General features: G+C 36.4%; 1 protein-coding gene, 1 non-coding gene and 1 pseudogene across 4 annotated transcripts; 1 reads left to right on the top strand and 2 right to left on the bottom strand.

Annotated features, from left to right (window-relative positions):
- Positions 1-41,103: 41,103 nt before the first annotated feature.
- LOC142841906 (small nucleolar RNA U13) lies at positions 41,104-41,200 on the top strand (annotated as a pseudogene).
- Positions 41,201-44,525: 3,325 nt separating this feature from the next.
- LOC142841908 (U1 spliceosomal RNA) lies at positions 44,526-44,689 on the bottom strand. Its single transcript, XR_012909145.1, has one exon. It is a non-coding gene; the product is annotated as a U1 spliceosomal RNA (small nuclear RNA).
- Positions 44,690-48,340: 3,651 nt separating this feature from the next.
- On the bottom strand, positions 48,341-60,480 carry Slitrk2 (SLIT and NTRK like family member 2). 3 transcript variants are annotated; one of them, XM_075957470.1, is made up of 4 exons: positions 60,136-60,480; positions 56,258-56,308; positions 55,988-56,156; positions 48,341-55,764 (listed from the first exon to the last, which is right to left on the bottom strand). In XM_075957470.1, the coding sequence occupies exon 4, from the start codon at positions 55,719-55,721 to the stop codon at positions 53,181-53,183; it is 2,541 nt and encodes an 846-aa protein (XP_075813585.1). In that variant the 5' UTR covers positions 55,722-55,764; positions 55,988-56,156; positions 56,258-56,308; positions 60,136-60,480; the 3' UTR covers positions 48,341-53,180. The 3 variants fall into 3 exon arrangements, with proteins under 3 accessions (XP_075813585.1, XP_075813583.1, XP_075813584.1); XM_075957468.1 differs by having other exon boundaries at positions 55,998-56,156; XM_075957469.1 differs by lacking the exon at positions 60,136-60,480 and having other exon boundaries at positions 55,998-56,156; positions 56,258-56,592.
- Between the last annotated feature and the right edge of the window lie 11,609 nt (positions 60,481-72,089).

Raw genomic sequence — 72,089 nt, 5'->3', positions numbered from 1 at the left:
AATTCAGAGCCCACTGATGTCATGATCCATAATCACATTCATGTAATGTGTATTACTTTGTAAAGACTGAAATTCTGCAGGGTAAAGACTCTGTAATGGAAGGGAGCTTGACAAATCTGAAGACTACAAAGATTAATGAGCAAGTAAATGTCAGTGAAGGCAACAGTGTGAAGGGTAAGGTGAATGCAGGAAAAAATTGGAGAACTTACTGAACTATGGATTGGAGGGCTTATTCTAGATATGCTAATCTGAAGTTGAAAACTTTTGCCAGACCAGGGGATAACCATAGCATGAATAAGCACCAAATGTAGCATGAATAATAAAAACCCAGAAACAGATATTGGGGTCCAACCTGAAGATCTGAAAAGCAAAGCTGCCAGGCCACGAGAGAGCTCTTACCTCTAAGAAATCCTCAAACTGAAAGCGCATTAGTTCCTGTCTCATCCTGCCATATATTCCTCTCTTGTTCCTGGATTAAAAGGCAAGTAACTCCATAGTAGTTGATTAAAGGTGTGGGCCACCATGCCTAAATCTGTTTTTGCAATGATCTTGTGTAGCTCAGGGTGGTCTTGAACTTACAGAGATTCATCAGCCTGTCTCCCAAATCTTTGGATTAAAGCTTTATGATAAAACTGCCTGTCCCTCTAGTGGCTTAGTATTACCTTCTCATCTTCAGAAAAACTTTATTTATAAAACATAAATAAAATATCACTATAGGTGACTCTGGAGTTTATTTCAAAATATTTTTTTGAAAATGTATCAATCTATTATCACTCCAAAATAAGTGTTACTGCCCATTTCACTGTATCTCTTGTAGCCTAGAAAATAGTTATTTGAAAATTGCTGATTATTGACTAAGCAAATAAATAATGATCTCATTCCATTCATGCTACTACAATAGAATACCTGATATTAGGCAATTTTTAAGGAACAGAAATGTATCTATTCTGCATAATGATATACTCTTGCTTTGTCTTCATGTGGCAGAAAGGATAGAAATCTCTGAAGTGTTCCTCAAACTCATTTTATCAGGCCGTAATAATTTACAAGAGACTAATCCTCATGATTTTTTTTTAATTTTCATCAAAAAATATTTATTTGTGTGTGTGAGAGAGTGTGTGTGTTATTGTGTTTGTATGTACAGACAAACCACAGTGCACATGGTGATAGGACAGTGTGTGTGAATAGGTTCCCATATTTCACTCTCATTTGGGTCCTAGGGATCTAACTGAGGCCCTCAAGTTTATATAGTGAGCATCTTTTCCTGAAGGCCATTTTGCCAGACCCTTTAAGACCTTTAAAAGACCTTAAGTTTTAAAACTAGCATATCAGTAACATTTCAACAAATTCAAACTATATCATAAAGGTATCCTGCTTTGATTGCATGTCCTTACATATTGTGGTGTCAGCACTTGTTTGTTTTCATTTTTCTTTGTCATAGAAAATTAGTTTTGAAAAATTGGTCTTTTTACACTCATTTGATTTTTTCATTAAATTATGTAATGGATATTGGCATATGTCAATCACTTTGTCCTTCTGGGTAGAGGCACCCCTACCTACAACGTTCAGTTGTGTCAGGTAATTCTTAAGCCTCTCCTGAAGGGCATGCCTCTCCACTAGTTCAGATTTATTCCAAAAAGGGTCAATGTAGGGTTAAATTCCTGGGCCCAGATTTGAAGGAAAATACTTTGTGAAAATGCATTCCAGCTCTAATGTATTCCTGGGAAGTAAACCTTCTGTTTTCATCATACACCACAGCTATTAATCACCAAAGCACTTGCCAATTATCCTGCCACATGAAAGTTCTCAAGTTTGACTCTATTTCACAGGGACAGGATGTGGGTACAGCATTTACTCAGTGATACATTTATACATTTAACTGTATATTCAACATGTTTAAAAATTATTTCTATTGCCTGCTATTTGAAATTTTCTTCAAAATACTTTAACGTTTTTCTTTTTATTTAAATTAATAAAGGTATATATTTTATATTTGAGACTTTCATAAACATTTTGATCATACTTCTTCCCCTCCTACAATTCCTTCCAGATTCACCCCTTTGCATATCCACAAAACTGTGTCTTTGTGTTTTTTTTAAAAACTCGGTGTCTTAGTTACTGTTCTGTTACTGTGAAGAGATACATGACCAAGTATAAAAGAAAGCATTTATTTGGAGGTTTGCTTACAGTTCCAGAAGGTTAGTCCATATGGCACAGAGTATGCTAGCTGGCAAGCAGGCATGATTTTAGAACAGTAACTGAAAGTTTACATCTTGATCCAAGTGCTGCAGGAAGGGACAAGTTGGGTGGGATAGGAACTGCGTCTGACAAGGCTTTTGAAGCCTCAAAGCACAGTCCCAGTGACATAACTTTTCCAGTAAGGTCATACCTCCTCCAACAAGGCTACAACTCCTACTTTTTCCCCAAAGAATTCCACTAACTGGGCACCAGACATTAAAACATATGAGCCTATATGGGTCATCCTCATTCAGTCCACCACCCATTTGTGCTGTCCATACACTCTTGAGTATGTGGTTATGCATTAGAGTGTGATTGACCTACCAGGGGCCACATCATTATAGAAAATTGACTCTCCCTCTCCCAATAGTTATGAATTACTAATAGCTCCTCAGCTAGGCATAGGAATTCATGACCACCTTCTTATTCCACTCTTTAATTTTATCTGTTGTGAGCTTGTGGAGATCTTCTACATGTTGCTACAACTGCTATGAGTTCACATGTAAAACTGTCCAGGCGTGAGTAGAAAACAGTGTTTACTTGTAGTCATTCACTGCCTCTTTTGTCTTTCTGAAACCTTCTCCATAATGAACAATAAGCCTTGTACATCCCAATAAGGGCAATCACTCCAGTTTCTTATTTTCTTCACTCTAACCAGTTGTGGGTCTTTCCCTCCATCACCATCTATTGCAAAAAGGAGCATCTTTGATGAGGTTTCAGAGATGCACTAACCTGTGAATATAAGAAGCCATTAGGACTAGGTTTAATACTACATCCATTTAGCAAAGTGGCAGCATAGTAGAAGAAGGAAATTAGAACCATACCTATCACCATGCACAAAAAACTAAATCCAAGCAAAACAAAGACATAAACATAAAACCTGAAACTTCTAGAAGAAAACATAGGAAATAGACTATGGTATATAGGTGTAGGAAAGGGCTTCTTGATTGGAATTTCATTTGCTTTAGAATTAAGGCTAACACTTAACAAACATGACTTAATAAACTCTATACAGCTAAAGCCAAAAACTTCTATACAGCTAAAGAAAACAATCAACTTGAAGAGGAAGCCCACAGAATGTAAGAAAATATTTGATAGTTATACATCTGACAGAACTAACATCTAAATTATACAAGAAAAAAAAACTCAAAAATGCTGTCAAATGTCAAATGATCCGTTCAAAAAAATGGGCCTTAGAACTGAATAGAGAGTTATCAAAAAAGAAAAGAAATGACTAAAATATTTCATAAATGTTCATCATTCTTAGTAATTAGGAAAATATAAATCATGTAACTTTGAGGTTTCATCTCACTCAAGTCAGAATGACAAAGATAAACAACTTATGACAAATGCTGGAGGGGAGGAAGGGAAAAGGAAACCTTCATTCACTGTTGGTGTACTACAAACTGGTGCAGGCACTATGGAAATTCCTTGTCTTCCACCTTGACTTCTCTTCACAGTTGGTTTTCCACACAAATAAGGCAGTGTTAAGTTGACTTGAGCAAACATTCCTTCAGGATTATTGCAGTTTCAGTATCTATATACCATGGGATTTACTCCAATCCAGTGAACTGGAACAAGACAATGTGTACCTTAACATATTGTGACACTTACATGGAAAAACATATATTTAGGTACCAGAATTAGCATAAATTCTAGATCTGGCAATGCTGTACTGTTTATTCATGAAAAGGGTTTGAAACTAAGAACAAAGAATGTGATTTTAGTGAGCTACATTTACATTGATTCAAATAGCTCTTGTAGATTGTGGTAAACCAGGCTCGTGGTCAGACTTTACAGCCTTGAATTAAGTAATAGATTATTCAGGACAAATCTCTTTGTTCATTCATTTGAGAGTATGGGAGATCTAGATAATAATTTATCTAACATTTCTTTTCAAGCAGTCCAGCTGCTTACAAATGTCATTTGCAGCAAGGTAAAGATGAAGAAAGGAGTAGACTTTCAGACAGATTACACAGAATGCCAAAACTGAAATCTTCAATCTGAATTCAAATCTCATTTTCACAAAAGCAGTAGCTTCTTTGTAAAGCAGCCATTCCCACTTATGTACAATAATTTCCACATAGCCCATAATGAGAAAAAATGATTCACAACTAACAGTACTGTGAGTAAACTAGAAATCATGGGTAAAACAAGAGATATTATTCAGTGAATGATTTCTGTTCCTTTACTAGTGGTGATTTAGTGAATAAGATGCTGAATTTCACTATGTAAAAATCAGAGAACTTTTTTCAGGGGCAAATAAATAAAAAGTCTCCAGGTCTTCATCTCTAATGAAAAGAACATTGAAGGCTTCCACTGAGTACAGTTTGGAAGCTATTCATTTAAATACTTCAAATCGTGTTAACAAAATGTGTTTGTAATTAAAAGTTTAAAAAAAACTCAAAGCATTTCCTGAAAGTATGGACTAACTCCTTTTCTCTTATGAGGTTCTGTTTTAATTTGCACAGTTTGGAGCTCTACTTCAGTTATTTAACTCATTTAGATAAACTCCTATCTTCACTGCCGCAGCCTTATGTCAAATTGGAAAATAAATTTAGCTGATAACTTATTCCCACATACTAAAATGTAAGTTTTAGGTAGCATTCTTCAACTTCAGGCAAACAACATCTGAACTTGGGTAAAAATTTCTGATTCTTTGTGGGAGAACTTTTAGAATAGAAAGTACCCCTACTGGGCAGCTTGTTCGGTATTCAAAGCAAAACTTGTTCATCCACTGTATTTATAAAACTTTTGGATGAATCTCAATGAGGCTACAGTTTTGCATCTTTGTGGTTTGTAATGCCTAGCAGATCCATTTGAAAATTAACCTCAACAGGAATAATTTAAGTTGGATAATAGTGTTCACCCAGAAATTACTGCTTATGTGTGTTTATACCATAGAGAACTTACGACAGATCTGTGTTCTATTTTTTCCATTGATTTATATTTGAGATTATAATATAATGGCTCCATTTCTTTCTGACCTTTCTTCCTTATATATCATCCCATTTGCCCATCCTTACTCTTTCAAATTCATTTTCTAGGGGATATGTAGTATATTAGCCTAAATAACAGGCTGACAATTTGGTGTGGAGTGCTGTTCCATGGAGAAGACTCTTTATCCCACACTCAGAATCTCAGAATTCATTCATGGTCTGTAGTGCTTTGTGTAGAGTGGAAGGCATTCCTCCATCCATTCTTGGCATGTCTTTTGTTGTCCTTATTCAACTCATGCTAGGCAGTCTTGTTGGTGAGATTTTAAGTGTGTAAGCTTCTGACATTACTAAGAGACAGAGTCTCACAGAAAACTCTTAGATATTTTGACTCTTGAAATCTTAAAAATCTTCTGACTGGGCTCCACCACTCTGCATTTTGATTGAAACTGTGGAGTTTTTTGCTTTTTTTTTTTTTGTAATTTTCTCTCTGTCTTTGTCTCTCTCTCTGTTCTCTCTCTCTCTCTCTCTCTCTCTCTCTCTCTCTCTCTCTCTCTCTCTCTCTCTCGCTTGCTCGCTATGACAAGTTTCCTTGATGAGGGTGAGGGTTACACATATCTATGAATGTAAGAACAAATACCTAGAATGGAGTTATGAATTATGATAGTTTAATTAGGTGGTAGTTGAAGGTTCTCTTCCAAGATCCAGGACTTACCTAGCACTGAGTTTTCTTTTTGTTGATCAGATCTTAAGGTCAATTAGAGAACTGTTTGTTATCACCAAGATATGTGAGTCACTACTGCACCCTTCAGATTATGATATTATGCAGGTTGTTGTGGTTCCTAGGTATCATTACAGGGGAAGACTGTTGGTTGTTTTCCTCCATTGGAAGCTTGCATAGCACCTTCTGTTCTAGGCTATATATTTAAAATTTCGGGCTGGAGAGATGGCTCAGCAGTTAAGAGGACTGTCTGCTCTCCCAAAGGTCCTGAGTTCAATTTCCAGCAACCACATCTGTTGGCTCACAACCATCTGTAATGAGATCTGGTGCCCTCTTCTGGCCTGCAGGCATACATGCAGACAGAATACTGAGAATACTGTACACATAATAAATAAATAAATTTTAAATAAATAAATAAATAAAATTTTAAAATGGTGGTGATTATTTGACAGTGGAATGGCACTTTTGCTAGAGAACTGTGAGAGGTGCTGTATTTTTTTCATGTTTCAATTAAAAATAGATAATCTTCATACAGTATATTCTGATTATGGCTTCCCTTTCCTATCTCCTTCCAGATCCTTCCAATCTCCACACCTACCCACATGCATACCTTTTCTCATTCTTGCTCATTAAAAAGCAAACAGGCATATGAAAATAATAATAGTAAAACAAAATAGAATAAAATAACATAAAAATGAACAAATCTAAATAGGATAAAATAAACAATAGAGCCAAAGGAAAACATAAGAAACACATGTAGATACAGAGACACATACATTCACACATACAGAAATCTCATAAAAACAGATAGCTTCAAGCTATGGCATTTTTGAAGGTAAAAAAAAACTTCAAAAATGCCATTGAGTTTGTTTTGTGTTGACCATCTGCAGCTAGGCATTGGTCCTGTGTAGGGGGAGGCTTCTGTCCCTCTCAGTACCACTATAAATATACAGAAACTGTTTTATTTGTAATACTTTCTGACCAATAGCTTAAGCATATTTTTGACTAGCTCTTCTATCCTAAACTAACCCCTCTCCATTAATCTGTGTGTTACCGTGAGGTTGTGGCCTACCTGCAAAATTTTGGCGGGCTCTACCAGAAGCATCTGCCTCCTGCTGGTGGACATGGAAGACATGGCTTCTCTCTGACTCCGCCTCTTTCAGCCTGGTTTTACTGTGGTAAGCCATTGGCCAAAAGCAGCTTCTTTATTAACAAATGGCAATAAAACATATTCACAGCATACATCATCTCCCACATCAGGCCTGCCTTTAAAAGTATACCCAGTGTGATGCCAAAACTTAATTGGGAAAAACCTATTTTTTTCTTTATGAGTGGTTAGCAATTGGAGATATCTTCAGGGTTAGAGATGGGACCTTATATTATCTTTTCCTCTCAGTTCTGTGACCCTATCTGCCTTAGACCTGTGCAAGTTCTGTAATGTCACAGCCTCAGTGAGTTCATATGTCCATCAATCCTGTTGTGTCTAGAAGGCATTGTTTACTTTGTGCCTTTGTCCTTACTGGCTCATGCAATCTTTCTTCCTCTTCTTCCACAATGTTCTCTGAGTCCTAAAGGGAGGTATTTGATAGAGACATCCAGTTTAGGATTGAGTGTTCCAAGGTCTCCTACTCTCTACACATTGCCCAGGTGTAAGTCTCTATATTTCTGACTACTACAGAAGGAATTCTGATGATTGCTGAGCAAGACACTGATCTATGAGTAAAAAAGAATGTCATTGAGAGCCATTTAATTGCTATGTTTCCTTAGCAGACTGGCTGAATAATAATATTTTGTTTTCTAGTCTCAGATTCTTGGCCACCTGAGCAATATTAGGCATAGATTCCACCTCATGGAAGGAACCTGAAGTTCACTAAGACAATGGCTGATTACCTCCACACTTTTATTCCACTTTTGTACCAGTATGTCTTTCATAAAGGTCGGCACTGTAGATCGAAGCATTTGTATCTGGGTTGCTGTTTACTTTCCTCCTTTGGTAGTATACAGTGTACCTCCCAGTACTCTGAACACTAGTCAGTAGGGGGTTCTAGGTAGGTATCATCTGTCTTGACTTTTTCTATGTTTAATGGTTTATATAGCTATTGTCTTCAGCAATAGGGTCTTACCTTTATTTTGTGGAAATAGGGCATTACCATCCATTAGTGAAAAGCAACTGGTGGCATTGTGAATAGCCTGGTTTGCTTAGAGGTTTCCATAGGGCCCCTCTGGGCAACAACTTGATTAGATGTAATAGAAGTTTAATTTGGTGTTGAGAGATATCCAGTTAAGGTATTGTCTCTTCAGTTATTTGGTGACTCCACTTAGATTTCTTTCATGCATGTATATCTTTTAAAAAGCTTTTACTATATAAGGTTTTCATTTGTCCCCTAAAATGGCCATTATTTTTAGCTGTTCCTCCTCATATTTCCTTCTTTATCACCTTCTTCCCTCCCCTTTCCTCTCCCCCATTTGATCCTCTCATTCCAGTAACATCTCATCCCATCTTAACCATTCATAACTGTCTATTTCTTATTTCCCAGGGAGATCTTTCCTTTGCTCAGGTGATGTGTAACTAGTTAGTATGCCAGAGTCTCATTTGGTATAGGAATTAACCAGAAAAATGAAAATACACATGATCTGGCATAGTTGAAGATAGAAAGATGTACAGTTTTTAGTTTGATCTATAAATATATTTAAGAGACTAATATATTAAATAAGACTGTATGTGTACACATAAGTGTACATGACCTCCTACCAGAAGACTAATAGTTTGCAAAAATCAAATCATTTGATGGTAATTCATCTTTTAGTCAATACTCGTGAATCAATAAAAGTTATGGTTTATTTAATGAAAATAAGACATTTGTAAATGCTAGAGTTGTATATTATTGTCTACCATTGATTAATTATATAACTAACTGTACAATTATACTTGCATAGAGTTAAATATGTTTGTGTTTATACAGTTCACATACAGAAAGTTAGTTCTCTAAATATAATAGTTTGCTGACAACTGATAGATAGGTGTGTACCTAATAATAAATGCATGTGTATAAATTATGGCCAACAAATTAAAATAGCTATAATCATATGATACAGATAACAGTTAAGACAAAAGCAATTTTATTAACTTGTAGATGTAATTAATGTAACATAAGTTTCTGCTCATAAAGTGTTAAGCTACGTCTCCTTTATTTGACCTAGACTTATTAAGTTTTCTTATTATGGCCAAGGTAGGACTCCTGTAAATAATGTCTCTTTTTGAATCTCTGGAGCATTAACTTATAGAAGTAACCAAATTGAGTGTGTTGATTTCTCATGTGTTTTATACAGTAAAAGAATTGGGTATTTGAGGTTGGCAAATTGAGAAAACCACAGGTGAATTGAAAGAGATGCAATATAAAACAGAGTACTTAGATTTTTGCAGCTATTAAAGGAAAAGGTAGTATAATAAATAAAAATTAAATTTAAAAAAATTACCCTTGGGACTGATGTATTCAGGAGTTTCCACTTTTCTGTGAAGAGCTATTGGCAATTGATAGCTTCTAGATGAAAGAGATTAAGTTCTATTAGGGGACGTAGTGTTTTATAGGCATTCCATGTTCCAGTGGATGGTCTTACACTCATGTACATATTAGTAGCACTAACTGAACTCAGTGGGTTTACAAAAACAGCAATAGTATCAGGCATAGTGCTGCATGCCTTTAATTCAAGAACCCAAGAGGCAGAGGAGGGTGAATCTCTGTGATTTTGAAGTCAGCCTGCTCTACATAGTAAGTTCCAGGACAGCCAGACCTACATAGTGAAACCCTATTTTGAAAGAAAACAAATCAAAACAGAAAAAAAGACATTAAGTTTGGAGAGAAATGGATGTTAAAAATAGTGGAGGGTGGTGATGGCACACGTCTTTTAATCCCAGCACTTGGGAAGCAGAGGTAGGCTGATTTCTGTGAGTTCAAGGCCAGCCTGGTCTACAGAGCAAGTTCCAGAACAGGCTCCAAAGCTACAAAGAAACCCTGTCCAAAACACCACGCAAAAAAAGAAAAAAATAAGAATAAGAATAATTCAGTAATGAAGGGAAAAGATTGGAGGGTGGACTTTCATCAAAACAAATTGTATTTGTCTAAGAAATACTAAAACATATATGAAAAAAGTCAATTAAGCTGGAACTGTTAAGCACATGGACAAGAGACATTCATTCTAGAAGGTGATTTGCCTTAAGCTATGCTAAATACATGGGGGAATAATTATCCCTCAAATGAGATATTGTACCCTTCACAGAAGCCCTACCTGTAGACAGATGTTTCTGTCCCTCCTGGTCCATCCAGCACTGGTTTAGTCCCAAAGAAATACACAGAGGCTTATATTAATTATAATCGGTTTGGCCTATTAGCTCCAGCTTTTATTAACTAATTCTTACAACTTAAATTAACACATTATTCTTGTCTATATTTAGCCACTTGGTGTAGTACATTTTCATAGTGAGGCCTTCTTGATATGGAAGTCTCCACTGTGGGCTGTGATAACCATTAATGAGTAAAGAAACTGCCTTAGCCTGATAGGGTATAACTTAGATAGGTGGGGGAAGACTAAGCTGAATGCTGGGAGGAAGAAGGCAGAGTCAGAGAGAGGCCATGGATCCACTGCCAGAGATAGACATGCTGAAAATTTGCTGGTAGGCCTCGACTTTGTGGTGATACATAGATTAATGGAGATGGGTTAAATTAAGTTGTAAGAGTTAGCCAATAAGAAGCTAGAGCTAATGGGCTAAGCAGTAATTTAATTAGTACAGTTTCTGTGTGATTACTTTGGAGCTGAGCAGCTGTAAATGACCAAGTGGTCTCCTTCCAACACCTATTTACCTTGCTTCCTCTGCATCTGACATTCTCTTAGTCTGGTTGCCCTACTGATACTTCCTGCCTGGCTACTGGCCAGTCAGCATTTTATTAAATCAATACAACAAATCTTTTACAGTATACAAAAGCATTATCCCACAGCACCCACCCTTTGTGCAGTAGCTTAAGGAGCTATATCCGTATACCTGTGCTAAGATGATTTACTAACTCAGAAAAGCCTAATTGTTCCTTTTCTGTTTTGCCTCCTTTTATTTTTGATACTTACCATAGCCCAGCTATGCTTTCACAGGCATTTCATCCTTTTCACTCCTCTTTCTCCTGCATATGACTGTTTACAAATCATAGTTTTCTCTGTTCTGTTTTTTTAACCCTTATAAAATTGTTCTCAAGCTTTTAACATTGGATGAGCTTTAACCTTAGCGTATAGGAATTTGGAATAAATTACAACAGTGACTTGTTCAATAATAACTTCCTAAATCACATTTAGGTTTTTTTTTTACTTTCACCATATTGCCAAAGAATATATACAAATAATTGGAAACTTTCTTAATTATTGGATAATTTCTACTAATATTGCTTCTTATTAACCATATCAGGTGATTCAGAATAGAGTTCTTATAAACTAATTCCTGAAAATTCCCAAATTTTCTTGATATTTCCATGGTCCTAGGGACAAACAAGCTAGCTAAAACTAAGATACAGAAATAACTAAAGGATTTTTTTTTAATATTAAAGCTGGCTTAACTGGCTATGCAATAGAATTTTCAGTTTGAGGAAATTAAATATATTGTCAAAAATGTTTTCAGTTAGTCATGAAGGTGTCACCTCCATTGTACTATGAAGGTTTTGCTAATTACATGTTTTACAAAATCATTTCCACCCATTTTGTGAAGATTGTGTTTCAACATATAATCTTCATTCTTATACTGTTGTTCATTATTTAAACTTTATTCTTCATGCTGAAACTGAAGCACCATGTTTTTTATCCTAATTATAAACATTCAAATTCGTTGTAAATTTTCCAAAAACAGCATTTAATGAAAAATCATACCTAAGATTTGTGGAATATTATATATTTGCTACCTCAATAAATGATTTATACCATGTAATAAAAGTACTATTATCCACTTTCACAAAACATTGAACTGCTAAAGATGTGACTCATCCAAATTTGCACATCAATTATGTGATGGGACTACTGCTCAGACATTCTGTTATGCATGGTTAGAGAGACAGTAGCCAAGGATTTCAGCAGTGAACTTAATGAGAGGCATGAGTGTAAGAAAGTTTTATCATTTCCTAGGAAAATTCAAACATATATCTGTTAAGTACATCAAAGACCAAAAAAAAAAAATCACCATTCCAAGTCTAGTTTGGTGAACCAGTGAGTTTCATTGGAGTTACTTACAAGTGCCTAGGTATCTAAGTGAAGGATTGCCTACAAGTATATGGGTAATTAATGGACATCAATAGCATAAAATTTTCCATGATCTTGGAGAAATTCATTTTCCAATTTTACATAAAACTATCACCAAATGTTGAGGTTATTTTATGACATAATCCTTATTAAAATATGGACTCAGAATTCTGGTTAAGACACAGGTCTGACAATTTTATGTTGATGAAGAAGCTCCAAAATCCAGGCTTTAAACTCTTTAGTGTTGTTTAAAAAAGCAGATTCATGAAATACACAGGAGAATTCCTGAGTGTCCTGGAGGCCTTCATACCTATAGCTTCAAAGCTGATTGGTAGTTTTATGGGTTCATATTTAGCCTCAAGACAAATTAGTAGAGCTGGGGCTACTTTCATGTACTTAGTAGATGTGTTTGAATGATAAAACTCTATCTACAATGAGGAAACAAACCTTTATCTGGAATTGATATACAAACCAAATCAATTTGATTCAGCAAGTGGAGTGAGGGAAAGGCTATGTTTTAATACATGCTTTGCAGACAGCAGTTGTTGCCAGATTAGAACACTGCAAACAGGTGACTACCTGACTGTTCCAAAAACACTGAGCTGTGACTAAGATTGACTCAGGTGTATTCTGACCTGCACAGCATCTATCAGCTAAACAGAGAGAAATGGAAATAAATAGATAGCTAGTTTCTATCAGCTGGGTGCATTGCACAGCAGGAATATTTGTCTCAATATTAATTAAATGTTGTCAGTACATATCTAATACCTAGTCATGTAAGTGAAAGAAGTTCCACATCTTGGGAGGAAGGAAGATGTGAAGTAATTTTGAGGGCCTAAGGGAACCATTTAAAATTATAAGTAAATAAAAGAAAGCAACATCTGTGCTCAGTACCTACAACATTTGTTGGCTCAGGTAAAATTAAAAGATGTTTTTCAGGAAATTTAAAAACTTAAAATCTCAGTTACTTGGAAACACTCATCCATTGTTGATGGTAATGCAAACTTGTGCAACCACTTAGGAAATCAATGTGGTGGTTTCTCAGGAAACTGAGAGTCAACCTACCTCAGAGTCCAGCAATACCACTCTTGAGAATATACGCAAGAGATGCCCTATCATACTACAAAAGCATTTGTTCAACTATGTTCAGATCAGCACTATTTGTAATAGCTGGAATCTGGAAACAACCTAGATGCCCCTCAATAGAAGAATGGATAAAGAAGGTGTGGCACATATACACTTTAGAGTTCTACTCGGCAGTAAAAAACAATGACATCTTGAATTTTGCATGCAAATGTATGGAAATAGAAAAAAAAACTTTACTGAGTGAGATAACCCAGACCCCAAAAGATGAATATGGTATGTACTCACTCATAAGTGGATTCTAGCCATAAACAAACGACATTGAGCCTATAATTTGTGATCCTAGAGAAGCTAAATAAGAAGGTGAACCCAAAGAAAAACATATATTTATCCTCCTGGACATTGGAAGTAGACAAGATTGCCAGGCAAAAGTTGGGAGCATAGGAGTAGGGGTGGGGCCCGGGGAAGGGGAGATGGGGAGAGAGAAGGGAGAAGGGGAGGATTGGGGAGAGCTTGGGGGAATAGAATGGTTGAGATGGAGGAAGGGTGGATATGGAAACAGGGAAGAAGATATCTTAATTAAGGGAGCCATTTTAGGGTTGGCAAGAGACTTGGCTCTAGAGGGGTTCCCAGGTGTCCAAGGGGATTTCCCCAGCTAGGTCCTTGGGCAGCAGAGGAGAGGGTGCCTGAACTGGCCTTATCCCACAACCACACTGATGAATATCTTGCATATCACCATGGAACCTTCATCTGGCGATGGATGGAGATAGAGACAGAGACCCACATTGGAGCACTGGACTGAGCTCCCAGGGCCCAGATGGGGAGCAGAAGGAGGAAGAATATGAGCAGGGAAGTCAGAACTGCAAGGGATGCATCTACTCACAGACGGTGGGGCTGATGTAATGGGAGCTCACCAAGGCCAGGTGGACTGGGACTGAATGAGCATGTGATCAAACCGGACTCTCTGAATGTGACTAACAATGAGGGCTGACTGAGAAGCCAATGATAATAACACTGGGTTTTGATTCTACCTGTTTAGATGCACATCTTCCCAGACCTGGATGGAGGAGGGAAGGCCTTGGACTTCAAACAGGGAAGGGCACCCTGACTTCTCTTAGGACTGGAAAGGGAGGAGGAGGGGAAGTGAGGGGAAGGGGGGAATGGGAGGAGGTGGAAATTTTTAATAAATAAATAAATTTTAAAAAACCTCAGTTACTTACCATAGGGACAAGGTCTACATAAGGGTGAACGGAAATCTCTTAGATCTTCAAATGTCATTGTCACAAGTATTAGGTTCCTCTTAAATTAATCAGTTTTTTATTTTTCTGTAAAGTAAACCCAGATTCTTGCTGGCTGTAAAAAGGAAATCCACTTTTGCTTTCCTGAGCACCAGGAATTAAGTTGATCAAAGACCCTCAGCTTTCCTTCTCCCTCTAATCTTGTTTGTACCTCTTCCATAAGGACTCTTTTCATTATTTCTGCAGAATACACTTGCCAAAACCCTTTTTCTTGGAAGAGCTGTATTATAGCAGACTTTGTATGACTTTTTTCCTTTATTTTTCTTTTTCGAGAGAAGAAGCTAAATAACCACACATATGTTTTTTGTTATATATGAGCATGGATTGTGTCCCTAGGAGACTAGAGCAATCCATCATTTGAACAAATGCAGAATGGGAAAGGAACCTTTAGTTACCATGCAAATATGAGATACTTCCATTATCTACAATCTAACACTATGCTTTGAAAATATAAAATTAATGGTAAAATCTTGTCCAGGGTGCAAAATGGAGTTCTAAGCCAATCTTATCTATTTAAATAGAAATAGGGCTTTATCTGATATCACAGTTTATACCTTTTATCTAAAAATTATTCTTTCATATTTTAGATGCTGTTTCATCATTTTCAGGTGATAGGTTCATAACTATCCAAATCTCTTTCATAGGAAGAAGAAATAATGTGTGATAATTAAAATAAGATTTGATTTCCAGTTTATCACCCTGTCAATATTGAAAATAAGTATGACATGCAGAATTAATGCACATATTTAGCATATATTAACCATACTGCACCTCTGTTAAATTTAATTTGAAAAGAACATTGTCACCTAACAGATAATACATAACTCAGAAAGGCAAGAAACATGATAGAAAGTCTGTATTTCTATAGGAGACTATATTTAATTAATTATTGTTTAAATTATTTAACATGTCATCAACACACATATATGTGTATGCGTGTGTGTGTGTGCAATCAGAAATTTTGGCAGCTGTTGTTATTTTGATATTAGTATAGCTTAACAAAAAACAGCTGTTGTATTATTTCTACAATTTAAATAGCTTACCTGATTCTTAACACATATGCTTTTGATAGGAAACTACTAACCTTACATTTAGGCTTTTGCTGTCCTTTCAGAATTTTTCTTAGCGTCCTTCTTATACACTCTTCAAACAGTCACAGTAATTTTCTATCCAAGTGCCAGCTGATATTTTTTATCTCCTTATCTCTTTGTCCAAGGAAAAAAATGCGGATTTCCTCTTTAATATTTGGAAAATGTCAAAAGAAATAGACTGGTTGAAGTATGTATTTCTCTTAGAAGCATGAACAAACATTATTGTTCCCAGTTAAGGAGATTACCTAAAACTTAATTAGCCTAAGCTCACAGAGTGTTTTCTTATTATTTATCCATTGTTTCTTCTTCATTAATCCTTTTAGTCTTCAAAGAATTCTGATTTCTCTGAATAATTCCACTTTATATCTTTGTGTACGATGCTTATCCCTAACCATTTATTATACATTCTTGGAGAATTTTCTCAAGTCTTTCTATGTTTGTTTTTCCTGAATACTATTTGTTACCATAATATTTACATTCTAAAATTGTATTTTGATACAAAATGTATTATTTTATATTACATTATTTTGTTTTTATGCCTGTTCTTTTCTATTTAAAATACCTAGAAAAAAGCAACTTCACAGAGAAAGTGTTTGATGTGGCTCATAGTTCAGGGGTACCATCCATCACAGTAGGTAAGTGAAGGTGGCAGGAACTTAAAACATCTGGTCACACTACACAACAGTCAAAAAATAGAGATTGATGAATGCAAGTTAGTGCTCAGCTTGACTTCTATATCCTAAATAGTTCAGAATCCTCTGAAAATAAGATCATTTCATCTACATTTAAGGTGGTACTTCTCATAACAATTAACATATCAATTACTTTCCATATCAATTATTAGGTTCTATTAAGGTGACAGTGTAACATTAACCACATAATTGGAGAAGGACTCTACTTTGTCCAATGACTAGTTCATTTCCTTTATATTTCAAATTATTTAAATTGTCTGCTAAGAGTTTCTGTTTTCATATCCTGAAAGAAAAATATCTACTATTTCACTAATTGGGATGAGTTTTGTTAAAATTATTTTGTTTCTATTATCTTTAGTATTTGCAATGGATTTCATTATGCCATGTTCATGTATGTGTAATCATATATTACTCATATTCACTCCCCATTACCCATTATTTTTACTTTTCTTCTGTGGATCCCTTTCCTTTTTGCAAATATCTCTTCTTTCCAACACATGCATGCACACACACACACACATAATGGCCTCTGTAGTTCTTTTCCATCTTTTTTTTGCAAATGACATAATTTTGAATTACTTTATGGCTCCTAGAGTTTTAGATTTTTACAGTTTCATTTTGTTAGATTGATAACTATACTGGGCCCACTGTTTTCTCTGTGTTTAGTGGTAGTATGCAGTTATCCTGAGGACATCCCACTTCCTACTTTGTCATTAAATGCTGCACTTTATATAACTGTAGTCTCCTTACGTAATGTATCATCCTTGTTAGGGGACTGAGTAGAAAAGTAAGTACTCTTATTTCCCACTCCCCAATAACTTGTCTCAGAAGTAGTTCACTTTTTATAGAGGCGCATGTCTGCATTCTCTTACACTCCAGAGATGGAGACTTGAAGAACATGTGCTCAGTGGTGCCATCTATTCACTGAAACTATTTTCGATGAGTATGCCATTCATGTCTATAAGAATAGTAGATAATTTTTGCCCTGACAAGCTATTTGCATCACACCTTCCAAAATATCCTCAGATTTGTGTATAACAATCTCTGTTTTCCAATTCTGGCAGCTATAACTAAACTTTTAACATTGACACAGTTCATACTTTAGAAATATAGAATCCAGATGGAAAAAAACAAGAATCTCATAACTTTCAGTAATTTCACAGTTTTTTATTTGGCTACATCACAGTGTTACTCGGCAGTATGCAGCTACATGCAGTCCATGGGTTGCAAGTTTGAACTATACAAACCTTTTCTATTTTATAAGTATATGGTTGTTTTTTAATCAAGAACATTAAGGATGGGACTATTGTTCAGTTTTAGCCACTTGCCCCAGTATATGGGAGGTCATAGGTTTTATGTCCAATACTACCAAAATAAAAGGATAAATATATACATTTAATGCAAAACTACTTTTTCTTTCTTTTTTTGAAGAGGAAATGATTTACTTCACTCATACTTCCATATAACAGTTCATCATCAAAAACTGTGAGGACAGAACTCTCAAAAGGCAGGAACCTGGAAACAGGAGAGGAAATAAAAACTGGAGGAGGAGGAGTGCTGCTTACTGATTTGCTCCCCATGGCTTACTCAGGCTGCTTTTCTTTTTAAAACTTTTATTTTATTTGATTAACTTTTTTCATTTAACATACTGACCACAGTTTTTCCTCCCTTCTCTCCTTCAGTTCTCTTCCCATCCACTCTTCCTTCTCCATTCAGAAAAAGGCAGGTCTCCCACGGGCTTGAACAAAGCATAGCATACCAAGTTGAGGTAGGACCAAACTCCTCCCCCTGCATCAAGGCTAGGGAGGTAATCCAGCTTGGGGAACAGGTTCCCAAAAGCCAGCTGATCACCAGAGAAAGTCCTGATCTCACTGCTAGGAACCTTACAAAAAACCAAGCTGGTGTGGGAAGTCCTTTTATCTATGTGTTGCTTTTATTGGTTAATGAATTAAAAAGTGGTTTAGGCCAATTACTTAGCAAAATAAAGCTGGGGGGCACACTAAACTGAATGCTGGGAGAAAGGTGGAGTCAGAGAGATGTCATGGAGCTGCCAGAGAAGAAAGATGCAAACTGCCAGTTTGTACCTTGCTGGCAGGCCACAAACCTCATAATAAAATATAAAATATTAAAATTCTGTTAATTTAAGAGATAAGCGTGAGCTAGAAATATACATAAGCTAATAGGCCAAGCAGTGTTGTAATTAATACAGTTTCTATGTGATTATTTTGCTGTTGCGCAGGTGAGAACAAATGAACAGTCACCTACTGCACCAAGCTACACAACTGTCACACACATACAGAGAGCCTATTTTAGTCTGTGCACTTGTGAGTGAGTGCAATTCATGTTTGTCTTTCTTGGTCTGGGTTGCCTCACTCAGAATGATATTTTCTAGTTTCATCCATTTGCCTGAAAATATCATGAAGTCACTATTTTTGTTAATAGCTGAGTAATTCTCCATTGTGTAAATGTTCCACATTTTCCTTATACATTCTTTGTTTGAAAGGCATCTAGGTTGTTTTCAGGTTCTGACTATTACAAATAAAGCTGCTATGAACCCAGTTGAACAAGGATCCTTGGAATATGATTGCGCATCCTTTGGGTATATGGCCAAGGGTACAGTCTTGAGGTAGATTGATTCCAAACTATCTGAGAAACTGCCATATTAATTTCCAAAGTGGCTGTACAAGTTTGCACTCCTACCAGCAGTGGAGGAGTGTTTCCCTCACTCCACATCATCTCCAACAAAAGTTGTCATTATTGTTTTCACTCTTAACCATAAAATTGCCTTTTTGTAGCAAACTACTGCAAACAAGCAAAGGGTTAGCTGTATCCTAAATACTAAACCACTGAAATGAATGTAAATGCATATGTATTCAAGTGAACAGCATATTGTAAACACACATGCATGCAATATGAAGTTGAAAAATGAGGCCAAAAGAGAGTGTACAATGTTCAATATATTTGATGATGAGAAAGGAAAAAAGGATAGATAGGAATATAAAGCTTTGGGTTTTCCCCCCCAGTTTTAGGAGGTTTTATGTGTGTGTGTGTGTGTGTGTGCGTGTGTGTGTGTGTTTATGGTGGATGTAATTGATGATTGTGTAAAATACTAAGTGAATTGCTGTGGTTTCAAAATGGGCATTCTAACTATATAGAAGTTTACTGATATGTGTTTGGGACTAGGCAAGTGGTTACATAAGTATCTTCTTTCATCTAGCTTGCTGTTTTTAATTGAGAAATATTTAAAATAAATAAGTTCATTAAAACATGTAAGTTTTAAAAAATTTAAAAGTATCCCACAGTATGACTATGAGTAGGAATTTATTCACATATATATTTTAAAATATATGAAGGTTCAAATAGAAAAATTTTAGTGTAAGTGTAAATACAATTTTGTAAAGAATTAGTACAAAAAGGTAGACTACAACACTCATGTATTAAGTGATTTGAAATGAACAATTAAAATGTGTTCATATATATGAAAATAAGCGAAAAACAAAGAATTTAACGTTTTTAGAAAACAGTGGTATTGCTCTCTCACCCTTTTCTATGTTTGTTCTCTCTAATATTTCTGTAAAATTTGGCTCTCTCATTTTTCTTATTTTTACTTTTTATTTTTTAATTTCTGCTTCTTTCAGAATCTGATGCTTTACTTTCTTTGACCCCAAACTGATTTCTACTTCTTTATGGCAAACCATTTATCTACTCATTCATCAAACACTGGTAAAAATACACGGATTATTGTTAAGAAAGTTCCAATTCATCATCATGAGATTGCATTTACCCCCAAGGCTTTGTAGCATGTTACTTGTGATGGGCATGAAAGAAAAGATAGCTGTTCAACATCCTCGTTTTTGAAGATCCTCTAGCTTCTCTATGATGCGGAATTCCTTAGACGGCCTTTTCCTCAAAAGTTCCATTCTTCTGCTGGCATGCATGACTTTTAATTTCATTCTCTTTGTCTCTGTCTCTCTCTTTCCAGTTCCCATCATAAAATCTCTCTCTCCTTTTTTTCTCTGCCCAGGAAAATTTAAATATTTGCTTCCTTTTGTTAATTTTACCTCATTCATATCTCCTCATCATCCTTATTCATAGTGTTTATAAAGCATTTCCCTAATTAAATATAGTCTTGTGACAGAAAATCAATTACTACATCTAATATTGACATAAGTAGTTTACTGTGACACTGCATATGTTTGTGGAGATATATATGAATAGACTCACAAAAAAAGCATGCTATTATCTCAGGAATGTAGTGTTACAGATTAATTTATACCCTGTTTCATTATTGAGAAACATTTTATTTTTTCCAGATATGTGGTATTGCTAATTTGAAAATGAATTAGGAAACTTAACTGAAACCTCAAAGCTTTGCAGCTTTGTTTCAGTTTACCTTGTCATATAGTTTTTTTACATATATCTCACTAATACATACTTTAAAATATATTTGTAGGAAACTGCACATTGTACACTATGTAAAAATAATTTTTAGTGCATGCCATTTGAGCTTTAACATGTAGAAAGCAGACTAGAATATTACTGTGATTTCACTCCACAGGAAGATTTGGAAACTATTTCGGTCTTTGTATTTGGCATTAATGTTTACTTAATGCCAAATAAGTAAGTTTATTTCCATTTACATTTAACTATTACTCTTTATTTTTAGAAATGGAAAAGGACCACATACCAAAAGAAAAATATAAAGAGCTTATCTTAGAGCTTTCACCGGTAGTACTAAGACAAATCAGTTTTGAATCTATGAGATAGCTCAGGGAGTAAAGACACTTACATATAGTTCTTATGACTTGAATTAATTCCTGGATCCCACGGGGTAACAGGAGAGAACTACCTCCCAAGAGATGTCCTCTAACTTCCACACGTGGTCTCTGGGAAATGTGCACTCCCCGTCCAACACACACATATACACATAAAGTAAGTCCAAGATGACTGAGACTACTGTGTAAATGAAAACATTAGTCATGGTTTCACAAAACAGGATTCTGCTACTAATCAGCTATATTACCTTAAGCAAATCATTCCATACATATTTTGTTATGATCAAAGTAATAGTCAATACTATGTTGTGCTGTAAAATTCCAGGACTAAAATTTGTGTTACTGTGTCAACATTTCCTAAAGCACCCAGATGGAGGATGAGTAAAATTGATTAGTAGTAGGGATGAATTAGGAAGAATGCATTTACTCTAGTGATTATTGTTAACAGTTCACAATTATTTCAAAAACCCCACAATACATGAGAAACATATATGATATAATCCTAAAAGTTCTTTGCCTAATAATTTCAATTTAGTTTTATTTTTTCTTATGATATAAAGTGGCAAGAAATTAGATGTACAATGTATTTGGATCCAGATTATTCTCTAATGAGGGCCACACTGTCTTCTCTACTTAATGGATGGCAGGCATTTTGCTATGTTACATTTCATTCTTTAGATCAATTTGGTAATCAAAACTAGTTTAATTTCTGAACTTATGACTCAAGCAACATAAAAGAGTGTCATTTGCGTAATGTACTAGATTAGACATGATGATATATTATTCTTCTTAGCCGCAAATTAAAACTAAAATTTATAAACTATCAGTTTTATGAACAAGTATATTAGCTCCTATTAGTTTAAATATAAACATATAGAACATATGATGGAAATAAAGTTTCAGGAAAGGAGGTTCAATAGTATTCTATTTTTATTTGAAGTTATAGTATAGCAAAAGAAAAATATATAAAGGTAACAGTTTTAAAATGGCTATCTACCATATTAAACATACTTAAAGGTAGGCCCTGTGCCCAGAAGCAGATGAACAACACAAAGCAAATTTAATATTTTCTATCTCATATTGCTTTGTTTAAGCATTTTTAATCTTACTGTTCTACTTGTATATTATGAAGTCTGATTTATGTTTTTATGTGCTCTGATGGTGTGTGTTTCTTATGCTTTTCTTTTTTTAAAATTAATTCTAATGTGTTTGTTCCTTTGCCTGTTTTCTAAATAGAGAGAAAAAAGGTGTGGGTTTATATGGATAGCATGAGGAGAGGATCTGGGAGAAGATGAGGGAGGGGAAACTATGATCAGGATCTACTGTATAAAAAAAAGTATTTTCAATGATTCGGGCCAACTAGAATTCATAAGGAAAACAAAAGGGAACTATTAAAAGATGTAGGAGTGAGGGCCAACTTGTTCCTCCTGGCCATCCGGCTATCTTAGCCCCGAAATGACCACACAGAAACCATGTTGATTAAATCTCTGCTTGGCCCATTAGCTCTAACTTCTTATTGGCTAACTCTTACATCTTAATTTAACCCATTTCTATTAATCTGTGTATCAACAGGAGGTCATGACCTACCAGCAAATTTCTGGCAGGTCTGTCTCTGGCAGCCATATCCATATCCATGGCATTTCCCAGACTCTGCTTCCTTCTCCTAGCATTCAGTCCAGTTTTCCTGCCTACCTAAGTTCTGCCCTAGCATCAGGTCAAGGAAGTTTCTTTAGTCATTAACCAATAAAAACAATACATAGACAGAGGGACCTCCCATACCAAAAAGATATTATAGAGCTTCAGTTGGTCCCGTTTTTCTGAGATCACCTTGTTCTTTTTGCTAAATGATCTTATTACCTCTTTCCTATGACAGTCTTGAGGTCATTTACAATTCTGTAAACATATTGTCCCTGTATACTCTATTATCAAGTCATAATGCCCTCATTCTGTTATGCTAATATAAAATGTAGGCTTATTTTATTTTAGAAAAAAAGATAACTCCCTTTTACTAATCTTAACAAATCTTAGCTGTGACAAGCTAGGATTTAGTTATATATTTTTTCAGGTTAATTTCTCTAGCTTGCCTGATTGCTTTCAATAGAAATCTGTTTTATTAGCTTAATAATGCTTCTATCCTATGTCATTCAGACTTTTCATTGAAAAGAAAAAAACATTCAAATATTTCATATGGGCTAAAAATAAAAAATAGTTTAATGATAATTTTATTGTTGACTGACAAATAGGTCCTCTCCAGATATTGGCTGGTATGAACCCATCAAGGCCAAAAATGGTTCATATTCTAGCCTTTGTGCTATGGTAGCTTATCTATAAACAGATCCAGTATCAAGACTGTCATATTCACATGATCTTAAGGGATATCAGAAGGCAAGTTAACTATTTCAGTAAAGGCAAACTTGCAAGAGACTGACATACCAGATCAAGGTCACTGACTAATGCGCTTGCAGAAACAAAGCAGATGAGCAAGTACTCCCATAGGTTAGGTGGCATCCATTGAATTCCATTAAGCAATCAAATACCAAATGACTCAGAGTCACACTGTTCTTATGTTGTAAAAACTGCCACTCCACCCACGTCATCCATTAATGCCTCAACCCCTCAGCAAAGAAGTTCTCCAACCTGAGAGACTATGTAATTACAAGGAGGATGCTAATTGAGGGAGGTCTGACTTGAGGAAGGCTCTAATAGGCTCAATTTTCATGATTATTCCCCAGGGAAGAACACATTACAAGAGAGCTCTAGAAGTGGTGGTGAAGTTGTACTTGTTTAGAAGCTATGCTTTAAGATACATAATATTTTAAAGGGACCTTGAGGGACTCAAGAAAACAGATGTATACTTTTTCAAGGAGGTGCTGCAGCGACCTATTTAGCTCTTTTTTTAAATTATAGCAATAAATAACAGTGCATATATGTGTATATGTATATATATGCAACAAAAATAGACCTTATTAAGATTTATCTGCATAGCTGAGTGACAAAATACATGCTCTTCTGTAATCACCACTGTTCATCTGTAGAACTGTTTCATCTTGCAAAACCAAAATGGTACCATTAAAACAAAAAAAATTACCATTCTCCCACCCACACAATCCCTAGCACCCACTTTTATGCTTTCTGTGCCGAGAAATGTTGTTACTACAGATAGCTCATGTAAGGGGAATCTTGTAGTTTTCACCTTCTTGTGACAGGCTTATTTTATTTAATGCAACACCTTTGACGTCTTATTATATTCTTATTATATATATTCTTATTATAGCATGTCAGAATTTCCTTCATTTTCAAAACAGAATAATATTTAATTGTATGTATATACCACATTTTCTTTATGATTTTGTCAGGCCATGGATTCTTGGAATATAAGAGTTGAATTATAACTGATTACAAAACATTATCTGTAACTAGGTTGCTGCAAACATCTGCTATAGAAAGTTCCACAGTCTTCTAAGAAAATAATAAAACCAAAAATTCATACAGCAAAGCTCCCACTCATTAAGGAACAAGGATGCAGTACCTACTCAACTTATTTGTTAGCTTGAAAAATATGTGTGTGATGTAATATGTTACATTGTTGATCAAACCCAGTATCTTGTGTATGTGTGAGGCATGTTCTCTATTATTGAGCTATCTATCTACCCCCAATAATTTATTTTATTAGAACAATAATCATGAGTTGAAATTCAATGGCTTATTTTCACTCTTAAAATCATTGGCAGAGCTATAGTGACAGCATTTGCCTGTACTAACCACTGCCTAGGATGCTGAGGAAAGAAAATTACTTGAAACCAGAAATTTGAAATTAGCCTTTACATCATACTGTGTTTTAGACTCCCATCTAAATCACAAACACATACTACCACCACCACCACTATCACACCACCACCTTATACACTTAGTAATTTGTACTTCTGATGGTGCTTTTTACAAATAAATTCAGGTTTTATGCTTTCTAATACTTTATTATTTGAGAATTTTTATGTATTTTTATGTTTCTCTTAAATCTACCCTATACTCTCTTCAGTTCCTTTTCTGTCTTCTACTAGCAGTATTTATACACAATTTTATGTGTTCTTTCTCTCTCTTTTAAACCATTGAGTCCGCTTACTGCTCATCGGTATGTGAATAGGTGTAACATCATCCACTGGAACATGAATATTCAATGAGGGTTCACATCAAATGGACACTGAGTATCTTTCTCCAGGCAACCATAAATTTTCAATAGTACTTTGACTAGGGTCAAACTTCATGAGCCTCTCCCCTATAAATACTAGACTTTTAGCTGGCTTTTAATTTTGTGCATGTAACCAAAGCTGCTTTGAGTTCATGTGCACAATGTCCCAGACATGTCCAGAAAGCTCTGATTTGCAATAGTTCTTTACTAATTCTGATCTTTTCAACCTTTCTGTCCTCTCTTTCATGATGATTCCTGAGCCTTGGGGGAAGGGTGCTTGATAGAGATATTGCTCAACACTTTATAATCCCAAGCTAAAATTTTTAAATTTTATAACAAGCCAGAGGAAGTTTTTTTTTAAGCTTGATGTAACAACATGATAATTTCCCCTTATTTCCTTGGTTGTTTATCTTTAAATCTATATAGTTTGTTCTCAGAACTGGAGATAAAATCCAGGCCCTTGTGTATGTTAGGCAAGCACTCTACTACTGAGTTACATTCCAAATCCACTCCTGTATATTTCTAATTATCCTTTGGCAATTATCCTTTTACTTCTTTCTTATTTATTTCTTTCTCACTTTGTTCAGATTAATCTGGACCTCAGAATATTTGTCTAAGCAGTACCCTTACTCAAGAATGACCACAGGAACAAATGTGAATTAAATATGACACCCAACTAAAAGATCTTTAGACTCTCTCACCTATGCAAGGGGATACAACAGAATTGCTCTAAAACACATTAGGTTACTATAAAGAATTAGAGACGAAGAACACTTGAATTGTATAGCCTTACTAAGAAAATAAATTTTCATGTACTTATTTTGTCCTTAAGATTAGTTGTTGGTTTGGATGCTTAACACATTTATTATATTAAATTAAGGAAATAGTTAGTTGTGGTATAAATTTCATCCTATGGCTCAATGGTTAAAAGCACTGCATGCTCATCCAAAGGTCCTGAGTTCAATTCCCAGCAACCACATGGTGAGTCATAACCATCTGTAATAAGATCTGGTGCCCTCTTGAGGAAGAGACTTGGTTAGTCATTCTCATCAACCTAGGCCATGAAGCCAAATATGGACATGTTCAACAGAACCTCCATTGCCAGAGCATAAATTTCATTTTCAGAGATAAATGTGCACATCAAGTTACCCAACAGTGACCGTTTAGATGGAAAAAAAGTTGATATTTATTTTGTTTGCACTCTCTCTTTCTCTTACATTCATTTGTTTGCTATCTCTATCCCTGTATCTCTGTCTTCAACTTCCCTTTCCTTTCTTTTTTGGTCTATTTTTGTGTTCATCTCACTATCCTCATATTTTCTGTTTTACTCCCACCACTATACCCACCCAATTTCTCATGATCTTTTACTGTGTTTTTGTGGTTTTTGTGTTAACACACACACACACGAGACAAAGAGCAAAGAGATAAGGAGAAATAACAGAGAAAGATTGAATGAGGGGAGAGGAAGGAGGGAGGGTAGAGAAAGAAAGAACAGGACAGAGAGAATGAAGAAATACTTCTTTATACTTGAGTTGTGGGATCTTAGGAAAATGCATTCCTTTTCCCTGTTATTACTTTTCCTCCATATCAAAGGAAGCTAGATTAACTGATCTTGAAGACCCTTCCTGGCAAATATGAATAGCTATGACATTAATATACAAATTGTCACATTCCTTTCAAAATGACCTATTTGCTGGGAAAGAGAGGTTGATGAATGTAAAAATCACTGCCTGGAAATTAAATGAGCCATTTTCATAATGAATATGATTTCATGCACCCAGCTTTTAAAGGTGCATTTTACTTGCCTAGTTGCAAAATTAAAGATTATCATGATGATAAGCAAATTAATGGTTAAAAGTTATGGCCATTTACAACATCCACTGCACATTGATAAATTCTGAATCATAATATAGAGTATTCCATTAAAGGACTAGATTTCTCTTGTGCAGATGAAAACGTAAAGGTGACTTATAAATTAAACTGACATACAGGGTTCTAGCCAATGTGTTTAAATTTAAAATGTTGTATATCTGTATGTAGTAACCATACCACAGAAGCTATCTAAAAATGTTGAATTTGCTTTCAAAGTGTGACATAAAATTATATTTCTGAGCAAAAGGGATTTATTTAAATGAAATAAAACAAATATTAAAATATGTCTGTCTTCCTGAGACTGAATCAATGAAAAGTATGTTTATTTATCTACTAAACCAAGTATGACCTATAGTTTTATATGCAGAATGAGATTAATGGTAGGATTATCTATGTGTTACCAAGATATTAAACTACTGATTTGAGAAAACATTCCATAATTATGTTTTTATCTACAAAATACCCCTGAGCATGAGCAAGAGTAGACAAATGAAATGCAATGTAGTAGGGGATATGCTAAACTATCTCTTTCCCTTTAAACTTCTCTTCATCACAGAAACTGGAAATCATGGATAACAAGTCACTGTAACTTGAAATAGTTCTCAATTGGTTGTTGTCAAACAGTATAACTACACAGGAAAGGAACTGCACTGGGGACTGAGCCAGTCCTATGAGCTTGAGGTAACATAGTAGAGTGCTGACTGGCTTCTCTTGTAGGTCATGATGTTGTTCTTTATTTTCAAATAAAAAGCCTACACAAACATTTTTAAAATGCTTCTCTGTTATGAAAGCCAGGCTTATCAGTTAATGCTGATGTTTGTAACCTCAATGAATTAAAAAACTTTTCTAAGTATTTATCTTCTTTCTTTTACTTCTCTTACATTGTTGCACATTAAATATTGAAAGGAAGTAAAAATGTTATTTGGTATGTTGAACCACAAAAGATGGAACACAAAAAACAAAATATGAAAAGGGACATAGACCTGAAGTAAACTACAGACCTTGATTTTCTATATATCTACTAAGTAGATTTGTCCACTACTTTTCTCCAAGCTGCCTTGGAAGACACTAAAATAAGTGGAACTTCTATTTCTAGCTGTTTGATGGCATGCCTGAGTTATGGGGCATATTGGAAGAATGTACCATGTATACCTATAAAATTCCTTCCACTTAAATTGCTTTTCTGTTCAACTTATATTTTGGACAGAATTGAATGGCACAAAACTTGTGATTATTCTCCCTCGTAAACAATGACAGCTCTGTTGAATCTGTGTAGCAATTAAATTTTTATAAACTAAAACCTACATTTTCATAGGCAATAGAGTAGGAGAATGGTATACATTGTTCTTGAAATTTGAATAACAATTAGACAAAGGTATAAAATGAAAGATTGTATTAACACTGAAGTTTAATTGAACAGTTGTTAGTGTCCTATATTATTCAAAGCTTTATGCAACCAATCATGTTATATATCACACCAACCATTTTGTAATCCATTTTCCTCAGCAGGGAGACCAGAGTGACTCAGAAACTTTCCAGTATCATACAACTTTGAAGTGACGCAACCAGGATTTAAAACTAGTATAGCTCCAGATTCTACATTATCTGCTATAGTAGATTGTATCCTTGTAAGAAAGTGTTCCTATTACCCTAAAATGATATTATCCCTAAAATAAGCAGAGAGAATTTCACAAAGACAAGTCAGCTATGTTATTTAATTTGAATTATCTATGCAAAATAATGTTGATACTCTCAAATTCCTAAATATACTTTGACCTGCCAATCAAGAGAAAGAGACTCACAGATGAAATCAAGAGACCTGGCTCTGAATTGTTCTGATGCAACCTTGTGTACATTTCTACCTCTCTTCATCTCAGTTTTCCCAATTGCACAATGAGTTTTGAACCATAAACTGGGGGGTGTGAACCCAGATAGCTCAGAAGATATTCAAAGTATGTATGTTAGAACTAGCCTTTAACTTGCTGAATTCTCATTGTGGGTTTGGTACTGTAGAAGACATAGAGTTATTTTTTCAAAGACAAGCTTCTGATCTGAGAAGACTTTTATGACCTAATAATGGGAGCTCACCAACCCCGGCCTGACAGCAGGGGGACAAGCATAGGACCAAACTGGGCCCTCTGAATGTTGGTGACAGTTATATGGCTGGGGCAGACTGCAGGGCCACTGACAGTGAAACCAGGATTTATCCTTAGTGTTTGAACTGACTTTTTGGAATCCATCTTCTTTGGAGGGATACTTTGTTCAGCCTAGATATAGTGCAGAGAGCCATGGTCCTGCTCAAAGTAATGTGCTAGACATTGTTGACTTCCCATGGGAAACCTTACCCTATCTGGGGATTTGGGTGAAGGTGGGATGGAGAAGAAGGTGGAAGAAGCAGGAGGAAGGAAGGGAGTAGGAACTGGAATTAGTATGTAAAATGAGAGAAGATAGTTTTTAAAAGAAATAAATGAATTTAAAAAAGAAATAGCTCTAAGAATGGTTTTTCACTGTGATAAAAGCTTGAGGTGTACATCTGAATCCAAGTATATCTAAAAAAGCAGCAATAGTGTCTGCCTATTCTGATAAAGGACACTTGGAAAATGGTCATGGGGTGAATCTAAGAAGCAATTGTTAAAACAAACCTATAAGGACTCAAAACAGGCTGCTTGAAATGAACAAAACATCAATCTGTCTACCAGAGAAAACAAAAAATGGATAGAAATAGTGAGTTCACAAGCAGATATAGCCATGTTAAGAATCACAATAGAACAATAAAGTCTAGAAGCAAGGACTGACTTTGAAGTTATACAGTGACCTGAATTTCAGTTTTTCTCATTTACCATCTGTGTAACCTAAGGCAAATGTATTTACTTTCTTGAGCATCTATTTATGAAAATGGAATATGAAAAATATACTTTCAGGTCCATGTGGTTTTATTTGGATCTGGTCTTTCTCTTATTCTTTCTAGATATTTACTGCGTCATTTTCACTTGAAAGGACTATAGTCCTTTTGAGTAAGCTTTTGAGTTGTTATGCTATTTCATCTTTCCCACACTCTGGAAAATATATTCAAACCACTCAGTAAGTGAACTGTTGGTGTGGATCCTGCTTGTCTAATTGCAGAGCTATTCAGTCTCAGAGATAAGGTGATGCTCAAGAATCACTTGTTCCCCTCTCTCATTCTACTTAACATGAGTAACAGTTCCAAGTGAACAGAAGCTACTAAATTACTTTACAAGCTAAGTCTGTTAAATCTTCTCCATTATGAAAATGGCTTCTTTAGTTCCTGAAATACTTTTTACAAGACTCAATAAACTCCTTTTCCAGTGTATATGCCATTTTATGAGGGTAGCAAAATATAGCTATTAGTGTCATGCATTTTAATAGACTCACAGAATCACAATATTAGAACTATAAAAGTTCTTGGGGATCCCTGGTCTATTCTTTTCCATTTACTCAAGGAAACTGAGGTTCAAAATAGACAAGTGATTTAACCAAGAATTAGCACATATCTCAGAGCTAGATCTAAGCAAAATATCACTTCTATCAAATGTGACATCATTGTGTTCCCCACTTTCTTGTTGATATCAGTCACCACATTTTAATATATAAACCACTGGTGAGTCATCTATTCAGTTATTCAAAAGATATTTATTGAGCATTTATCATGTACCAGGCACTGTATAAAAAGCCCTATACTGAGGAGATGTAAATAAATGGTTGTGGTTAGCTGAAACAAGCAATCATCACTTCTGTTAGAAGATGGGTGAGTCAAATAGCTGATTCTTAACTTTTACTGCATCTTGAAATTACCTCATGATGTCTTTAAAATGACGATCCCCAAAATGTATGAAGATAGATTTAATAAGAATCTCTACATAGATTCTAAGTGAATGTTATTCTCTAGTATGATTTTATTGTACCCTTGATCTTTTTGTCTTAATTAAAATGTAATTACATCACTTTGCCTTTTCTTTCTTCTCTCCAGTCCTTCCTATGTCTTCATCTAACCATTTCCATGTCCTACTTCTCTCCCTGTCAAATTCATTGCCTCTTTTTCTTTGAGTATTATCATTAGACATATTTGTAAAAGTATATCATATAAATAAAACTTGCGTAGTACATTTAGTGTTGATTGTATGTATATGATTTCAGGGCTGACCACTTTGTTTTATATAATCAATTAGGGGGCTCATCATTGAGGATGGCTAGTTTCCCCTATTTCAGCAGTCCTCAGTTCCTGCAGTTTTTCTTTAGTGGTGGGATTACCTGATATTTCCATCTTTCATGTTAGTATATCACTGCGTGGGTCTTGATTAGGTAACTATATTTTTGAGGTATCATGAGTACAGCCTCCCTGTCACTTTTATGGGTCACACTCTCACAACAGGCTTCCTGGTCTCCTGGCTTTTGCAATCTTTCCAGCCTTCTTCTATGGTGTTCTCAGAGCCTTAGGTACAAGAGTAGTACTGTAGATTTATCCATTGGCTATAGGTGACCCATGATCAACCATTATCTGTATTTTAACAAATTGTGGTTTTCTGTGATATCTGTCTAGAATGAAGCTGCTTTGATAAGGGGTAAGAACCTCACTTATCTGTGGGTATAAGGACAACTATTTTGAATACAATTAGCAAGTTTGCTGGTCAAGAAAAGTGGTGGTAGTAGGTTCTTCTCTAAATTCTATTACTTCAATAACTCCATTAGTTACCTAAGTTTCTAGTACCAGGCTTCTATTGCACCAGTGTTCTATTGGAACCTTAGAGATGTCTTTCCATACTGGACATTGTTGTGGTTCATAGGCATCGCAGCTGAGTAAGACTATTAATTACTTGCCCCCCTTTGGCAGTTTGCATATTACTTTCTGTTACTTTGAAAGCTTGACTGCAGGATGGAGGTTTTCTGATTAGATCCAGCTAAGTTATCTGAGGCCTGTGTCCAAAGTGTGTGAAATCTTCAACAATATGGACTTACCTTTTACCCCTGAAAGGCAACAAAGACAGTGTATGTTGTTTCAGGAGTCTCTTTCACTTCCCTGATGAACAACTTGAAAAAAGATTTCTCATGTCTGGTTCTAGGTATCTGTTGGATGTTCTATAGGTCTTGGGAGAAACACTACCAGCCTAAGTTGTTCAGTTTATCTTGATAAAAACTATTATCTTTTCATGTTCTTCTGACAGAAGCAATATAGACAGAAGAAATATAATATAGGAAGGATACTCAAGTGAAGTGCTAAGGCTTAGCAAGAGATCATTTTTAGTACGTCATGCCACATTATATGGTATTAAGTGATTTCTGACTCTGTATGTTGAAAGATTTCTTTTATGCTTATAAATCACCTGCTAGGTTTTAATTCTTTTTTTATTAAAAATTTCCGCCTCCTCACTGCCTCGCATTTCCCTCCCCCTCCCGCCACTCCCCCCTCCCTCTTCAGTCCAAAGAGCAGTCAGGGTTCCCTGCCCTGTGGGAAGTCCACGGTCCTCCCCTCTCCATCCAGGTCTAGGAAGGTGAGCATCCAAACAGACTAGGCTCCGACAAAGCCAGTGCATGCAGTAGGATCAAAACCCAGTGGCATTGTCCTTGGCTTCTCAGTCAGCCCTCATTGTCCGCCACGTTCAGAAAGTACGGTTTGATTCCGTGGTTTTTCAGTCCCAGTCCAGCTGGCCTTGGTGAACTCCCATTAGATCAGCCCCACCGTCTCAGTGGGTGGGTGGTGGTCCTGACTTCCTTGCTCATGTTCTCCCTCCTTCATTTGGACCGTGGGAGCTCAGTCCAGTGCTCCACTGTGGGTCTCTGTCTCTATCTCCATTCATCGCCAGATGAAGGTTCTATGGTGATATGCAAGATATTCATCAGTATGGCTGTAGGATTGGGCCATTTCAGGCTCCCTCGCCTCAGCTGCCCAAGGAACTAGCTGGGGACACCTCCATGGACACCTGGGAGCCCCTCTAGAGTCAAATCTCTTGCCAACCCTAAAATGGCTCCCTTAATTAAGATATATACTTTCCTGCTCCCATATCCACCCTTCCTCCATCCCAACCGTCCCATTCCCCCAAGCTTTACCCATCCTCCCCTTCTCACTTTTCTCTCCCCATCTCCCCTTACCCCCATCCCACCCCCACCTCCAAGTTCCCAATATTTTCCCGGAAATCTTGTCTATTTCCAATATCCAGGAGGATAACTATATGTTTTTCTTTGGGTTCACCTTCTTATTTAGCTTCTCTAGTATCATGAATTATACGCTCAATGTCTTTTATTTATGGCTAGAAACCAATTATGAGTGAGTACATCCCATGTTCACCTTTTTGAGTCTGGGTTACCTCACTCAGGATAGTGTTTTCTATTTCCATTCATTTGCATGCAAAATTCATGATATCATTGTTTTTTCTTTTTGAGTATATTCTAATATATATATATATATATATATATATATATATATATATATATTCCACACTTTATCCAATCTTATAGGAAGCACTTCTCTATTAATTAATTTAAACCTTCTGTCACACTGAGGCACTACTAGTGTATCTAAACTTAAAGAACATAATACAGAAACAAACATGCTCAATCACAGAGGAAGCTGTAAAACTAAGATTCTAATATGTCTTTTGATATCACAAAGATTTTTCATTGTATTAGGTTGCAAATGAAAAACTTAAAAAAGCAAAAACCCAGACTATATAGTATTGTCATGGGCTTTATAAAATGTATAGTAATGATGGCCAATGAACTGTGAAAATACCATTTCCCACCCCTGATTCTATTTTCCTCTCATTGTACATCCCTGCTTCTAATATGTCCTCTTCCAATTGTAGCCAAAGGTATAATCATCAAAGACAGGAATAGGAAAGATCCTTGCCAATCAGCTTTTTTCTCTTCCCAGAGGACTGAGGATGTTATATCTTTTACTTTGAAATCACTTCCCATAATGAGTTTTATCAGAGAACAGGCAAAAAGAATTGTGTCTTATTCTTAGCACGTATTCTCAGCATGCCTTTTAATGACTCCTGTGGAACTGGTTCCAAGCATGCTGCGTTTTTGTCTATACTGAGCATGAACAAACACAAACAAACATTTCTCTACAATGGTTTGAAATTAACAAGATAATGTTGAGTACATTTCTGCTCTCTTGTAGAAAATTAAAATACGTATTTACTTTCTTCTGAAGCAACCAAAAATTTCACACTATACTGTACCTGTCTGTTTTGGCTATATTTAAGCAAAGCACCTCAGTTGACATACTATGTAGATTTGAGCCCTGGCCTGCAAGTATTTTCATCTGATTCTTGGAGGTGGCAGTAAAACGGATGAAAGTATTTTTATTTCATCTGTTGGCAGCCCATTCCCACGTCCAATGTGCTCATACAAAATTTCTGTGATGAAAAGCTAGCACAGTGTGTCAGAAATAATAAAAGGCAAACCAAATTTAATCTCAGTATTTTTATGGATACTGTTAAGAAAAAGCAAATGTCACAATGTTGCCTGCAAGATGCTACCACTTAACACTGCCAGCTTCCCATTCTAGTGTGGCTTCTCACCAAAGTTCAGTACCACTGAATGGGGAGCTTTTTGGAATAAAGACACATTCACACACATAGCGGTTCGTAAACAAATGAAGACCAAATCTTGCAATTACTTCGACTGTGCTGAATTTCTGACTTTGTGGAATAGTGGAACATGTGAAGTCTGATATAGATCACAAAGTCATTTATACTCAGGAACAGGGTAGGGGAGGAGAAATATAATCATATTTAGAAAATATCATTTGATCAAGGAACCGCTGTTATTTCATAAGAGTTCCTGTCAGAAAGACTGGACATTCATGCTCTGTTTGTCAAAGCAGAGAGCCAAATCCATTTTGTAAAATGTGCAAAAATGTCTGGGAAGATGTTAGAGGTCATTTGTATCTCATAAAATAATGTTCAGTTTTCTCTCACTTTCCCAGCAGGCTTGATTTTAATAGCCTGTGCATAGATACCAAACATCATCAAGCATGGGATTTTAAAAATGTTTTTACATAATTTTCTTAGAGTTGTTCATCTTATTTTTTATGTGTGAATGGTTTCCCTGCATATATATATATATATATATATATATATATATATATATATATATATATATACTATGTATGTGCTTGATGCCCAGAAGAAAGTATGGAATCCCTTAGAACTGGTGGTATTATAGACAGTTGTAAACCACGATGTGGATGCTCAGAGTCAAATCCGGGTCTTCTGTAAGATGAACAAGAGCTCCTTACCACTGAGCCATTCCTCCAGATTCTGTAAAAAAGCAATTTAATTTTATTGTTTTCTGGTTTTGTTTTTTGTTTTGAATGTCAGTAAATCCATAAGAAAGGCAGCATGTAGGACACCAAAAATCCTTCCCAGAAAATAAAAAGCATGGTTCCTTTGTTGCAGGATCTTACAGATCTATGAAGATCCTGAAGCACTATATCCCTATGTTTTTCTGGATAAATATCTGGACAAATGAAAGGCTTTCAGAGTCAGCTATCAGGTACTAGAGGGAGGAAAGGTTTTCATATTGGCTCTAAAATGAGTCTCATGTTCAGCCATCTCTCTCCCTGAGTTGAAAATGAAAACAGCAAAATTTCTGTGCCAGTTGAAACTCCAAGAATCTTTTTCCCAATAATGTAGAGCAAAGTAGTATTTTGAAGGGTTTGTGGTTGTTTGAATTCGTGAAATAAATGGTTAAGACATAAAAGCCAAGTCTGAATACCATGATAAAAGATACAAAATTAAACAATAAAGTAATTTATCTTTGTTCTTCAGAGCTCCAGACTAAATATTCATGACACATGGATGGAGAAATCTTCACAAAGCTCCTCTCTGACAGGAAGAACTACTGGTAGTTAATGACTACTAAGTGATGGACAACTAGTTTTTGGGAGGATGAGATCCAAATCTTAAGTGATAAACCCTAAATATATGCAAATTAGGACACTATTTGAACTTACAGTTTCTGTCTACCTCTCTATAAGTGTGTGATATCTGACATAAACATAATTATAGAAGTTATGAATTGGAGGAAGAGATGGGGAAGAGGTAGCGGTTGAATGAAACAAATACAATGTATTCATGTAAGAAATTCTCAAGTAAATTGAAAAGCAGAGAAAAAATGAAAAATAAAACACAGGCCACTATAGTAACCACAAATAGAACCCACAATGGCTAAAACAAAATGGCGTGCACGCTCATACAAAGCACATGTATACAGATACACACATTCTTTTGGGGGAGTGGGTTGATAGTTTATTAGTACAAGAAACTGTGTCACTACAATTAAGATTTCTCTCAAATCACCAGGTTATCACTCTTATTCAATTCTTTTTGTATAATAAAATATAAGATAGCCGGGCGATGGTGGCGCACGCCTTTAATCCCAGCACTCGGGAGGCAGAGGCACGCGGATCTCTGTGAGTTCGAGACCAGCCTGGTCTACAGAGCTAGTTCCAGGACACGCTCCAAAGCCACAGAGAAACCCTGTCTCGAAAAACCAAAAAAAAAAAAAAAAAAATAAGATGAAATAAAAATTAACACATCAGAATTTAACAAAACAAACAGAAAGAAAGATCTCAAGAGAAGGCACAATAAATAGAGACTCACTCATTCTCACACTCAGGAATCCCATTAAAACACTAACGTAAAAGCCATACTATATATGCAAAGGACCCTTAAAAATACTTTGTTTCTTCAGTGAGACTCCCTTGGAGGATCGCAATTTTCATTTACAAGTATGTATCAAGTGGAGATTGCCTCTAGAATAGGGATGGGGACATGTGTCTAGTTCTCTTTCAGTTCTAGTACCCCATCTAGTGCAGACTCATGGAGGCCCTATGCATGCTGCCTCATTCTCTGTGAGTTCATATGTACAACGATCATGCTGATTTAGAAGGCCTTGTTTTCCTGGTGTTCTCCATCCCCTCCAGCTCAAACTCTTGCTGCCTCCTTGTCTGTCATCAGAGTTCCCAGAACTCTGAGGAGAGGTATTTAATGAAAATATCCCATTTAGGCCAGAGTCATATACACGTTCTTACTCATGTAATACTGAGTACAACATGAATTAATACAAACCAAGAAATAATATTTTGTTGTACAAACTAAATGTTATGTAATTACTATTATTTATAGATTGAACTATGGCCTGTGTCCATATTGGAGTCATTAAAAGAATCAAACATACATAGTTGCTCAACATGTTTACTCCATGGTCAAATCATAAAAAGAATCAATTCAGTTGTAAGGCAATTTACCTTTACATGTTAAAATTAATACAGGAAGAGAAAAAAGAAATAAATTGGAAGCAAATAAGGTAGTGCTTATAAATAATAGACAGAGAAAAGGGACTCTATTTAATAGTATCCTAAGCAGACTGTGGAAACAAGTACCAGCAGATTAAAATCACACAGACTTCAGAAAACCTTTTCTCCCTCATCTTGAATATAAGGAGTCCTGTAAATGGTCATGCAATTGTAAATTAAATGTTACTGTGCTTATAGAATTCTAATAATGGAGGACTGAGATGCAGTTTGGTAGTAGAATATTTATCAAGTAGGTACAAGATCTTGTATTCAACCTTCAGCACCAAAAGAGAAGGCAAAAATGATTTGCCTGTCTCCTAATTGTCTCTGGAAGAACAGAACACTCCTCACTTGGCTAATGTGGTAGACAGGCTTTGCATTTTTATATAACATAACTTAGGCATAACCCTCCTTGTTTGAAAATGAATTCAAAAGAGACCTTCCATCTTTGTGATTTGTAAATGGTTATATCTACCAGGGTGCTTCTTATACATCAGCTTAATTTATCACCTTAATTCAATTTTCTTTTAAACTTACTATGTTTGAGACATATTTAATAATGGAATGGTAGAGTTGGAAGGAACCTTCACAATCAACTACTCCTACCTCTCCAGATAATTGCATTCCAATTTGTCATCGATGTTGCTTTTGGCATGGTTACTGCAACTATCACTGGGAAAATGGAAACAGAAAGATCAAGGTCACAATCATTCTCCCCAAGCCTGTTTCATAAACAGTTTTCACTGTTTCCTTTCTGCTGCTGTGTGAGGCAGCTTATAAAGCAGGCTTTGTTGCCGAGGGAAGAACAAAACCCTGGCCTCCTAGCAGTGAAGAGATTTATAAGAGCTCAAGGAAGGTCAAAAGGGTAAATTACCCTGACTTGTTTGTAATCAGCATCTTTCTGGCTCAGTACAGGATGAAGCTGATTACTTAGAAGGCAACGCTGAAGAAAAAGAAGCATAAATAACACAAAAGGAAGCCTGAAAAAGTTACTGTCATCATCCCACCCATCCCTCTTATCCCAGTCTTTGTATAGCACTCTGGTAAATGTATTTTGTTATAGTGTTTAAGCAGAATGAGTAAAGATATTTTTGAATTTATCTGAAAGAAGAAAGTGACTTTTTAATGTATGAGATTTTCTTTATTTTTAAGGGTCAAGAAAGAATATACGCATATTTTGAAAGAAGTTATTCACAGTTGAAAGAAGTTATTACAGAGCTGTAATTATTCAAGAGTCACTTCCTGTGTGGAGGAAATTAAGAAGCTTTCTACAAAGAGGTGTGACTTCTGCAATTCTTTTTCCTGCCCCTTCATTCTGTTTCCTTTCATAGATGACTAAGGGGATGTGTTAATATTTAGGCAAATCTTAGATGGACATCTTTTGCTTATTTTTCACTTTCTTTCTCTGTCTTTGTCTGACATTGTCTCCAACACTCTTCCCCACCCCATACCCACTGACACATGTCCAAATACACACACACACACACCACCACCACCACCACCACCACATCTTGGGACTTTCCTATCTGTAGTTAACCATACCCTAGCATTCTACGCATTGTACTTCATGTGCTCTCTAGATGACAAAAAAAACGTAAGAGAGGATTTTTTCTTTTATTTACCATTATGTGCCCAGTGCCAAGCATCATACCCACAAAAGATGAAGCACCTAATAAATACCATTTGAAGAAATGAGCAAATGGCTATGACATCAGTTCCTTATGGAGCTCTGCAGCTGTGATTAAAAGCCAAACTGAGAGCAATATAGTCCTAGGCACTGGTTACCCTCACCTTCCCTACCCCTGACCTTTATAAGAATCTCAATCCCATCTGGTTCATTCATTCAGGATTCACATGATTAGCAAAGTCTAGACAGTTACAAATTGGCATAGTATATATAATGAATATGTTATAGACATTTTTTTAGTAGAGCAATGTAAATCGACCCCGAGGCCTATGGAATACTCCTTTCAGTATGAAATGTACATGTCTCTTTAACAAAATTAAAAATTAAAGGTAAGTTGTAACTAAACTCTAAATCTGTAATTAAATATTTGTTTCCTAACAATTGATATGTGTAATATATCACTGACATCCAAACTATATTGTTCATTCTCATTAAATTATCCAAGTTTTACAATAAATTTTTATGCTTTGTGTTTTCCATATTTTATAAAAATTTACACTTTCACATACTAACCAAGTAGATGTCCACATTCAAGATAGAATATTAACTAATAATCAATATGTAAAAGAACTGTTAGCACACTTCTTTATTAGTACTTTTCTAGATGTTTCATAATGTTTTCTAGTCATTATGAAGAAATAATTTTATCTAAAAAATCCTTAACTGTTTATTAAGAGAAAGTATCTGTTTCTCATAGGCAATTTGGAAGTTCATAAAAATAAGGCTTGATCAAATTAGTCAATACTTTTCTTGACAAGCTTTCATCAATTACATAAAAATTAAGTTAAATGTATATGAATATCCTATATGATAATCACATACAAGGAACCAAGGTTTTAACTCTACCCCTTTCTAGTGTTGCAAAGATTACTGACAACTGGTTCTCTCATTCCTTGCCTCTCTTGCTCATCAGAACTTACATCTCTGATATTTCAGTGTTCCAGTTCTTCTTTTAAATGATGATTCTTACTTCTAGTTTCTTTCCACCCTAATCTACCAATTCTAAGAAAATGCAATTTCTGAATATAAACATGAACATGTCACAACTCTCTTTAAAGCTACACTACCATGTTTCCTTAATGTGGAGTTTGAAACCCTCTTGCCCATTATTGAATTCAAGCCTGTCCTATAAATTACATTCAATCTATTGTTCTTTTATCCAATATTTACAGTTGATACTACTCGATTCAAACTTCTGGGTCTAGTTCTGTATACCTTTCACTGGATCTTGCTCATGACCACCTTTTTATTTTTCCTCTATTTTAAGTGCACTCTGCACAGTTTCCTTTTACATTTACAACTCTTCATTAATATTTGTTTTATGTATCACTTTCTGCACCACTTGAGTCTGAACTCCTTGAGAATTAGAGTCAGAGTTTCGCATAGTGTTTAATAAATATTTGTTACATGAATGAATGAATGGGTTAATGAGTTAATTATTTTAATCTGCTGTGGAATTTAGTCAGCATTCAAAACAGTTTTTTTTTTTTTCATTTGGGAATCACTTTATTTCCATGTAGTATAATGTGTCCTCCCAAGTTTACCAGAGGCCTGGGAAAAGAAAAGAAAATAAATGAGAAATTATTTCCTGTGTGTGTTAACTTAAACCTTTGGAAGACAAATGTTACACTCCAGAAAAAATTATGAACAAAAATGTTGAGAAAATATCTTTCTGTATAATAGCTATGAGTGAATTAGGCCTTTTCTTTGTTTCTGAGGACAATAAAGTTATAATCCATATTTTAATCCTAAACTCTGTTCTTGCTAGTAATTACCATAGGCAAAAATAAATAAATTAATTAAATGAAAGTCTTTTATCCAGACTTCTAGACTCTTTCAAAAATTAAAAAGAAATGTATTTTTATTTTAATTGACTTTATTTTGGTTAAAATTTAAAAACAATTTCTAGTATAGTTAGAAAATAAGTTGCCAGATTCTTTTGTAGTCTGGAAGCACAATTATTGGTATTTACATCTGATATGTACTTCTTTCAAAGTATGTTACAACTTTGGCATATTACCCATCTGAGAGAAATTTAAAATAATATAAACTATTGGCTGTAGATAAAACTTATTTATGCAATTTATAAGGCTGTAGAAATTCATTTAAAGTTTGATCCAAAAAAAAGTTTGATCTATAGGCTTCCCTTAAATTGTGCAAATCACAGCTAAGGTCTTTAAAGCAAGTTTTGGAAACATGGACTTTGAATTTTCATCTGGTCAAAGGGTCAATGTTGTTCAAGTTAACAGATTTAAGGAGAATAGTTAGAGGGGGAAAATAGCCTTTGGCAACATGACACAAGGCTTTTTAATAAGTTAATTTAGTTAATGAACTTATTCTTTGACAGTTTCATAAGTGTATACAATTAACTTTAATAATTTCTCCAATTATCTTCTCATTCCTCCACCCCTTTCTGCTGAAACACCTCTTTCCAAGAAGTTCCCCTTCCATTTTTATATCATTTTTGTATGTGTGTTTAAGATTCACTGAGTTTAATCAGGATTATTGGAGAACTGGCAACTTTTCAGTGGCTATGCCACTGAAGAAAAGAGCTTGTTATTTTTAAAAATCATACTATAATTGTTTTCATTTTAAAATAATTTTAAGAATATGGGTACCTTGCCTGCATATATGTCTATGCACATGGAAATCAGACTAGAGTGTTGGATTCTCCAGAACTGGAGTTACAAAAGATTATGAGCCACCGTGTAGATGCTGAATATTGTATCTGGGTCTTCCAGAAGAGCAGCCTATTTTCTACTGCTGAGCCTCCCCTTTACAAGTTTTAATCTACCCGTCCTTGGGCTAACTAAAAGTATAAAGAATTATTTATTTGTCTATTAAATGGATTAACCCTGAGGCCTAAGTCATTATTTAAAGGTTATGAATTTTATGTTGAAAATCACTAGGTTTGATTGTGTCTAATAGAGTTCAATAAACTTAAAGTTACTAGAATAAATTAACATGGTACAAAAATTATAATGCTACAAGTTTTCAAGTCATGAAGAAGTTCTCTATTGTGACTCATCATCATTTAACTGTTATTTCACAAGGGTTTCTGAATCTATAGCCATTTGACCAGTCTTCAAACTAAATGAGAAATTTGTTGCTTAACTCACCACCCCTTTCCTGTTTGAAGGAACAAAGCAGCCAATCCAATGAGTGTCAGATTCCTCCTTTCCCATAAGCTTAGGACTTTTGCACTGCTTGCCATTATTGGGATTTTATTAGACTAGGGGTTAGTAAGCTATGTGCTGAGTATTTTTATTTTAAAATATGAACATAAGCTCTGGTGTTGAGCCAAAGATTCAGTCTAGACTTTTTGATCCCACCAGGGTTTTCATAGACCTTCAGTAAATAATTTGTTTTTAGTGCCAAAAGACCAAATGCACCAATAAAAGCAATGTTCTCAGTACAACTAATTTTTTTTCTTTTTTGCCTTTAGTTAGTGGGTCAGATATAAATGAAGGACTGAGAAGTAGTTTAGGGACTCTAGGTACCGAATGCTTTGGGCTTCAAAAGAAGCTATAATGTTTGACAACGAGCCCCTCCTATGCACCTGACAAGTGTTTGATCGAAATCTTGCATGGATGGAGATGGGTGGTCCTTGAACTTCCCACAAGGCAGGGAACCCTGATTGCTCTTCGGGCTGATGAGGGAGGGGGGCTTGATTGGGGGTGAGGGAGGGAAATGGGAGGCAGTGGCAGGGAGGAGGCAGAAATCTTTAATAAATAAATAAATAAAAATAAATAAAAAAAGAAATCTCTGCATGGGTGTTAGGGGAGTTTTTGCTTGTACAAAGTTGTCATGATATGACCTTTCTAATTTACTATTTAAGGAGCTTTGTTATGAATAACTATGAAAGCTTATCTAGGTACCATTTAATAGAAATTCTCAAAGGCTTTTTGAAACTTTTTCATTTACAATTATGCAATAGAATGTAATGGAAATATCCTAATCCTGTGAATCAAGATTTCATCATTTCCACCCCTGCTCTAAATTACTGTGTCAACTTTTCTAAGCTCCCTTCTCTTTAAAAGGATTATTGTTCTTCATAATATTAATACAAAAAATATTACTCAGTTTTTCTTTTTGTTTTAGGGAATTTACTTTTGAGTGAAATTTTGCTTCACTTGAAGTTATTCTTAGGGAGCAGGGGTAGTGGAAAGTTTGGGTTTTTTATATTTTTTTAAATCCACAAGTGTACCCTTAAGAAGTATGCTCAAACCATACCAAGTCATTTTTCCCTACCTTACAGAAACCCAATTACTCTTCTCACACTGTAAAAAGCACCTCACTACGTGCATCAGCAACATGCTGTGGAAATAATAACAGGCTATGCTCTGAACAGACATCTGCCACCTTTCTGACTTTCACCACTTTAGCACTGGAGACATTGTTTTCCTTGTGTATACACACTCTGAACTCCTTAAAAGGTTATATAAGATGTAAATTAAAACTACTTTAAGCCAAAGGATTCATAATTTCATTTTCTTCAAGATCTCGTAGGAGAGGACAACATACTAAGGCACATAAATAAGAGGTTGCAGGGTAGTCATAAAATAGGGGAACTATTAGAAATAGTTGTGCCTTAGGTTAGACTATGTGGCAGGTCAGTTGAGTCACAGGTGCCATGGACCCAGCAGGGGTTATCTAACTTAGAAATCTTGGTACAAGATGAAAAACAAAAACTAAACAGAATCCCTTCTTCAAAAATGATTCATAGAGGTGGCACACCCCTATAGTCCCATCATTTGGAAAGCAGGGTCAAGAGGATTGCTATAAATTCAGTGCTAGCTTGGGTTATAAAAATAATAACTAGCTTCTGTCTTATAAAAATAATGATTCATAATGCTGCTAACTACCAAGGCAGCAGGACACTAAACAAAGTGCAGTGAACATCTAAACTTGAGCCCTTGTAAGTGATTGTATAAGTTACGTTTTAAGAAAGTCAGTATTTAACCAACTCAGACCCAGCTGACCTTTGTAAATACCAGAGAAGCCTGAAATTCCTCTCCAAATGACCTTAGTTTTACTATTCTCATAGCTAAAGTGCTACAAATTTCTCCTTAGCCATTTACCTTATGCCTTTCCCTTGGCGTCAGAATATTTTCATGCTAAAGATCTTCTGATGATAAGTGATGAGTGTGTTACTAAATATGGCTCTCTAAATGATCAATCTGCATGCTCAGTTTATAGATAGCCCTGCCAGTGGTTGAATATACAAACAGATTTCTCATCTTCAACTTCTTTCTAGAAGATAATTGCAGAAACTTACTTTCTTAGTTCTAAGTGGTCACAACAGTTCTTGGACCATAGTACACTTTCTTTTTTTTTTTTTAATTTTATTTTTTACAGGGGAGAGCGCGAACGCAGTCCCCCACAACCACAAATTATGCAGTCGAGTTTTCCGCATTTGGGGAAATCGCAGGGGTCAGCACATCCGGAGTGCAATGGATAAGCCTTGCCCTGGGAAAACAACCTTCGTGATCATGGTATCTCCCCTGCCAGGTAAGTACACTTTCTACCCAATGTTCATTTGACTCTTTTCTTCTAGGTGATTCACTGATTCTGTTAAAGCAGTAAGACCCAGTAGTAGATTGGAAAAAACAGGAGTTGAGACTCAAATAGAAATTGTTTCAAGTGACACTTTTGTCACATTTAGTTTTGTATAACAAATATTTAATTTTTCAAATATTAACTTACTAGTCCATATAAGCATTCTCTAAAGTAAAGGTGATCATTGCCACTTGTATCGGATGAAGAAAATTGGGTCCTGAGACATTAAATGACTTGTTCAAGGACACAGAACTGGTGAATGACATAGCTGAATTTTAAATTTCTGTATGCTGACTCTTCAATGCCTAGTCTTTAATATCATCCTTGTGCTGACTCTTACTGAACTAGTTGAACTTTACCCACACTCATTCGATCACTGTGATCAGCACTAGAACTCCATAAACCTCGATTTCCTTCCACAGATATAAAAATCTTCCTCAGTAATTACAAAGGTTAACTTTAGAAATGCAACTGAAATACTTTATCAGGCTTCTTCATGGAAATATTAATCAAACCATAATCTTTGTTTTGCTTTAATACACCTTCCATGAATTGAAATCAAATCTCATCTTCCTTTCAGAAGCATCAAAAGATAAATTAAGCTTGCCTTACCATTCTCTTCACTTTTCTATGTATTGTCACTGCTGTCTTCATCTTTCTCTCCAAGTTTCATAATTTCCCAAGCCCTTTAAACTTTAGACTCTTTCTGGTGTCCCTCTTTTCCAAGAGCTTTCTCCAGAAAACAAAAATACTAGTCCAGTGTTTTTATTGATCTTTTTCTGTTTTGATCCTGACCTCTTATATTCTTTACAAAGATATATAAATCACCTGTCCTATTTTGTTATAAATTCCCCAATGGTAGGCATTAAATCTTATTTTAAATGTGTATCTTGTGTTTCCTGATATCTTGGTGGCCTTAAAGCAGATTTGGTAGCTTATGACTTGTCCATTAGCTCCAGCCTTTTGTCCCAGTGTACATGCTTGGCCTTCAGGAAGACTTGTAGATTTTCTTAACATGTGCACCGGAATGTCTTTGAGTGTTCAGCACACAGTGTGAACTCCATAAATCACATTTTAGAGAAAATCTGGTACCACATAAGGGATATCAGCAATTGCATATACTTTTCTTGTAAAAGAATCTATCCAGTTAGAATATTTAAAAGCAGCAATGAACATGTGAGAAAGAGAATCTTTAGAGTTTATTAAAGATAAATGGAGCATTAGAATTTTTAGGGAATTTTACATTTTTGATTTTAAAACAGGTATAATATTTGTTGAAAATGGTTTCTTATTAAATGTAATGTTTCAACGTTTAGAATGATTTAATATCTTAATGAATTAAAATACATTCCCATTTTGCATAATGACTAATTTTAACTGGTTTAATATTATTATTGTGTGGGAGGGTTATGATGTATAAGAATAAGACACTGAATGGGCCTCCTACTGTTCTCAGATTCTTCTCAGTCAGAGCATAAGAAGAAATCAGGATCATTTAAAAGAAAAATCAAGACAGAATCTTGTTTTAAAATATGAAAATACTTGTCTCTGGGCCTGAGATCCAAAAGGATTCTCTTGCACAGATGAGAGGGGAAAAAATGTGTCTGTATTATAATCATTTGAGATTCTGATAGTTTCTTCTGGTAAGAAGTTAAAGAAATCTGACTGAAAAAAAGAAAAACAAAGACAGGCACAGCTTTGTCCCACTTTAATCTGTAAAGAGAAGAATTAACTTGTCTTAAATCTTCATATTTCATGTTTGTACAGTAGAACTGTACGTCCTAAAAACAAAATCTAAATAATACAATTTAAAAATAATGGTTGCAAATGTTCAAGTTAAATCTTTCAAATGTAACCATACTGAGATTAAATAGTTAATATATAAATAGCATCATATTCATTGAATTTTTGAGGTATATTTTTAAGGTGTTTTGGTGGGGGAGCAAAGAACATTTACTTCTTTTTTAATAACATTCTTTTGCAGGACAAAAGGAAATTTTGAGCCAAATATTGATTGATTTTTATTTGGTTAATTAATGCTTTTAATCAGACCCTCAAAAACCTTTGAAAAGCAGAACTTTCTGAAAGGATTTTGATTTCTTCTTCTTTTTCCACTCTTGTGAAAACATGACAGCCAATCAAACTCTGGGAAACATTATCATTTGATCTTGTAAAGTGGATTTTTATTCAACTCATAATCACTCACTTCCAACAGCCAGCAAGAGAGCAGTCCCATATCTGATCATTAAAACTACTTTGAGCTCTAGAATGATATTACTGGATTCAATAGACAAATCATAGTCTCACTAAAACTTGAACCTCTCTTTATGTAAATGTTTGATAATTTTTTGCTGCCTATTAACCTATTCTTCTATAGCCATGTGTTATGTGTAGTATGTTTGTGTGTGTATGTGTATGTGTGTTACTTATACTCTGTAAACTTGTTACAACTTAATATTTGAGTTCATAAAACAGTCAATCATCAATTTTTACTACACTATGAAAGTAGATTCTCTGGGTGTCAACGTTTTCTTCCGTCCTCATATGAGAAGCAGCATATCAACCATTCACCTATCCATTCTCTAAAGCATTTTTATCATCAAGTGATAACAATAGGGAAGGAAAAGAGGCTTTATTTCTGAGAGAATTCATTAAGAATTAAGAATTCATACTGCTGTCTGGTAGTCAATTTTTGAACTAGACAGTACCTTAGAATACTAGTTTTTGTCAATATTCTGTCATGATCAAAATGTCCCAAAACACAGTTGATACTGGAGTATATATTGGAAGATATGCTTTGATTCTTTAGCCAAACACAAGTAGGCAAGGTAGTTACTTTCAAAACATCACCATCATCACAGGAACAAATTACTATCTCTCTTCTCATTTCTCTTCGCTTCATGTTAAAGAACACAATTAATAGCATTTCGATTTGTATGTCAGTCATTCTTTTACTTTGTAAAATATGAATTTGTCAGATCATATAGTGAAAAACAAATTCAATGTAGAAGTGTATGTGTGTGGCATGGGGACTGGAAAGTCAGTTAATATTGTCTTAGTTCCTAGAAAGACATGTATCTGAATTGTTTTGGTTATATTGTTTGCTTTTAATTTTCAAGTATAATACTAACAAATACTCATGGAGAAATATTAATATTTTTAAAGCTTATTTTTATAGCAAACATGAAAAACATATCATTTAAAGAATAAAAATGTTCATTCCTCAACACTAGAACAACATATACCAAGGCAAAGAGGACAGCTCTCACATTTGTCATTAATTCTTCTCAAGATTCCAAAAACTATGGCTGGGCATTATTGTGCAGGCTTTTACTTCCAGCACACAGGAGGAATAGGCAGACAAATCTCTGAATTTGAGCCCAATCAGGTCTATATAGCAAATTCCAGTACAACCAGGACCCTGTCTCAAAAAAAAGAAAGAAAGAAAGAAAGAAAGAAAGAAAGAAAGAAAGAAAGAAGAAAAAAGGCTCCAAAAACTTTTCTAACTAATCCAAAATGTGTGTTTTAGTGAATATTTATTTATTAACTGAAAGCTAACTACAGCATAAAATAACTAAACAGTTTATCCAATAAAATACAATATCACTTGATCACATTTTCAGTAATTTATTTTGCCTATTGACAGTCCAAAATATGTCATTTGTTTTCTTAAACATTGTCACTATTTGGCACAAGAATCTATTTACATAATAAATTGTTTCATTTGCCATTTATTCCAATAACATGAAGACAATTATTTGCAACTAAGTCTAACAGAATTTGTACATATACTGTCAAGCTAAAATACTGCTAGAAATTTCCAACACACATGCAAATCAGTATGTTTACATAGTAACATATTTTTTTTATAAATCCTGTATCTCTAAGCACTTCATAAGACATGAATACAGGAGTCAGGCTACCCTCTACAGAAACAAGGTTTTGGGAGGGAAGTTGCTGCTGAGCAAGAGTCCTGTGTTCAATTGAATTGAAATAGTCTTGCTAGTCCAGACGTTCAGGAATGCTATTGTGCCATCATAAAAGTGTAGATAGCTCAATTCACATTAAACTGCAACACTTTCAAGTATAAGCCCTTAGCAACCAAAAAAATAAGACAGCACAAGCAACACTGACAAAACATACTCTTATTATGCATGTGAGCTTGGTTTTAAGCAAAATTGATATTGAAAATCCAAACATACAAAACAGAGTGGTTGTTTGCAGTATAAAATGATTTTCTGCCTCATAAAGGGATTCCCAAGTTTTATTTAAATGGCAGCTCCCTTAATGCACTTAAAATACAATTTGATTTATAAAACTTCAATTTACACTACTTTTCCCACCACTGTTTTGAGGAGCAAAGTAGACCCTCACAAAGTACTTCAATCTCTCTTACATAATTAAGTCTCTTATTGTGTTGCTAAAAGGCATGTGAGTTGAAAGATTACCCTTTAAGCCACTAAGATAGAAAGTAAACATTGTCTCTAAAACATGAATATTCCATAAAATTGAAGTACTTCAGCTATTTTTATATTTACAATTTTGGTATTCAACTTTACAAAGTAGATGTAGATAGCGCAAATATATAGCTATCATCAGGCCATAACGTTGGGTCTCTCTCAATCTGCTGTGATTTATTTTATTTTAGTGGTATCTTTCTCCTTTTAAGTACATAATTGCAAAGATGTGTTAATAGCACTTACATTGTAACCAGTCTACTTATTATTTATCTATTTGACATTTTATTCCAGAGAATTTAAAAATTAAACCTTCTACATTCTATTGCTGTCCCCACTACTTACCTGGGGGTAATTTTCATTAAGGTAAAACTCTCTTTTATTGTGTACTAAGCTCTTTGCCAACTTTGGGAGATCTGTGGGGAGAAAGGGATTTAGTAACAGTGGGAGCAGGGGTCAAAGCTTGGAGTGAGGCATTTAGAGAGCCTGTCTAATATATATTTGTGGCTCCTCAGCACACAGCAGATCCAGGCATCAGGGAAGAAAACACTCCAGATGTATTGAATGAGTGCCTGAATGAATGAATGAATGAATGAATGAATGAATGAATGAAGAAACAAATTGAGTAAGAGAACCATTTGGAAGGCGTTGTTCACTCTAGCATTCAATCTAGTATGCTTCTGGAATGTGTAATATCATAAAAGGATTTTCAGGGTTTGAGAAATGGCAGAATCTCCCTCTGATTTATTATGTATATTTTAAAAATCTGTAAAATATTGAGCCCTTTATGATACGGAATTATTTAGAAAAATTAAGTCACCTTATAAGTCAGAGGACAAAGAGGATATTGAAGAGTCTTTTTCTTACTCACCAAATGCCTGAGGAAAGAAGGCACACAGGTTGGCCTAAGTCCAAACCAAACACTCTTGGCAATGGTGTCAAGGCTGAGGAATAGTATTTTCGAGACTTTTGTACAATTTACTCACTGATGGTATATGCAGAAGTCATGAAAGCAACTAATTAAGAACTAAAATCTAGAGTAATTGCTATTTGACACTTGTAGGGCCAGACATCTATTTCTATTCCAAGCAGATCGTAGCAATGTCACTACCTTGTCTGGAATCATTTTTGCTAGGCTCATACTCATTATAATCTGCCTGGAAACAGTAAAGGAATTTTTTTAAAAATCCAGCTGGAGGAGTTAAAAATAAAAATCCTAACATAAAATAGGTTTGAAGTGTTTAATACTGTAAGGAAAATCAGAATATAACCAGTGGAAATGCCAATAAATCAATAAAACTTGAAGGGCTTATGCTTGCATTTGATAGTAGAGATTAAAACACAAAATGTGCTATTATATTTTTAAATGAAACCATTTAGATCATACCTGAAAGACTTAATTATAAAACTCAATGTAAATAAAGAAAAATCTAGAAGCATGAAAATACTGAAGCAAATACTAATTAATGAGCTAAAGAGATTATGGATTTGAGTTCTTCCAGGAAGCCTCTTTAAAAATCATGAAAATGAATGAGAAGTAAAGTATATTTCATTAAGATTAATGAACTAATTTTGTTATTAACATGGATGTTTTACTTTCAGGAAAATAAGAACAAACACTGAAGTAGAATCATGTCATTAACATATTGTCACAGTTAAAGCTCGAAACTATCTTTAATATGATGTATGCTGATTTGCCTTCACGACTTCCCCAAATATCTGCCTCTGTATTAGGCATTGAACATTATACCCAATAAAAACAAATTTTAAGCCTCCGATATTATATATGTCACTCAAAGATGAGGTGGTTTCCAGGAGTTATCTCCATATCCAACAAATCAGTACTCTAGCTCCTTTTGTAGGAAATTTAAAATTTCTGTATTAACACATGTGTAAATCACTTTGACCTCCATTTTCAATTGTGAGTTAATGGATGTAAATGGCAATATTGACTTTTAAGTAAATAGTGAACATATAAGTCAGTTACTGTAGATATTCAGGGATTTCAGTTTGTTAAAACCTTGTTTTCCATAGTATCCTTTACTTTTATATATGGACACAATTATCTTCCATTGTTTAAAAAGTCCATTTTGCACCATTAATTATTAATCCAAATGATTTGGATTTAAGTAATTTCTAATTGAAAGCCTGTAGCATGAATTGTTAATAGTGGTAATGCACTATTTGTCATTTTAAAGCTTTAAAAGTAAGTTATCAGGATCCACTTCAATCTCCACATGATAATAAAGGATTATTATGTGCAGTAACCTATTTATGAAAAGGAAACAGTGTGCTTCTTTCAGACGCCATCACTTGCTTTAATAAGGAATTGAAAAGCTGGACTACTTTATATGCGGATCACCATCCCAGTTGCATAAGGATTTACAATAGACAAAACAAAACTATTTTTTGTTATAAAGAAAGGCTGTTTGTTTAAATCTTACAATAATGTTTGCATCTAAAAATTATTTACAATCTAATAAGGCTTCATAAATGTTATATAGAGTTGGTTAGTTAAAATAATTGACTGCTAAGACCAAAATTAAAGGCTTGTTCAAACTAAAAATTTTCAAGTAAAGCATACCCAAAGAAGGCAAAAGGGGGGGAAAAGACGCTTACTGCTGTAGTTTAGGTAACTATTAATGAATTTGGAGATGCAAATAGGACAAGATTTGATAGCACCTCATTAACACTTCAATTAAAGTCAAGAGGAAAATCTACCTTTGTCAGAAAATGTGAAAATTGAAAGGAATTTTGAGTCTAATTTTTGATCTTCAAAGAAATAAAATGTAACATATGCAATTTTATCTCTGCTGTCTTGAATTTGCAGAGAAATTACGTGGGAAGTTTTCATCTTACCTTTGAAGTCTTCCTTCAATGTATTAAATGGCTCTTGTGTCTTGGTTAAATGAGGTGTGTGGCGGCCTCTACTGGTATGTGTATATAGAAAATGTTGCAATGGGCAGAAAAAATATTAATTTCAATTAAAAAGTTAGAAATACAGATTTTCATTTAAATATATAAAAATATCTAATTTGATGCAGAAAAAATATACTACCAGTTGTGTAATATACTATTAACTAGGAAAATAATCTAAAACACTGATCATGTTAGTGTAAAATAATGATTTACGGGAGGGCATTAATTGTTCAATTCACTCTGATATTGGGTTAAATATATTTTATTAATGAATTGCTAATCCTGACAGAGGTGGCTTATTACCTTTAGTCCTCTGTTAAATCCCCTTTCTTGACTTAAATAAAATCACTTGTAACAAACCCAGAAGAAAGGAAATATTTTACATTTAAGTCTATAAAGTCCTAAGCTAGAATTGTTTGATGACAGGCTGGTTTCTAGAACTCAAGCAAACTGTATGTTGACATAATATAGCTGACATATAGATCTATCTTACATCGATTTCGAGTTTAAAAATACAACACATTAAAATACTTTTCATTTTCAAAGCTAAAAGCAACGTTTAAGTAATATACTTAAGTGCAAAGGCACTTTAACAGAAAGTAGCTAAGCCCAGGCCTATTCTTGGTAACTGAAGATGGCAATACCATAGATCATTATTTACAAAACTAGTTGTAGTTCCAAAAGATCTTTGGAGATCTTCTACAAAATATTCTCATTTGAAAACTTTACCTACGATTCCTTCAATCACTATTATTTCTTTCCACTCCCACACTGGGAAAAGGAAAAGAAAGGAAACAGAAACAAAACCTAAATAATAGCTATGAAAAAATGCAGTGTAGAAACATTCATGTTCACTGATGGTTCCTAAGAAGGGGGAGGTGTGGAGGTGGGAGATAAGAGAAAAATAATTTAAAGGAAAGCTTGCAAGAGCAGTATCATTGCTTCACCCCTCTTCCAAACTGCTTTCAGTCTCCCATTAGCACTGGGGAAGGGAGAACACAACAAAAGCAAACGCAGTGCTTCCAACAGTTTGAAGCGCATCCTTTGATGCTATAGGGTTGTAAATGATTTCCCTTCACAGCTGACTGATTGCAGTTTGTTTTTCCAGAACTTCGAGGTAGTCTGGTTCTGATTGCGGCTTAGCTTGCAGTAAAGGGTGGTCTGGCTTTGACTGCCCCACAAAGCATTTTCTGGGAGTCCCATATAAAACGGTTTTATTGATTCTGTCTTGGTTTTGGCGTCGAGATTCATATGAAGGGGCAAACTGCCTTTTAGGTAAGGTACAAAAGTTATAGTGGACTAGGCCTGCACTGGGGAGTTCCTTAACTCGCTCAGCTATATTCTGATACAGCAGCTCAGGCTCTCTTGGTGTGCCCTGCTTTTCTAGCAACTCAGTGGCACTTATTGTGTAAGCAAGCGTGGCAGGCTCTTCTTTTTTCTCCTCCAGGTTGCCATAGCTGAAGTCCTGCAGGTTTCTGTAATAGGCTACTGGGTCTCCTTCCTTTTGCATGTAGATGGGGTTTTGGCACATCTGACCCACAGGTGGGGGGATGTAGTTATAGACATGACCATCAGCTTTATCATTTGTTTCGGTGTTGTAAGACCCATATTGTAACTGGAAGGAATTTACGTCTAAGTTGTTGGCATTCCTGGAAACAGTTGGCACTCCCTTTCGACGTTTTAGAACAAAGACGAACAAGCCCGCCCCAAAACAGACAGACAGGATAAAAACAACAAGCAATCCTAAAATTAAGACAGAAAGTGGAACTTCAGTGTGTAGTTCAGGGTATGAACTAGGAGACACACTAAGTGATCTAGGTGTGTCTGTGTTGTGATTCATTGATAAAATAGTCCCATCTGACAAGTTAGGATTATCTGGACAAATAGCCTCCCTTCCCAGAAATTTCAGTATCTCCCCTGCATGCTTAGCGGGAGACTCACAAGTCACCTCATTGATGATGACAGGAGAATTGGCATGTTCGGTCCAGTCCTTTAGCCCCATGATGTCACAGGTGCAGTCCCATGGGTTCTCTTGCAGATCTATCTGGATAAAAGCAGGGAGCTGGTCCAGAACCCCTTTAACAGGCAGGTGTGAAAAATGATTGTTTCTCAGATTCAGCCTGGTGAGGGCTGTGCCCCCAAAGATATTATCAGGTAAGGACCGAAGCAGATTGTTATTCAGAAATAGGAGCTGAAGGTTAATCAAAGCATCAAAGGTCAGCGGCTTAATCTCCTTAATGACATTATACTCTAAATAGAGATACTGCAAGCTCTGCAGTCCATCAAACATAGAAGGATACAGCACTTCAAGGTAATTGCCATTTAGATAAAGTCTGCGTAAACTGGTCAGGTTTGTAAAGGCACCTTCCTGAATGACTGCAATTCTGTTGTTTCCTAAATGCAACAAATCCAGTGAACTGTACTCTAAGAGGTCATTCTTATATACTGTTTGGAGATAGTTCCCGGTTAGGTAGAGTTTCTTTGGACTAGTAGGTTTGGGCTGCAGGTCAGAGATGTTAGTGAACTTCCTTTCTTGACAGTTAACATTTAGACCATTGTCTGAGCTCTGAGATGTACAGACACAGCTGCTCGGACAGGTGAGGGCCACAGGGGACTTGGTCTGGTACACCATGATAGGACCAAAACTCTGCCGGTCTTTTGACACAGTCAGTCGTGGAGTTGGACGATTTCTCATTTTGGGTGGCCGGCTTGCTTTTGGGGCCCTGGTTGGGCTGAGAGCAGGATTCATTGTAGGGGACAGCCTTTGGACCTGGGTGTCTGAATGACTGCCCCTCTGACTAGAATCACCGCTTGCACTTTTTCTGGGACAGAGGTCTTGTCTGGTCAGTTGGGTCACATCTTTCCCATGTAACCTGAAAGGAGTTTCACAGACAATCTCCCCCACAAAAACACTAATGGTGTCCAGCCATGCCTTGAGAGGAAGTAGGTCACAGGTGCAATTCCATGGATTTTCTTCCAGCTGAATTTCCATGATTCCTCCAATATGTTCAAGGACACCAGCAAAAGGCATTACCTTCAACCTGTTTCCCCTCAGGTCTAAGTGAGTTAGCAGGACAAACCGAAACACATTACTAGGCAGAGATAGCAAAAGGTTGTCATTCAAGATGAGTACTTTGAGTTTATTCAGTTTGCTGAATGCCCCTGCCTCAATGGTGCTGATGTAATTGTAGTCAGCTTGGAGGTACTCCAGGCTCTCTAGGCCTAGAAAAGTGTCCTCTCTCAATACCTCCAGTTTGTTGTTATTGAGGTGCAGTCTCTTGAGGGTCTTCAGACCACTAAATGCCCCAGGTCGGATCTCCTGCAACCCATTGTTACCTAGATGAAGAGTCACTGCATTAGAGTAATTGACAAATTCGTTAGGATACAGTCTGGTCAAGAGGTTTCCATTGAGAAACAACTGATAGATGCGATACTGAGGGGGTTGGAGCAAGCTGACAGTTGTAAATCCTTTGTTTTCACAGTTAATGTTCAGTACGTTTTCCTTCTCTTCGCACAGGCAGCGGATCTTGCAAATGTCTTTGGCAGTTTTGCGGCTCTCGGTCTGTAAGATCCCGGCCACGGTTAATACACTGAGGAACCAAATGCCGCTCAGCATCTTTAGGCACCTTCGATGTTAGCTCAGGTACCTACAGGCAAACCTTGGGTGAGGGACAGGGAGAAAGCGGGATCCAGGGGAAAAAGAGACAAGGAAGCCCGATTAAAATGGCAAAGCTAGGAGGCGGGGGTGGGGGTGGGGGTAGGGGTAGAGTGAGGGGGTAGGCAGCAAGGAAGAAAGAAATCATTGCGTATTTCAAAGCAGTTTCTTCTCTTTTTCCCTACCCATTTCCCAAGCCCACCCACACAAAACGTCCTGGAACACACATGCTTGCACCTGATTTCCCGGCGAGTCACAGCCAACCACGGAGTCATTAGCAATCCAGTCGTCCTACTAAATCCGGCCCATCTCCTCTTCCCCTGGGGTATTTTGAAGAAATCTCAAGCGGATCGCCCGTCTTGGGCTTGCAGTGGAAATTGCTTTACTTTTTAAAAACTGCATTAAAAAATGGGAGTGGGTGGGAAAATTATGAGTCAGGGGCTGACTAAGGGAACAGAATAGGACGGCAAAGACAGCTCTGGGTTGGGGGTACTCACACATCAGAAGATAGGATTCCCCTCCTCTTCAGTTCACCAGTAGTTTAGCATCTTCGGGAAGAGAGGGAGAGCAAAGTAAAAGAAGATCCCTCTTGCAGGAGGATGCTCTGTTTTTTGTTGCTTGATTTAATTTGATTAGGGAGGGGGGTGCGCAGGAATTTAAAATCCCGCTGACAGACAGAGAGGAAGAGGAGGACTGGAGCAGAAGGGAGCTGCGCTGCAGGGAACCGGGGGTGTGATTTCATAGGGAGGTCTTGCAGACTGTATCGGGATTGCCACAGCGGAGGCTGGGCGGGCGCGCGCTTTCAGTCCGGTGGCAGCAGCAGCAGTGAGTCTCACAGTTTGAATTTGAGAGGTTTTGCAGGCTCCCAGGACAGGACTAGGGGTGACGTCACGGGGGAGAGGAGTGTGGGCAGAATATCCAGGGCACTTGGGGGGGGGGGGGCAGACGCTTCCCTTCCCTGTGAGTGGCTTTGCACAGCTCAATCCCAGCTGCGTCAGTTGTTTCAGAATTACTCTATTTCCAGCCGGGCTGGTGGCAAGAGAAGCTCCTTCTGAACAGGAGTTTGTTTCTCAAGCAGGCGGCCCAGCTCCCTTTTAGTGCTGGCCTCACTGAAACACCCCTAATCCGAACTAGCCTGAGTGATTTCTTTCAACTACACATTGCATAAGGACAGTGACTTGTTCGGTAAAACTGATCTCATGCCAGATTCCCAGGACATGATGCAGACTCGGCCAGAACATATATGTGTGTATGTGTGTGGTACTTCTTGCTACTGGACTGATGCCAGCTAGACAGACTGCTAGCTGAGAGGCTTTCGGTGCAGAGTGGAAGTGTTCCTGTGCTAGTGTGTCTGTGTGGGAGTGAGAAGAGTTCTCCTAGGGGATCAATACTTTACATACAGAGCTCTGTGTCAGTGCTTGGGGAATTACATTCTTAGTGCTAACCAGGCAAACAGTTATTTGCTTGGACTCTGGAAAGCCAACTCAACGTTAACTAGTAGACTGAACCAAACAAAAATAAAATGCTTCTCCCCTCTGAGGTTTATACTTAGCCAGATAATGAGGCTTAAACGTGTGCTTTTTGCCTAGAGGAAAGTAAAGTGGAGTGGGTGTCAGAAAAGTATTGCCAGGCTGAGACTCAGCTAGGAGTGGGAGACAAGGCAAGGGTTGTTGAGCCCTCTAGGCTGCAGAGACAGGAAGCCCCACCCCCATCCCACCCACCAACCCCCTAAAAAGAGGGAAGAATGCAGGGCCAGAGAACTGACTCCTGCTGAAGGAAAGTGTAAAAGGAATCATGAGCTGAGACCAGAATACCAGGGCCATGCCTGTCAGTACTTTTAGGATCTTACTGTTTCCATTTGCTAATGGTGGTAGAACATTGGTCTTCTGGGTCCTGATATTACATTTACAATCAAATAACCTTTCTAGAGCATTACTAAATGGCTAGGTGTTGAATTTTTACTTGCATTATCTCTTTACTCCTTAATGTATTATAACCCCTAAGATCCAGGAATCTCAAGTGGAGAACCCATTTGCATGTGTGAATAATGCCTGTTTGGAGGAGCTATAGGCAACCTCTGATGGAAAAGAAGAGAGAAGTCACGAAAAAAACGGGGGAAGAAAAAGTGACAAAGGGGACCGATTAAATGTGTCTATTCCACAAAACAATTCACCTTTCTGTCCCTGCCTCTTCAGATCTGCTGCAAAGTTTACTCAGAATCTCATTGCTTAGCCAAAATGAAAGATAGGCAATGCCACATGCAAAATAAACCATTGTACTCTATTTCTCTCCCATTTACCCTCTTTCTCTCCCTATTTAAGTAAAAGTCTTAAGATCATGTAGCTTCTACACCCTCCTTTCTCCCTCAGAAAGATTGGGGCAATTTATAAATGTCAGCAATAAGGCCACCTGTGGCACTGTGATCTGTCCCAATCTGTCTGCCTTTTTCTCTTCCCTTTTTCTCCTTTCAAGAAAAGCCTTTGACCATGGGCAAGATTCCCCTTCGTGCTGCCATTCCTCTTTGGCGGCTTTAAGCAAGATCTATTCACTCTGGGGCCTTAAGTGTCCTTCCCTGAGCCGTAGGGCAGCCATGAGACTAGCAGTTCTGGGAATGGAGAATGTAGTGGTAGATAGCCTCCCATTCTATTGCAGGTGCATCATTACATGCAAGCAGAGTCATTTCTTGTGAGCAAAATTAGGCTCCTTTCATAAGAAAGAGAAACTTTTCTATGTATTTCTAAATATTAAAAGGACAGTGTTCCTAGGGAGATATGATTTATTCACGCAGCCTTTCATTTAAGAAACATTTGCTAGTTTGGTTTATACTTCACTGAAGTAAAAGCTAATGTGACAGCTGTACAAAATCTAACAAACCAGAATAATTTTACAGATCAGGACATTTTTCAACCAGGTGACATAATGACTTGGTTAAGTTCAAGAAACTAAAATTAGAAACAAAACTGAGGGCCTCTGAATAACAATGGGTTCTTCAGAGCCCAATACTGCTTAATACAAATTAGAGAATTGCATACCTAAACTTAGTGGGGCATTTTTACTGCAAAAATTAATGCCAATAGTTTTAGTTTTCAAGTACAGTAAAAAAAATATTAAGACATAGATAATGCTTTCCAGACTCTTTGGAGACCAAGATTGTTTTTCTAGAAATGAAAGAGAAAGAGAGAGGAGAGAGGGAGGGGAAGAGGAGAGAGGGGGAAGAGAGAAGATGGGAGGGAAGGGGAGTAGAAGGGACAGGAGAGGAGAAGAGAGGAAAGGAAAAGGGAGAGGAGGGGAGGCAAGGAGAGGAGAGGAGAAGGAAAAAGAGGAATTTGGGAATCTTGAAATTCTTACCACTTACACAATAAAAGAAATCTAATGGTAATCTAGCTGTGGTGAAGCACGCCAAGGACCCTGAGATGCTGGATTTTCAATCCATGGTTTCCTGTCTGCAAGAGTCAATTCACTCTGCCACTGTATCTTCTCCCTGTATCTGAGCTTCCATAGCCACTTTCAGAAACATGATTGTTTCTAGAAGTGAATGAGCCACAAACCCAATGAACACTTTTTAGTAAGTTTCATTTGGTCCAGTGTATCTCTAAGAACCACTGAAAAGAGTGACCTTTTAAGGAGCTGAAAAGGTTCAGGTTAATTGGGAAAACCAAGAGCAGAAGGGGCAAATGCTTTAAAATGCAAAATGCTTGCTCTCTTCCTTGAGGGGAGAGAAGTTGAAATGCATACTCCACAGCCTCACTCCCACTCCCTTTGTCACTAACCAGCTAGAGCTGGGCTCAGGTCACCCAAGCTTTTTCCACAGGTCACGGAGGGGACCAGGCTGAAACATATAGGCCACCTTCATCCGTGCAATCCTTATGGCCAGAGCCAGCTTAGAAGTCCAGCAGGCCAGGCAGCATTTTTCTCTAGCCCGCGGGCTGCCCCATGCTAATCTCTTTTCCGGAGAGACCCAGGAGAGATCCTTTGCAAGGAACAGGACTAAGCACCAGCCCCTAGAGTGGCCCTACGTTTCCTACACCTTAGTGGCTAGAGTCTTGATGCCAGGGGGTGACCTCCCAGCCGCGAAGGCCACTCACTCTGCCCTTGCCATGGGGCTTGGGCACTAAGAATGAATGGAGCAAAACCTCTTGCATGGGCCATCCCTGACAGCAGCGGTGGTTACCTGGCTATGAGACTCCTGGATCCCTACCACACCCGGAGAAGGTCAGGGGGCAATGAAAAGAAGGTACCGAGGGAGAGGGAGATCCACAAGGACTGACCACGGTGGGTAGAGCCTACCCACCCCATGGTCCTTCCCACTTTGAGGCCAAAGGAATCCGGCTTATGGGTCGCATTGCCATGGCATTCCCGAGTGTTCTGAACTTACCGAGAGAGCAGAGTGCGCTGCCTCGATCTTCCCCGGAGGCTTCCGCAGCATAGGCGACTCTGAGAGGCTCAGGAGCCAGCACCGCTTTGGGTACCAGTCCTGCTGGCTGTGCAGTGGCACAGCAGCGAGGAGCGCAGGCGGTGCCCCCCACCCCCACCCCAGGGCAGGCAGCTCGAGCTTGCTAGAGCAGCTCGCCACACAGCAGCGCTTCTGGCAGGAAGGAGGGAGGGAAGGAGAGAGAAGAGAAGAGAAGAGGGAGGGAGAGAAGGATGACTGCCCCTCTCCTGCACTTATCAATCACTCAGCCCATCAAATGTCTCCGCTGTGCACTCCGGGAGGGGATGTACCAGCTCACAAAGGAGCCTGCTCCAGTTCTCTGACAAGCGCTGCAGAGCACCGCTCTGCCTGTCGGCCCCTCTTTATTGGAACTGTGCCCGGCTCTTGCAGCTTCTTCCTTGTGCTGCCCATGATACTATGTCAAGTGAAATAAGGATGACACTTGTTTGATATAATATCTGAGGGGACCCCAAGACCCCTTGGTGGAAGTTATTGATAAGTGAAAGAGCAGTGAACAATCTGAGTTGGACTCCTTCCTGTAACACTGCTGCTTCCCATAACTAGTAAACACACAATCACTGGAGTTCATGTGTATATATTTATGGACCTCCTCTCAGGGTGGTAAACAAGGTATTTTCATGTTATATAGTGTTCAGGGAGAGTCATGCAAATGTTTCAACAGAAGCAAGACTAGGCAGTGTTCCAGACCCACCTTAACAGTCATTATTTTTGTGCTTCAGGCGGTTGTAAGAGCCCTCTTTCTTGCCCTCTCCTTTGCTTTTTCCCCTCTCATTTCTTCTTCCTCTTTATTAGTAGTCTAGACTGATTCTATTAAAGGAAGACACTCGTTCAAAGAATCAGCGTAGTTCAAGAAGGATTTTGCAAAGAGCACTGCAGTTCCACCTGAAGACCTGCCTCCCTTGCAGTTGCTTCTCATCTCTCCCAGAGCATTCTGCATAAAGTTGCAATTGGTTCCACTAATCAAGGAATTGGAGCTAGCTCTCTGGTGCCAAGACAGTGGCCACCTCATCCAGAAGAGACAGGCCCTAATTGAAGTCCCCCTTGCTTCCTGACTTTTTCATACTATCTCAAAGTCTGTTAAATCCCACTTACTCAGAATATCCAGAGGGATGGTAAGGAACAGCAGGAAAAGAAATGAAAAATCGAAAATTATGCCAGGAAAGAGGTGCAAAATCAGAGCAAAAACTATGTAGGAAGCTAATGAATGTGCTTTAGGGTTTATCTGCTTTCAGAGTTATTGCCCATACATTTAATACAGGTTCACAGGCCTTCATCTCTTGCCTCTTGAAATTCTTTCATGGTATTGCCTTTCTCTTCTCTTTGGCTTTTTTTTAAAATAATTGTTGCCTAATGAGATTATGCTGTACTTTAAAAACTTAAAAAAAAAAAGAATACTGCGGATAATCTTATATTGTGAACAGGTAAAGTTTACTTTAGTAATAGCTCAAATTGCCTAATTTTATTTCTTGGATCTAAAGATCATTAATGTTCCTCTTACTCCAATATTAAGAATGTTCATTTTCAAATTTCAATGTCATTCAGCCAAACAATTTCAAAATTACATATTTTTGAACATAGCATGTGGACAGACTGTATTCAGCTACATAGAAACATTCCTCTTTTAGATACCATGCTTGTTTATGAAAAAGAAAAAGTCCAATGTGTTGTTTGCTACAGATTGTAGTGGCTGTAGGTGCACATTGCATTATTACTGAGGGCAGTTATTTTGTTATTTCTCTGTACTACCCTCATTTCTGTGTCACCATTTTTGTAGTTATTTAATGGGTGCTATAAACAGCTACAAAATGTTAAACTAAGAGACCATTCAAATGTAAAAATAATGAGACAGTCCACTGGAGAAAAGGCAGAGTATTCCAAGAAGAGTGGTGTGTCTCTAGTTAAAGGAAACACACACACACACACACACACACACACACATGCAAGTAAGCTATAACTAATTTTCAAATTTAGTGAAGTACATAATACCAGTAATAAAAACAAACTGATATTTATTTGGATCTAACAGGCCTAGGTAAATGGATGGAATGCATCTATTTTAATTAGCTTTATAAGCAACTTTCATGTGCTTTCCAGCATTCAGAAAGCATTTAGCAACCTGCCTTTACACATGGGACCTCAATGATTATAAGATAAAATTAAAAGAACACACTATATTTTTCACCAGCAGAAAATTTTCAAGTAGGTGGGTAGTATTTTGAAGTGTGCTCTGAATGTGCACATACACAACTAAATGATGAGCAATACCCAAATTTGTGAGAGCTGTTGTACAGATAATTACAGTAGAAGAGAACTTGAAGCAATTGAAAAAAAATTAACAGTTCCAATTTATTTTAAAGGTACCTTATACTGACTTTTCTAAAAAAGTTACTGTTTTAGTAGAAAGTTTCTAAGTAAAAGGGAATACAAAAGATACACGGATATACTTGTGCTTTTACTAATACTAATACTATTAATAATTAATTCTCTATATAGTAGCAATATGAATATATCTTGATGTTTGTGTGCTTTTTTTCTATTGTGTGGCTTGTTTTACTAAAGGATTATGGATCTTTGATTGCAAATCAAGTGAGAAAATGGGGAAATAAAAATTTACCTCTACTTTTAAAATTTAAGATTATTAAAAGAAAGCCAGAAATTTCATATATGATGGAAAAGAACATGTTTCTAATATATACAAATGTTATCAAGTTGCTGTATTGTTCACTGAGAATGTTATTTCTCCACCTTTTCTGCTAGAACCAGAAAACATCAGATAAACAAACAGAATAGAAGAAAGATATGAATTCTAAGATAGATTACTGCCTTTTCAGAGAAAACATCCCTTAAAGCAAGTATTTGAAAGGAGCTATAAAGAACAGACAAATTACTAAATAAAGGAATGTAGAATAAAGAGGACATGACCTTAATACCAATGATTATGGTTTAAAAGTTATTTTAGACTTTGGTTTCTGATTTTTTTGAAAGTATAGACGTTTTAAAAACTCAGTTCAATTATTCTAATTATTTTGGCATGAGTTTTGTCTTCTTTTGAATAGTGTGCCAGCACCCAAAGCAGTTTGTCTTTTAATTAAGCACATGTCTAAGTACTTTAACTCAAAGATCTGGGCTCACATCCCATCTGCATTACTTCTTCAACATGGGTTCAAAGGGAGTTCCGCATCTCTTTTGGTTTCTCCATACGTAAAATTATTGATACCATCTGTATGATGTCAGGACAGGATGAATACCATACTTCTAATCATTTCCAGGTATTTATTTCAGGGAAATTAAATTCAGGGAAACATTCACGGAAACCTTGTATAGTAGAAAACCTTTTGTTTGTTTCCTGGCTGCCCAGACTCCCAAAATAATCACACAGAAACTATATTATTTCAATCACTGCTTGGCCAGTCACTTAAGTCTATTTCTGGCTAACTCTTACATTCTAAACTAACCCATCTCCATTCATCTGTGTATTGCCACATGGCTGTCGCTTACTGGGTAAAGTTTAGACATCATGGCTTCTCCTGACTCCGCCTTCTTTCTCCCAGCATTCAGTTTAGTCCCCCCCCCCCCCGCCTAGCTCTACTCTGCCTTATCAGGTCAAACCAGTTTCTTTATTCATTAACCAATAAAAGCAGCACATATGCAGAAGGACTTCCTACATCAACCGTGAAATGAGGAGTTCCTTAACTAGTTCCTTAAAGTAAAGAAATTCAACAAAATTTAATGATTTTCATAAGAAAGGAAAATTTTAATTTTGATTAATAAATCAGAATTAGAAAAACTTGTGACTGTTGTTACTGTTATGTAATGTTAACCAGTCAAATAAAAACTTCATCTAATTTTCCACATTCTTCAAAATAACTATGTATGTATGATGGGAAATAATGTGAAATTGACAGGATCTAAAGTTATCTAGGAGACAAATCCCTGCCCATATCTCTAACAGAATTTCTAGCTGAGGTTATTTAAGGTGGGGAGACCCACTCTAATAGTGGGTGAAACCATTCTGAGTGTTAGACTCCTAGAATGAATAATTAAAGAGAAAAAGATCTGGGTGTCAGTAGTCATATCTCTCTGCTTCTTGTTCATCGATGCAAACCAATCATCTGCATCCTTCTCCTGCTGGCATGACTTCCCTTGCCATGATGGATCATATCCCTTGAAACTGTAAGTCTAATTAAGCCCTTTGCTCCATAAAACTGCTTTGGTCAGGTATTTTGTCACCACCCTGAGGAAAGTAACTAATGCAATATGTATAAACTGGAGTTGTTCAACTTCATCATGACTAGCATTATTACTTAATGGCACAGCAAGAGCAAGATCTTCAAATGTCTTGTAGTGTGTTTTCTACCATACTACATCCTTCAGCTTCTTGTACTCTAAAACCTGTAAGCAGAGGCACATGATACTAACTGATGTTGCTCCTCAGGAAGAGATGTGTATCATAACCTCAGCTAGTCATAGACTAAAACAAGAATTTTGTAGCCAGAAATATTCTACACAATATTTGTTGTCTATGACCTACTGAATTGATTTCAGAGGTGACTAATAGATTCTATCTCATAGTTAGTAAGTTACTAGATTGGGAAGGAAAGAAAGGAAAATGGGACAGAAAGGAGAAAAATGGGCAAGAGAGGCAGAATGGAGAAAAGAAACAAATGTGGTAAAAAGTTACAGAACAATTTATAGTGCTTGAACAATTATATCAAGTACAAATGGCTCCCAAATTCTGAGGATTCTAGATCTTCCCTATTGTTGACTGAGTTCAATTCATCAGCAAGAACAGTGTTTAAGCTTATTGAGCTTGTAAGTAAATATGCATAGCAAAAGCCACAGATTGTACAGATAAAGCATAGAACAGCAATAAGACTGTATTTCATTTATCCTGACACAATTTAGACTATTAATCTCACTGCAACTGGACATTTATTTTGGTCTGGAGTTATAATCTAATATATTCAGGAGGAAACCAAATTTACTTTGATTGTTGAGTAATGAGTTATTTAGTCTCTGTGTGTTTGCATACTTACTAGAGGTGTTTTGGCTGTCAATTTTTAGTTTTATTGCATTGTGGTCAGTTTGGTCAGATAGGATTCAAGAAGTGATTTCAAATGTTTTGAATTTGTGAAGATTATTTTGTGTCTCAAGGGTTATCTACTTAAGAAAATCTTCCATGTGCCGATGAAAAGAATGTGTATTCTTATCTTCTTCAGTGGTTGGATAAAATATTCTGTAGATACCACTTATGTCCAATTGATACATGATGTCAGTTAATTCTGATGATTTTGTTTTGTACAGATAATCTGTCTATTGGAGAAAATGGGGTATTGAAGTCACCTACAATTAATGGATTGGTATTAATCTGTGTCTTTAATTTCAGTAATAGTTTTTTTTATGATATTAGGTGTCCTTGAATTTGGTGCATACATGTGTAGGCTAGCAATATCTTTGTGGTTCTTGTTCCCCCGATTAGAATAAAGTATTACTCTTTATCTCTTCTGATTAATTTCAAGTCCATTTTGTCAGATATTAGGATATTGATGTCTCCTTGCCCCCTTGCTATATTTTATTTGAAGAAATTTGTCAGGGGTTTCTGTCCTTAAAACTAAGATATGTTTCTGCTAGGCTGAAAATAGATTCATTTTGTTTCTTGATCATTCAGTTGGTCTGTGTCTATTAATTAGAGACTTGAAGCCAATAATATTTAAAATTATTGTCAAAATGTACATGCTAGTTGTATTCATTGTGTTGTTGATATTAGGATTTGTTTGCATTCTCAGTGGTATGTTATGTTTTAATCATTATAGCTTCATATTTCTATTTATATTCTGTCTGCTATGAGCATTCTTCTCTTCAACCCAAAATATATTTCTTGTATTTTCCCCAGGTTTGGTTTGTTTATATCATAGCTAGTTTTTCTTTCTCTTTCAATAATGGCAGATAGTTTTCTTGGATAGATTATTTTAGGTTGGCTGTCATAGTCTTTTAGGGCTTGAAATGAATTGTTCCAGGCTCTTCTTGCTTTCAAAGTTCACTAAGAAATCAGCTATTACTCTGATGGATTTTCCTTTCTATGTAACTTATAATTTTTTTTCTCTTGCAGCTTTTAATGTACTTTCTTTGTTTGTACACTTGATGTTTTAATTATGATTTGCTATGGGGAGTTTTCCTTTCTGGTATTGTATATTTGGTATTCTGTATGTTCTCTAACTCTCTCTTTCTCTGTCCCCTCCATGTGTGTGTGTCTTCCCTTAGTTTGAGGAAGTTTTCTTCTATGGTTTTGTTGAAGATCTGGTCTATGCCATTGACTTACTATTCTTCTCCCTTATCTATGCCTACAATCTGAAAGTTTGGGGTTTTCAATGTGTCCCACATTTCCTGGGTGTTCCTTGCCTGTGTAATTTATTTATTTTTAACATTTTCATGTTCCTTATTTATTTTGTCTCTAAATCCTCTATTTTATCTTTGAAAACTGATATTCTATCTTGTGCTTGATTTATTCTTCTAGTAGTGCCTTCCTTTGTATTTTCTAGTTGAGTTATCAGTTTCTTCAGTTCCATCTTCATTTCAACTTGAGGGCTTTTCAATGTTTATATTTCATTATCAAATTATATTTTCAAAGTTCTTGATTGTCCTTGTCATTTCCATCTCCCTTTCTTTTATGTTTTCTTCATAACATTAATAACATTCTTAATAACAGAATGTTATTAGCCAGACATTTATTCTGTTTAAGCCCTTTCTTCTTTCTTTCTTCTTCATTTCATTGAGCTATTCTTTGAGTCTTCTTTAAGCTCCTTCAGTTATTTATGATTGTTCTTTTAACTTCCATGTCCTGTAGTTCATCTAGGTCATTCACACTGGTAAGCATTTCCACAGAATTGATAGATTTTACAAAGAAGATATACTGACTAGTTCTTTCGTATTGTTGATACTCATGTGAGGAAATCTAGGTGTGTATACTTCTCTTGTTAGTTCTGAGTTTGTGATGTATAAAACAGAAGGAGGAAGAAGAGAAGTTGTGGGAATGGTTGTGTCTAGATGTTGGAAATGGCTTGAGTGGATAAAGTCAGGTAGGTGGTGAGAAGGGATTGGACCAATTTTCAAAATGTGTTTCCTGTTCCAACATGGAAATGTGAAGGTAGGTAAGTCTGAGTGGAAAAGTTGTATATGACATGGGAGAAGCCTGTAATATGACAGATAGGTAGAAATGATACTGTCCTAAGCCTACAGCTACTAAACTGTGAAATCAGGGTACACTGGTTGTAGAACCCATACTAAATCTGGTAGATTGTGGAAAAGACATGGATGAAAATGTCATAGATATTTATAGGCTAGACCCTGAAGAGGATGTAGAAAGTCAGTATGGAGTGAGCTGTGCAGATAAATAAGCTGCCATTGATAAAACTTCCCAAGCCTGTTAAGGTGCAATATCTTTTTTTGTTTGTTTGTCTTTTGTTTTCTTTTCTTTTATATTTTTTTATTAAATTTTTTTTATTAAAAATTTCTGCCTCCTCCCCGCATCCCTTTTCCATCCCCCTCCCCCTCTCCCACTCCCCACGCTCCACACCCCTCCCCCTCCCTCTCCAGTCCAAAGAGCAGTCAGAGTTCCCTGCCCTGTGAGCAATACAAAGTCCTCCCCCCTCCATCCAGGTCTAGGAAGGTGAGCATCCAAACAGGCTAGTCTCCCACAAAGCCAGTACATACAGTAGGATCAAAACTCAGTGCCATTGTCCTTGGCTTCTCAGCAGTCCTCATTGTCCACCATATTCAGAGAATCCGGTTTTATCCCATGCATTTTTCAGTCCCAGTCCAGCTGGCCTTGGTGAGCTCCCAATAGATCAGCCCCACCGTCTCAGTGGGTGGGTGCCCCTGTCGTGGTCTTGACTTTCTTGCTCATGTTCTCCCTCCTTCTGTTCCTCATTTGGACCTTGGGAGCTCAGTCCATTGCTCCAATGTGGGTCTCTGTCTCTATCTCCATCCATAGCCAGATGAAGGTTCTATGGTGATATGCAAGATATTCATTAGTATGGCTATAGGATCGGACCATTTCAGGCTCTCTCTCTTCAGCTGCCCAAGGACCTAGTTGGATAAATCTCTCTGGACCCCTGGAACCCCTCTAGAGTCAAGGCTCTTGCCAACCCTAAAGTAAGGTGCAACATCTTGAAGTGGTTCTAGGTTCAGTGTACCTTACTTTGTTGTTTGTGTACATCTCCAACATTTGCATCACTTGGTTGGTCCTTTACTACACAATCAGATTTCTGAACTCCACTCCACAATTAAACTAAATCTCCTGGGATAGAGTTTGGGAATGATATTTTATATGACTCTCAACAGAATGTGCAAACTATAAAATAATTTCTTGTCTAGCATCTTTGTTTTACAGGGAAAACTAATTCTCAAATAGCTAAAATGAGTTAGACATACAGGGAGAGCCCTTAGTGAATAGCCTATCTCACAAGTTTCTTCTATTTAGTTGTATACTTATTTGTTGATTGTTTTGTCACTTTAATTTTTGAAGCATGCATTCTTATTTTGTTGATGAACAACATTAGATTTTTTTTTTTTTTGGTATTTCGAGATAGGGTTTCTTTGTAGCTTTGGAACCTGTCCTGGAACTAGCTCTTGTAAACCTGGCTGACCTTGAACTCACAGAGATCCGCCTGTCTCTACCTCCCAAGTGCTGGTATTAAAGACATGCACCATCACTGCCCAGCTGAACAATATTAGATTTTATCACAACACAATGTATTTTGCTTATGAACTGTATTTTAAAAGGCATAAGAAAAGTGCCTCCTTGATTAGCCTGATAAACTGATAGCATTTTAATTTCAATTATTTTTTATTAAAGGTTTGCTGCTATTTGTGGATAAACTATGAAAATTTGAAAAAAATGGTTGTAAGTACTTATTAAATTGAAAAAAGTGAGTACAGACCTCAGTATTGAGTTTGAGTGTGGAAAGATTCATCTCGTTATTGGCCCACAGCTGTTAAATGGAATCTGAAGCAGCTTATTTTTTCTTATGATCATTTATGAGATGTACTAAATAATTTTGAGGATTGTGCAGGGAGAGCAAGATTCATAATAGTTTTTTTTTCCTGTTCAGTTTTCTTTCTTTCTCTGGACATACTTTTGAATAAAGTTACATAAACTATTCAGAGTAGGCCTCAGACATGCTGAGGAGATTATCAGGAAGCTCTCTTACAAGACCTGTGTTAACTTCAAGAAAATTTCTGCCAGAAACTTTTGAAGGTAAAATAGAACACCTAATTAACATTTAGAAGAGGAAGATAGATATCCATTTCAAATAAGCTGACCTGGATTTTAGTTGCAGAATCTCTTTTATTAGCAACTCATTGTAATTGCTAATAGGTACTGTGTGTACACACCCAAGGCAGAGGGGGACTTAAGCTCTCAGACTTACAAAGGTGAATTAACTTAAAATTAAACAAGACATTTTTGTGAAAATATATTTCATTTACCAAATATAAATGATCTACAAACACCAATTATTCACAAAAGTTGAAAGTACTAATTGCATTTTCTAACCATCTATATTATGCTAGTGATTTTAAGAGTAATCAGGTGAATTCATTTGCATGCAGAAAACTAGCAGCAAGAGTGTAGACTTTGGAGTTGAACACACCAATGCCACACTCACATGCCTACGAATTTCTTTTGTTTTTTTTTTTAAGTCGCTGTGATTTTCTAGATTCTCTGGCCCTGGGTTGCCTGTTTTGAGAAGAATGGATCATTATGCCAACCTGGTGAAGATTGTCTTGAGAAACATAGAAAACAGATATTAAAAGTTTCATGCTCTAGATGGCATTTATAATTTTTACCAGTAAAGATTTTTGAACTGTTGTCATTTACCAAGTCCTAGGCACAAAAAGAACTGAAGTAAGCTTGTTCAGATTCTTTTCTCTGATCATCTCTCTTGGGAGGGTTGGTTATTTCTAGAATGATGATAATACTTCTTATTCTATAGATCAAGCTACAATCACGGAAAAGAGACCATGTACTCCTGTTTAGTTTATAAATGCCATCTAGAGGAGATACTGAAGTCGGTATTAACTAACTGGCATTTTCATAATCAGCTATCTCATACTTGTAGTTATATATACTTAGTTGAGAACACAAGATGGATTTAAAAATTGAGAATTTTCACACCTAAATTTCTAACAGCAGCAAAACATAAAAACAAGACACCATATATACATGACTTTTCTCTGAATCAAAATCACTGGTAAGAATTCTTTGTGAATGTAAAGTTGTCCTTAGAAGAACACTAACATCAAAATAAGCAAAAGCTACTTCACAGGATATCTCTGGCATAATTTCAGTTATGAATTAAAGTTCCCAAGTTGGGGGTGGGAGGAACCACATTTGTGTTAAAGAGTATACAGTATGACTGCTTAGAATGTCTGTGATTATGGGGAATTAGAATTTTGAAGCTCCATAGCCAAATAATCTTAACCTATCCTTAGCTTTCTTAATAACCATTCATTGCTCATCTCTGTATTTTAACTAACATCTTGATTTATAGGTAAAACCTTTTGGATATACTAACAGACCTCTTGTTTCCATCAAACTAAAAGCTAAGAATGTCATCAGATAGCATTTGAAACCTATAGCAGAGATTTTTTCCTGCTTTTCTGGTGTGGGACAAATGTCTATATTCTGTCAATCATATTTTAAATAAATTCTGATTGTCCTGTAGCCCAGCAGGAAGTTTAGGTGGGACAACCAGACAAGAAGTAGAGGTGGGTCAATGAGAACAGGAGAATTCTGGGAAGAAGGAAGCCCATTCCTCTGCAGTCCTTACCCAGCCACAAAAGAAGCAAGATGTGACTGCCTCACTGAAAAAGGTACTGAGCCATGTGGCTAACACAGATAAGAATAACGGGCTAATGTAAGTTATAAGAGTTAATAAGAAGCCTGAGCTAATGGGCCAATCCATTTATAACTAATGTAGGCCTCTGTGTCATTTCTTTGTGACTTAACAATTGCAGGAACTGGGCAAGGCAGAGACTCAGACAACACTTTTCTGCAATCCACTATCCAGATGTTTGCACTAACATATTTGAAAAGTGTCCCAATTATGACTTCCTGATATTCTACAGCAATAAAATGATGGGGGAGAGTCTTCTGTTTTGTGTTAATTTTATTGGTTAAATAAAGAGACTGCCCTGGCCCTTTGATAGGACAGAAAATTAGGTAGGCGGAGTAGACAGAACAGAATGCTGGGAGAAAGAAGCTGAGTCAGGGAGTCGCCATGATTCTCCCACTCGACACAGCTGCAGGTTAAGATCTTCCCTGGTAAGCCTCCTCGTGGGCTTTATTAAAAATGGGTTAGATCAATATGTAAGAGCTAGCCAATAAGAGGCTGGAACTAATGGGCCAGGCAGTGTTTAAAAGAATACTTAGGTATAAATAATTTGCATTAGTGTGGATTTTAAGGTCAATTTTGTTATATGTATGTGTATTTCTGATCTTGATTATGGTATTGTGATTGCATAGTTCATTTAAAAATGTAATGTATAATTAAGAAGTACAGGTTATTAATGGATAATCATTAATAATAGTAAAGCTTGTAGTCATGTTAGTTAGATTTTCTAGATATATAGAGATATATTTCAATTAGATAGGCATTCTTCGTATCTTTCAAAGACTGCAGAATATGGCATTTAAATGTTTTAATAACTTAGGGCTTTTCATGACAATGAGACATGTCTGCTCCTGGCAGCACCAATCTACTTTGAGAGGAAGATGGGCATCGAAGAGGATCCTTATGGAGTTGGTTAGCCATTTGGGCAAGAAACTGCTATTGCCTGGACTGATGCATGAACTGGACACAGAGAACCCTAAGAGA

The sequence above is a fragment of the Microtus pennsylvanicus genome, chromosome X (genome assembly GCF_037038515.1).
Source record: "Microtus pennsylvanicus isolate mMicPen1 chromosome X, mMicPen1.hap1, whole genome shotgun sequence".
Classification (NCBI taxonomy): domain Eukaryota; kingdom Metazoa; phylum Chordata; class Mammalia; order Rodentia; family Cricetidae; genus Microtus; species Microtus pennsylvanicus.
This window is presented reverse-complemented; position numbering and strand designations above follow the sequence as displayed.

Excerpts from the sequence above, each read along its gene's own strand:
- Slitrk2 (XM_075957470.1), bottom strand. The coding sequence starts at position 55,721 with ATGCTGAGCGGCATTTGGTTCCTCAGTGTATTAACCGTGGCCGGGATC.